Source organism: Arvicola amphibius, chromosome 5, assembly GCF_903992535.2.
Source record: "Arvicola amphibius chromosome 5, mArvAmp1.2, whole genome shotgun sequence".
NCBI classification, from domain to species: Eukaryota; Metazoa; Chordata; class Mammalia; order Rodentia; family Cricetidae; genus Arvicola; species Arvicola amphibius.
Genome location: NC_052051.1, coordinates 64,530,864 through 64,602,952, shown reverse-complemented (window position 1 = coordinate 64,602,952; position 72,089 = coordinate 64,530,864). Strand labels below are relative to the sequence as shown.

The window sequence follows — 72,089 nt, the reverse complement described above, 5'->3', positions numbered from 1 at the left end:
AATAAAATATAATTAAAGTATACCTTTCTACAAATTGAGGAACTGTCAAATAATAAGGCAAAAATATTTTCCAGGCTCTTAATAGTATACAGTTCTGGGAATGAGCTGAGTCCTTAGGGAAGGAGGTGACAGTAGCTGCATAAAGACTATAGCTGAGTCTACAAGAAGACTCACTTCTGGAAAATGATCAGATATCCCCAGCCACAACAAAAATAAAAAATCGCAGTGAGACACAGAATACCCCAACTGCTTTTAACCTGTCAAGTACACTGCTGATAAACTTTTATGAGACTTTGCTGATATATAAGAAATTTGCTTTTTCCTGTATTTGCAAAATCGTATCAGTACCCAATTAGCCCTGTGATTTAAGGAAAGAGAAGAAGCATGTAGACTTATTTTCTTGTATCTGGAAGAATCCTTCCAAAGGATGTCTTATCTCCTTGCTTCAGAACACCATTTACTGTGAGCAAGCCATTAAATTGGAGTGATTATTGTTCTTATAAAAGTTCTTTCTGATGAGTCCAAAGTGAAGATGTGGAGTAAAATTCTCAGGACAATCCTCTGGTCATGAAATTGAATGCCTAATCTCCCAAAATAATTCACAATGTGAAAGATAATTATCTAGTGATAGCTAGAGTTCCAATAATTCTTCTTATCATTTGGTAAGTGCCATTATACCTTTTTGTATGAGGAAAACAATCATAATGTGATTTTAACTTACAACAATCAAAATGTATCTACTCATTGCATAAAAGCCATTTACAAAGAACAATAAATCCATTGGTGTCTCAAAACTCTTATAATTCAAATTCTTTAAAAGTTCATGTATATATGCATATTTACATATATTATATATATATATATATTCCTAAATATAATCTTCTCTGTTTATATAATGTTATTTACGCATATGATTTTAGGGCTGACAATCGACATTAGAGAATCAACATGAAATAACAGTGAACGAAAAAAGAGGCCATAAACTTAAAGGCGAGTGGAAGGGATATGTGGGACAGTTTGGGGGGAGGGAGAGGAATGGAGAAATATTGTACTTACATTATATTATCAAAAATTTGAAAGGGTGAATGAATGCAAACTATAAAAACATAATTCCCTAAAAATATCAGAGAACATAAAATTATGAGATTATGAATACCTAATTCCTTTGTCCTTAGTTTGTTTTCCTTTCTGGTATCTGTCAGCTTTGAAACACCTTATTAGAAATGTCGAGTTATGACAATACATAGCAGTAATAGCCATTTATTCTCGGTGAAAAATATGAAATAGAGTATCCTTCACAGAAATATCAAATGACTAAGGAATAGAAGAAATATGTGAAAAATAGTGTTTCTTACTGTCTTCATTTTAAGTATAAATGCCTGATTTCATCTATCAGGGAAAATTAAAAATTGATGGGCCAGAGCATCTGGACATAACAAGATCTATATCTTTGTCCACTATTCTTTTCTTTTGACACCTCACTCTAAGGTAAGTTTCCAGCCCCACTCTCTCTTGTTGTTTTTCAAAACCCACTTACACTTTGAAGAAAAAGAAATCGAACAAACTAAACTCGACATTAGTTGCAGGCAACAAATCAGTTGATATCAGTGATCATGTTTCACGAAATTTGCTAGTAAGGAATGACAAGCATAAGTTCAGCTACCAAACACAGCAATCTAAAGTCTGACTTACCTGTAATGTCAAAAGCAGAGTCTTGGAGTTCCCACTGACTATACTCACTAGAGAGCTCAGTCAGACTGGCTAAAGTAAAATCAGTGTTGGAAGCCTGTTCATGTCTGAAGACTTCGGGAGAAAGATGATGCAGCTCCAAATTCCTAGCTGACATTGCAGAAGTTTCAAGGAGCTGCATAAAACAGGACCATGCTACTGCAGTCTTCAAAGATCAATGGAAAGAGTGAAAATCACCATCCTGACCAACTCGACTTCCTTGCAATTATGTTTACTTAGGAATCCAGAAGAAATAAAATCATAAGGCTGAGGAAGGCTTTTATACTGGCATCTCTTCTAGGCAAGTAACTTCCACAGGATGAATGGCTTTTAGAATTGCTTTCCTTGGATATATACCCTGCGCTTTTAAAAGTTAGCAGCACTCAGCCCTTCTCAAGGGAGTCGACAGAGAAAACAAAATGGCTCGAGCGAAGAGATCTGCAAAGCTGAAGGAAGAGATGCTGTATCTGTCTTGTATTGTTCTCTTCTTTGAGGCAAACTTTCCATAATTCAGCCTAGCCTGGGTCTCATTATGTAGATCAGGCTGGTCTCAAACTTTCCTCAATCCTCAGGCTCTACCTACAGTATTCTGGATTACAGGTGTGCAATAGCACGAATTACAACAGATGCTTTCAATTTGGCTCTGGACTCTCTCATTCATCTATTTGAAGAAAAGAGATCAGATGAGCAGTGCTAAGACCATTTAAGAAATTTAAGTATGTCTGATGGGTATTACACCACAAAAGTTATTCAATTAGAAGTTAATTGTAAATTAAACTTCCTGTCAAAGCATTTAATCCTTCTGGTTATTGAATAATGACTGGGATTCTTTGTAGATGACATTATAAACTGATATAGACTCTGTAGAAACCAGTATAGATTTCTCAAAAAGGAAAATATGACCTGGTTGTACCACTCTTATTTATATAAAGGAACCTGTATTATACAAGAGATACATGCTAACTTGTATTCATTGCTTCTTTGTTTTATGACGTTCCCAGCCTTGGAGGTGGTGTGTGTGCATATACAAATGTGGAGTGTGTGTGTGTGTGTGTGTGTGTGTGTGTGTGCGCGCGCGCGCGCGTGCATGCATGTGTGTGAACAGTCACTTATTCTCAACACTTTGGAACTGCGAGTCTCTACAACTAACACTATGAGCAATCAGCCCATGGTCGGGGGAAGCTTCCATCTTGACTTCTGTGTTCTTTTACTGAAAATCTGTGTTGTTTTCAACAACAAAGTCTTATCACCTAGCTCTTATGGATAAGAAACAAAAGTAAAAACAAAAAAATCTCGGAAGTTACTGGGGACTCCCTGATCAAAAAATCATAGGGTAGTATCCCCAAACTGATGCTGGTGTTTTTTCTTAATAAATTAATAAACACTTTTATGGTGGCCCAGATATAACATATGTTAAGGAGGGAAAGGCAGTTTGCTTTGCCTGCCAATCATCACTTCTTGTTGGTATGAGTATATACTCTTATCGCTACTACCAGTGTTGCCATGCTTGATTGGCATTACACTCTAGTTTTTTCTGATTCCAGTGTGTCCTGAAGACTGACAGCTCTCCAGCAGTCCTCCAGGTCTTTGGCACCATACAGGATTGCTAGGGCATCCAGTCATGTAGACTGAGAGCTACCAGGTTTTCAGCTCTCCAGTGCGCTGAAAATCATTGTTAGAATATCCAACCCGTATCATGCAATCCAATCTAATAAATCCTTCTGAACAAAGTAATGTTTCCTTGTGATGCTTTTATATATAAAAGCAAAAGAAAAACTAGCCTACAGGCCACAACTCCCAAGAAACTAGACAACAAAGAGGACCCTAAGAGAGAAATACATGATCAACATAGGAGGGTAAAAAAAAAAAAGATCTTCTTAGTAAATTGGGAAAATGGGAGTCATGGGAGAGGGTAGAAGGGGAGAAAGGGTGGACAAGAGAAAGACATACTGCTCAAAAAAAGCAATAAAATGTAATTAATACAAATATATTTTTTCTCATTTTACATACCTATACCAGTTCCCACTGCCACCCCTCTATCTGCTCCCCCACCTTTCCAGGACCCCAGCTCCCTATCTACTCCTCAGAGAGGGTAAGCTTTCCCAAGTGGAGTCAACAAAGTCTGATACATCACTTTGAGGCATAATCAAGGCCCACCCCCTAGTATATCTAGCTTGAGCAAAGTATCCCTCTAAAGATAATGGATTCTGAAATGCCAGTTCAAACCATAAGGATAAATCCTAATTTAACTGCCAGTGGCCTCACAGACTTCCCAAGCCACACAACTGTTACCATATTTAGTTGGTCTAGGTTGGTTCTATGCAAATTTCACAGCTGTAAGTCCAGAGTCAATGAGCTCTCACTAGCTTAGGTCAGCTGATTCTGTGGGTATCCCATTATGATCATGACCTCTTTGCTCCTCCCTCTCATGGACTGGTCTTCAGAAGCTTGGTCCAGTACTTAGCTGTGGATGTCAGCATCTGCTTCCATCAATTGCTGGAGAAAGATTCTGAGCCTCCCGAAGACCCTCTCTTGACAGTTTTTGTCATCTACCCTAAAAATTAGAGAAATGAATATAATAAATATTTAATAAAAGCTCAACACAAGAAAATGTTATTAATATGCTATGGTATTCATAATATTATAACCTGTTAATAAAATGGTTCAACAATTAAAGAGTGCAACCCAAATTTAGTCTCCAGAACTCATATGTTGTGTGGCTCACAGTCACCTGTAACTCCAATTCTAGGAGATTTGACACTTCTGGACTACATGGTAACCCATACTCTTGTGTTCATATAGCACACAAAAAATAAAAATAAAATGAAAATAAAAAAGAAAGAATGTTCCAAGGAGAGGTGTACCTCTTTGATATGTACAGTACTGGGCCTTCTGCAGGCCAGAAGGCTTCAGTCCTTTAAACATGATCATTGTCCTTGTTTTTATTTATGGAGCTTGATAAGAGAAGTAATTGGGTTTTCTGTCAGTTTGCTGTGAAAGTTGTTCTTCAGCTAAATCCCGGAACTCAATCAGATCCTGAGTGGACAATAGAGTCATTCCTCCAAACAGGAATATGGTCAACAGCTAATATCAGGGGTTCAATTGCACTCTCTCCCTATTGTACCCTTTAATTGTACTCTTTAACCTAATTTAACTCTCTAACAATTATACTCTTACCTAAAACTAAGCTTGCTTTTCATTGCAGGTTCAATTGCCTCAACCAGAAAATTGGATTCAACCTAGAAAATACTTTTCATTTTTTCCTTTTGTACTTTTCCAATGTTATGTGCTGTTTTAAGCTTATTATTACTTTTTATTATTTCCTAGTGTTGGTCTTACATTCTTTCTGTGCTATATACTTTCTTGGTCACTTGGATCTTCTTAATTGTAGAATTGAATAACGTGTATTTTTTATTCCTTAAAGCATTTTAAATTATATTTTTGAAACCATGCTGTAACTATATCCTTTTTCTCCTTCCTTCATTTCCTTCCACATCTTCATATGTAGTCAGCATTACTACTTTCTTTGTGATTGAAGGCTTTGTTTTCTTTATTTGTTCTCACAATGCACACACACACACACACATCTCTAAATATATAAATACAATCTTATCAATTTATTTACTACTTGCTACCATTTTATGCTTTTAAAGACTCATGTGGTCAGAAAAATGAGCGATACAGTAAAATTCGTTTCAGACAAATAAAGGTTCTAACAGTTTACAGTGTATTTAAAACTGTATGTAGAAAAGAAAAAGGATAAAGTCCTTAAAATATAAAAGAAAGAGAGTAATAATTGGGTGTGTTGGCACACACCTTTAATCCCAACACTTGGGAGACAGACAGACAGATCTCAATGAGTTCAAGTTGTAGTGACACACACCTTTAATCCCAGTACTTGGGAGGCAGCAGCAGGCAGACCCTGAGATACTAGGTCAATCAGTTTATAATTAATGTAGACCTCTGTGTGTTTTCTTTGAGTTTGAATGACTGTAGGACCAGGTGGGACAGAAATATCAATCAATACCCAGGGTCAAGGAAAAAAGAAAGAAAAAAATTAAAGACTTCCTAGAATTAAATGAAAATGAAGGCACAACATGCCCAAATCTATAGGACACTATGAAAACATTGCTAAGAGGAAAGTTCATAGCACTAAGTGACTACATAAAGAAAGAAGAGAAATCTCACACTAGTGACTTAGAAGCACAACTGAATACTCTATAACAAAATGAAGCAGACTCATCCAGGAGGAGAATATGACAGGAAATAATCAAATTGAGGGCTGAAATCAACAAAGTAGAAACAACCAAAAACAAAAAAAAAATAATACAAAGAATCAAATGAAACAAAGAAGTGTTTTTTTCAGAAAACCAACAAGATAAACAAACCCTTATCCAAACTAATCAAAAGGCAGAGAAAAAACCTCTAAATTAAGAAAATCAGTAATGAAGAGAGGGACATAACAATAGACACTGACAAAATCCTGAGAATCATTAGGTCATTTTACAAAAATACCTGTACTCCACAAAACTGGAAAATGTAAATGAAATGAACAATTTTCTGGATAGTTACCACATACCACAATTAAATCAAGACCAGGTGAACAAGTTAAAGAGACCTATAACCTGCAAAAAATAGAAGCAGTCATCAACCCCCCCCAAAATAAACAAACAAAAGGAACCAAAGAGCCAGAAGGTTTTAGTGCAGAATACTACCAGAACTTCCAAAAAGATCTAACTCCTCAAAGTGTTCCACATAATAAAAATGGAACAAATATTTACAAACTCTTTATAGGGTTGCAGTTACCCTGATAGAGAAACCATCCAGATTCTACCAATAAAGAGTCACAGACCAATCTCACTCATGAACATAGATGCAAAAATATTCTATAAAATACTGGAAAACTGAATCCAAGAGCACATCAAAAATCATCTACCATGATCAATTCTGCTTCATTGCAGAGATGCAGGGATGGTTCAATATATGAAAATCTATCAATAGAAGCCACTATATAAATAAATTGAAAGAAAAAACATACAATCATCTCATTAGATGCTGAAAAAGCATTCGAAAAAATCCAACACTCCTTCATGATAAAGTTCTTGTGATCAGAATGCAAGGAGCATATCTAAACACAATAAAACAACATACAGCCAGCCAAAAGCCACCATCAAATTAAATGTAGAGAATCTCAAAGCAATTCCACTAAAATCAGGAACAAGGCAAGGCTGTCTACTCTCTGTATGTATTAAAAATAGTTCTTCAATAAGACAGCAAAAGGAGATCAAGGGAATTCAAACTGGAAAGGAAGAAGTCAAATTTCATTATTTTCAGTATTATGATACTATACATAATTATCAAAAACTCTACCAGGAAAATGCTACAACTGATAAATACCTTCAGTAATATGTCAGGATACAAGATCAACTCAAAAAATCAGTAACCTTCTTATATACAAATAATAAAGAAGCTGAGAAAGAAATCAGAGAAACATCACCATTCACAATAGCTACAAATATATCTTAGGGTAAAACTAACCAAAAATATAAAAGATCTATTCCTTAAGAACTTTAAGTCTTTGAAGAAAGAAATTGAAGAAGATACCAGAAAATGAAAGATCTCCCATGGCCTTGGGTAGGTAGGATCAACATAGCAAAAATGGCAATCCTACCAAAAGCAATCTATAGATTCAATGCAATTCCCAAGAAAATCCCACCACAATTTCTTACAGATCTTGAAAGAACAATAATCCACTCATATGAAAAAAAAAAATAAAAGCCTAGGATAGCCAAAACAATTATATATGATAAACGTAATTCTGGAGGCATCATCATCGCTGACACCAAGCTCTATTATAGAGCTACAGTAAAGAAAACAGCTTGGTATTGGCATTAAAAGACAGGTTGACCAATGGAATCTAATCAAAGATTCAGATATAAATCCACAAATCATTGAACACCTGACATTTTGACAAAGATGCTAAAATTATACAATGGAAAAATGAAAGCATCATCAACAAATGGTGATGCGATAACTGGATGTCAACATGTAGAAGAATGAAAACAGATCCTTATCTATCCCCATGCACAAAACTCAAATCCAAATCTGACCACAGTGAACCTGATAAAAAAGAAAGTGGTAAGTAGTCTTCAGTGCAGGGGTACATGAGACCACTTCCTGAATATAACACCAGTAGCACAGACACTGAGAGAAATAATAAATAAATGGGACTCCCTGAAATTGAGAAGCTTCGGTAAAGCAAAGAACAGTCAACAGTTAAAGAAATTACTGAATGGGAAAAGATATTCACACCAACCCCACATCAAACAGAGGACTGATCTCTAAAATATTTAAAGAACTCAAGAAATTAGACTTCAAATTCTAAATAATTCTCTTAAAAAGTGTTGTACAGATCTAAAGAGAGATTTCTCAACAGAAGAATCTCAAAAAGCCAGAAGACACTTAAAGAAATGTTCAATATCTTTATCTATCATGGAAGTTCAAATTAAAAGTACTCTGGGACACCATCTTACACAAATCAGAATGGCTAAGATAAAAAATACCAATGGTACCTTATGCTGGAGAGGATGCAGAGGAAGGGAAACACTTCTCCATTGCTGGTGGGAATAAAAACTTGTACTACCACTCTAGAAATCAACCTACCTAAGGACCCAGCAATACCACTCTTGGGCATATACCCAAAAGACGCTCAATCATATTACAAGGACATTTGCTGAGCTATGTCCATAACAGCATTATTTGTAATAGCCAGATCCTGGAAACAACCTAGATCTTGTTCAACTAAAGAATAAATAAAGAAAATATGATATATTTACACAATGGTGTACTACTCAGCAGCCAAAAAACAAAAAACAAAAAAAAAAAAAACAAAAAAATGACATCTTGATATTTGCATGCAAATGGATGACAAAAAAACCAAGTGAGGTAGCCCAAACCTAGAAAGATGAACATGGTATGAACTCACTCATGTGTGAATACTAGTTCTAAAGCAAAGGATAATGAGCCTATAGTCCATGACCCTAAAAAAGATAAGTAACAAGGTGAACCCTAAGAAAAACATATATAGATTCACCCGGAAAGGGTAAATAAACAATATTTCTAGACAAAATTGGGAGCATGGTGTGGAGGGAGAAAGGAAGGTGAATGGTAAAGAGGAGGCAAGAAGGGGAGGGGGAAGTAGAATTTGAGGTAACAAAATAGTTGAATTGGAGGAAGGACAGAGATGAGAGCAAATGGCACCAAGATTTATCCCTTATGCTCATACTGGCTTTTTGAGAACTTGTTCTTTTGGATGGATACCTTATTCAGCCTAGTTATAGTCGGAAGGCCCTTGGACCTTCCCCAAGGCAATGTGCTTTATCCTCTTTGAGGAGTAGATGGGGTGGGGGAAAATATGGAGTGAATGGGAGGAGGGAATGGAGTGAGTGGGAACTTGGATCGATATGTAAAATAATAAGACAGTCTGTTTCATTTCTAAAAAAAAATGAAAAATAGGAAAAAAAATCCAGTGTTGAGTGTGTGCTAGTTCTTTATGAGTTATTGGTCAGAAAGTTTTGTTAGACCTCCATAACAATACAGGTCATTGCCATAATAGTTGGTTTGCCACTATTACTAGACAGAAAAAATTTGCTGAAAACACCACATTCTTTGGTCAGTACAAAGAGAAATTAATCTGGTACTGGACTGGAAGCCTTCTCCTTGCTGGTTACCCCCTTGTAATACCTGTAACACCCGATTCTGTGTTACTCCCTCGGTACAGTTCACGCGCCACTGTACCGTACGCGAGTCAGACAAGGGCCTGGAGATTGAAAGAACACACAAAGAGACCTGAGTCATTCAAAAGATCAGCCGAATGCCGTTTATTTAGCCTTGGGGAAAATCTTATATACCCCACTCCTGCCCAAGGAATTCCACCTAGGCAGGTGGGAAATTACCATATCTAACTGCTGCACAAGGACTTCCACCTAGTCAGGTGGGAAATTACCAAATCTAACTGCTGCACAAGGACTTCTACCTAGGCAGGTGGGAAATTACCATACCAACAGTAGAGTCAACAATGCCCTACAACAAATCACCAGGCAGGGCAGAGGGAGCACAGGACAAACAGTATGCTTAGTCATCTGACCAGAAACTGTCCTCAAGATGAGCCCCAGGAACAAGGGCAGACCTGGGCCCTACAATACCAAAGTATCTTCAGAGATTATCATCAATCATCTTACTCAGCTTTTTACCGTGTTCACAATAATATCATTGTTCAGAGATATAGCTCACTGTTACAATAGTGAAAAGTTTGTCATGGTTGTAACTAACCACATTCTCACCGTATTTGATGTGTGATAAGTAAGACAGAATTCATATCTGTTTCTTTAATCCTGGTAAAAAGCCCATGTCTAAGGAAGGATATAGGTCTTACTGGGGAAACAGCTGCTCCTGTAAGTGCACATGATTTACCTGTCGTATTGCCTTTCAGATAATTATGTTTATGCATAACTATTCATACTTCCAACATATGTCAGAGAAGATAATTTATGCAATGCACAGTGGTGAATGTACAGATTCATAGTTAGTAAAATACTGAGAAGAAATGAGTGTGGTTAACCAATGTTATTATAGAGATGTAGATCACATCACTTCCCTAAGACTTAGGAATCTTTAAAAAATGAGGGAAGGAATGAATGTAAGAAGTTGATAAATGGTAGAAGTGTGTGAAATGTTGACTTCTGGGCCTGACAGTGTTGTTTAACTCAAACTCACAACAGCTACGATTATCTTCAGAAAATTTGTACTCAACTGGGCTCATCAAAATTCTGTCATGGAAGGGGTCTTCTTAGAGGGATCACCACTGCATGACAAGAGCATATAAAAAATAGAGAGCCAATCCCTTCAGTGGTCAATCTACTGACAAAATGTTATGCTCCTGTAAAGAACCCAAAAAGAACCCATTGAATTACAAAAGAATTAATGAAAGTAGAAGTGAAGTTAGTTGGGAAAATGAAGGGGATTAGGAGGTGTGGTAGTTTGGCACAAAAGACCAGAGTGGGGAATGAATATAACCCAATACTTTGTTCACATGTATTAAAATGAAAACTCATCATTATGCATAATTGAGATAGACTAGTGAAACATTAAGAATAAATATGGGCAAGATGAAGGGGTGTGAATTATTCTATACTGTTGGCAGTAATGTTAATTAGTAGAGCCATATAGAAATATAAAGGAGGAACCTCATAAAACTAATAAATAAAACTCCCATAATGTGGCTATTGCTTTTCTGAATTTATTACATATATATATATATATATATATATATATATATCCATAAATAGTATCTGAATTCCTATGTTTATGAAAGTCTAATAAAAATATGCATTATGTGAATACATGGTAAGTGCACTTTGATTGATAAATAGAGAAATTGTTCTGTACAGCTAGAGTGATGTCTTACTGATTAAGAGCATTCAGATTTAAAGAAGACATTGTTTCCCATATCACATATTTCACAACCATCAGGAACTCCAGCTCCAGAGGATCTGATGGCCTCTTCTGGCAACCACAGGCACTGCATACATGCAATGAATAGGGTATTCAAGACGCTGTCAAAATCTTACACACAAAATAAAAATAAATTAATCTTTAAAAAGTAGCTGATTTCTATAAAACAGAATTTTATATATCTATAAAGATTATTATACAATGTCATTTACTGCATCATAGTTAATTCTGAGGAGAGTGTATTATCTTAAAGATATACATAGTTATATACCTATAACATCATTGTTATATAGGCTATTACTATATGAGTATATTGAACTCCCTCTGAGTAACATTTACGGATTCTTTGGATCATTTTCTTAAATGCAGGAGCTGATCACTCAGTCTCTTCATTGGCACCTTTATGTCTTTCTTCCTCAATGTGTAAATGGCAGAGTTCAGGATGGGTGTAATCATGAAGTCCAGAATGGCAAGACAGTAGGAAAAGGCCACAGGTACACGAAGATGCATTGTCCAAAGAACAGTACAACAACAGAGATGTGAGCAGAAAGTGTAGAGAAGGCCTTGGATAAGTCACCTGATGAATGTTTCCATACAGTGAACAGGATAACAACACAGGAAACAATAGGTAAGAAGAAGATGCTAATAGAAATGATGCCACTGTTGGCAGCAACCAGGAATTCCATTTTGTTGGTGTCCTTACAGGCCAGTTTGATAAACCCAGGAAGATCACAGTAAAAGCTATCTATCTTATTAGACCACAAAAACTCAAATGAACAACAAAAGCTAATTGGGCCCCTGAGTGCAAGAATTCAACAATGCAAGCATCAGACAGAAGTAAAAGTCATGTCAGCGGGCTCATGATGGTCAGGTAGTAGAGGGGCTTGCACATGGCCAGATATCTATCCGAGGCTATTAGGAGCACCATCTCAGATCCCTCAAGGACATAAAAGACAAATACCTGAAAGAGACAGCCCTGGAATTAGATGGTATTGTGCCAGAGTATAGGCCAGAAATCATTTTTTGAACAGTTAAGGTATATAATAAAAAGACATATAATTTATGAATGAGAGATTTCCCTAAAGAAAATACATAGGAAAATGTAAATTGGGGTCAAAGGTCACTATAAGCACAACAAGGGTGTTTCCCAGTACAATGGCTACATAAAACATTATAGAGAAGGAAAGAAAGAAATGCTTTATTGATCTAGATGTTGAAAGTCCCAGAAACACAAATTCAGACACCTCTTTGTAATATGTTTCATTCATTAACCTTCATTATATTTGCTGAAATAAACAGGAACCATAAAAATTATAAAGGAATCTACTATAATTTTAAAAGAAGCAAGTGCTGAGACCAGTGAGAAATCCTCTTCTTCATCTAGCAATGCCTTTGAAAATGAATTTGCTCTTTTATTTGACAAGTGTTCAATAACCTGGCAGATAACACAGAGAACTGTATATACAAGTGCATTGTGCCAGGTTATACCATATGCAATAAACACAGACTCTATCTTCATCTAGTTTTAGGTCTACATGCAAAGTGAGACATGAAATCTGTATAGTGTATGTGTGCTTCTATGACTAAAGTGTGAACATGAATCAAAGGCTTAGTGATACATTAGCTTACAGGTGTAGCACATACCACTCTGGAAGTTGTCTGTTTTGACATATAAAGAATCAGTGATGTTAGATAAGTGAGTGAGAGCTCTTTATAGGGAGAAAATTACTTAGAAATACCCAGTAGCTTGATGTAACCCAAACCTCAGTAACAAATTGATGTAGGTGGGTCTTCTATCTGATGATTTCATTGGTTAATTAATAAAGAATCTGTTTGGCCTGATAGGTTAGAACATAGGTGGGTGGAGTAGACAGAACAGAATGCTGGGAAGAAGGGAAGTGAGGCAATCGTCATGCCTCTCCTCTCTGGGACAGTCGCCATGAAGCCAGCCACCAGGTCCTACTTGCTGAATCTTTCCCAGTAAGATACCACTTGTGGTGTTATACAGATTATTAGATATGGGTTAGTCAAGATGTGAGTAAGAGGCTGAAACTAATGGGCCAAGCAGTGTTTAAATGAATAAAGATTATGTGTTGTTATTTCTGGGCATAAGCTAGTCAGGCAGCTGGGAGCCGGGCAGGATGAAAACCAGGCATGCCTGCAGCTCCTCACTACAACAAATAAGTGACTGGTTAGATTTGGTTCAGATGAAGGGTTATATATGTGTTAACAGATAGCTCTACACATATTAGTGAGGAGCTAAAGTACTGGGTTAACACTTTAATAAATGGTTAATCACTTTAATATGAAAAAATAGTGGGAATAGTAACAAAATATCATAGCACAGATCAGTTGTAAATTTATCATGCACTATGAAAAATAGATCAAAAGGGAGAAATTTCTCATAAAATGGATCCAAATTAACAAACTTGGCTGGGGGGGGGGAATGACTTTTGCAACTACATAGAATTTGATTGCTATATTAATAAAATGTTTTTAAAATATAAAATGCAGATTTGTACTCAATTGAGTGAAGAAGACCATAGCAAGTATGGACTCACAGGCACAATCTTTGCAGAAGATTGGGTGTACTTATATTACAAAATTTAAGTATTTTATGCAAACTTTTATATTGAAATAAATGTAAGACAATAAATATTAAAATATAGATCAAATAAAATTTATATTAAATAAGATTATGAAAAATAGGAAGTCAATATACTCAGTATAAGAAGCAAATCCATACCACATGTAATAAAAGATATGTAAATTTCAAATCTTATGATATAATTTTGTACTTAGAAAACTGTGAACATAAATTAATTCTCACGGGTGAAACTCTGAGGAAAGATACTTTTTTTCACTGAAACTCAAAATATGAATTCATGCATCAGCTAAAACAAGATAGACTAATATTCCATTAAATAAACTTTCTTTAAAAGATACCAGTACCATGTTCTATTGGGTAAATATTATATCATCAACTACTTTTAAAATTTTAGGTACTTTAATAAAAATAGAGTGATAATCATACATTCAGGCTGGTAATGTTGTAATTCCTACATAGAAAATAATATAAAAGCAAACATGTTTGAAATGTATACAAGTTTGTAGGAATATAAAACCAACTTAGAAAACATTTTTAAAATTAACACTAAATTATTGAAAGGAATTAGACATAATAGTTATTGGTTTTAGGCTAGTATTTACTTATTTCTTGAAGATAGGAAATTATACTGTCTCTATATATATAAGTATAGTCAAATATCTATGTCATTGAGCCCACCTAAAATTTTGATTAATTTTCCTTTTAATATTTTGTTATGTTCTTGGAATTTTCTCAACTATTTTCCCCTTTAAAAAACAATCTTTTATGAAAGGTGATTCTCTGATTTAAGTCTCAGTTTCTTTATCCTTTGTGTATAGAGTGATACTGATTTTTTTAGTTGATCTTGTATCCTGCCACATCACTGAAGGTATATCAGCTGTAGGAGTTTTGGGGGTAACTTCTGTACACTATCTTGTCATCTTTAAATAACAAAAGTTTGACTTCTTCCTTTCCAATTCGAATTCCCTTGATCTCCTTATGTTGTCTTATTGTTATAATAAAACTTCAAGAACTATGTTGAAGACATATGGAAAGAATGGACAGCCTTGTCTTGTTCCTGATTTTTGTGGAATCACGTTGTTTCTCTTTATTTAATTTGATGTTAGCTGTCAGCTTGCTGTATATTGCTTTTATTATATTTAGATATGATTCTTATATCACTAATCTCTCCATTATCATGCAGGCAGACATGGCATTGGCTACATCTTGACCAGAAGGCAACAGAATAGTGGACTGAGTTATTGGGTATAGTTTGAGCATGTATGAGACCTTAGAGTCTACCACCACAGTGACATTTTTTCATCCAAAAAGGTCATTAAATTCCAACAAAGCCACACCTCTTAGTAGTGACATTCCCTATGTGTTTGTGAGAGTGCATTACATTCAAATGACCACACTCCATTCCCTGGCCACCATAAGCTTTTAGCAATATTGTAATGCAAAATGTATGTACTACAATTTCAAAAGTATCCATGATATACACATCTCAGTAATGATTAAAAGTACAAAGTGAGAATTCTCTTCTGAGATTCATGTGCTCTCTTAATTGTAATTTCTTATAAAATTATAATACAAAAACTGATTACATACTTTCAACATAAAAGGCACAGAATATAGTTCCATTCTGAAACTCAGGGAAGAGAGCATAGTGAGGAAATACTGGACGAAAGCAATATGGAAAATCAGTCGTGAAAACTGCAAACTCTGCATCTCCATGTCTGATGTCAAAATTCTCTACAGATATCCAACTTCTTTTAGCTTTGTTAACATCACATACTTTTTTACCTTTGTCTGGTTATAATCCTTGTTAGCAGTTATCCTTGGCAGGTATCTCATAGTTCTGGCATCTCCAAAGTCTTGGGCTCTGCAAAGAAATCCAGGCTTCAGCTTCACAGATTCAAGAAATTGCCTCTCTAGGCCTCTATTCAGGTACACCTCTGACCCATGCTTGGCCTCAACAGCTTTCTTTAGGAAAATTCCATAAAAATTTATTCTATTATTATCTCTAAAACTAGAACCACGTGAACAAATCCACCAAGTTCTGCTGCTTCCCATGACTGCTACATCTCTCTCTCTTTCAACGACATCAGTACCAACATTCGGCCTTTCACTATCTAAGCTTGGCTGTCATGAAACTTGTTCCGTAGACCAGATTGGCATTGGTCTCACAAATTTGCCTGCCTCTCTGCCTTCTCAGTGCTGGGATTAAAGGTGTGCACCTCAACACCTGCTTCTAAGCTTTTCTTTATTTCCAGTTCATAAGTTGGAAATTTAGCTGGATGGGATCTTGCTCTGAGGCCACAACTCCCTTTATTTCATTTCTTAATCCATTTATCTTCTTGAGCATAGGATTAAGATCTATCCCTCTTCATGATAAATTTTCTCACTGTGTAAATTTTATATTTTTTCAGCTTGCTTCTTTTCATTATAAATCCTCATCAGAGTTAACACTAATAATCATACAATAAGAGTCTATTCTAGGCTGTTTTGAGTTTTCCTCTGCCAATAGAATTAATCTAAAACTTTTCACTTTATCCTCAAGCAGACTATTTGAATTAGGACAAAAGTAAGCCATTTTTCACAAAATATCACAAGAACAATAGGCTATATATTAATATTCTTCTCTTCTATAACTTCTTGGGCAAGCAGCCCACAGTTCAAATAACCCTTTGCACCAACTGTCTTCCATGCTCCTACTAGTATGGCCAATTAAGTAGCACTTAAAGCATCCCATTGTCTTTGTAACCCAATCTCCAAAGTCCATATTTCTCTAAACAAAATATGGACAAACCTAATACAACAATACCCTAGTCCCTGATAACAACTTCCTTCTGTCTTAGGGTTTATATTGCTGTGAAGAAACATATGACCACTGTAACTCTTATAAAGAAAACATTTAATTGTGGTGACTTGCTTGCAGTTTCAGAAGTTCAGTCCATTTTTATTATGATGGAAAGTATAGTGGTGTGCAGGCAGACATATTGCTGGCTACATCTTGATCAAAATGCAACAGAAAAATGGACTGAGACACTGAATATGATTTGAGCATATGTGAGACATCAAAGTCCAGTTCCACATTGACACACTTTCTTCAACAAGGTCATACCTACTCCAACAAATCTACACCTCCTTATAATGCCACTCCCATGAGCTTATGGGACAAATTACATCCAAACTACAAAAGAAATCCAGAAAGACAAACATGGCATGTGATTTATTCTAAGTGGATATTAGTTGCAAAATGAAGAAAAAATATGCTACAATCCATAAATCTATTGAGACTAGGGTATAAGGAGGATTCAGAGAGGGATGTCTGGATCTCCCTGGGAAGGCAAAATGGAAGAGATTTTGCAAGTGAACTGTGGGAGATGGTAACATTAGATATCAGGTAGGCAGAGAGATGTGGAGAATACTGCAAGAGATGACTGGAAAGTGAGGGGCATTTCAGGGTCAGGTGCAAACATGGTACAAGGGCCTCTCCCAAGAATCTATAAGGATGATTCTAGCTAATAATCTCAGCCAAAGAGAAGACTAGCCTGAACTGGCCATCTCCAGTGACCAGGCAAGACTTGAAGTGGAGGGAGCTGGAAAGCAACCCAACCACATAAGCTTTACATACAGTCTGTCCTGTCTATGGGATAAGGGTGGCCTACAGTGGCCAACTAATGGCTGAGATAGCCTAAAACTCCTGTAAGGAGAGTAAGCTCACCCCTGACACTACTTGCAAAACCAGGACCTATAAGCTGTATAACTCAGAAACCTAGGATATAACCAAACACAACTGGATGGAAAAAAAGTCATTGTAATGATGCTCAACAATATTCTGCTACATGCATAGATTGGTTCCTAGTCTAATAGTCACCAGAGAGACTTCCTTGAGCAACTAATGGAAAACATGGCAGACAGTCAAAAAACAGGCAGAACATGGGAAATCCTGAAGAAGTGGGGAAAACTATAGGAGCCAGACGGTGAAGGACATCATAAGAAAATCCACAGAATCAACTAACCTGGGCTCATAGGGTCTCACACAGAACTGAAATGACAACCAGGGAGCCTGCATGGAACTATTCTACATTTATATATGTTGATGATCTTGTAGTAGTCCTAACAATGAGGGCAAATACTGTCCATTGGGACCCTGTTCTCTATACTGGGCCACTTTGCCCAGCCTTGATACACGGGATGTACTTATTCTTACTGCAACTTGATAAGCCATGGGAAACCTGCCCTTTCCTTAAAGAAACTGAGGAAGAGCGGATTGGGGGTTAGAAACTGAGGAGGATTGGGAGGAGGGACTGAAAGGAGAGGAGGAATGGAAAACTGGCTGAGATATAAAATAAATAAATAAGAAATATGAACTACAGGCAAATTAAGAAGGCTGAATGTCAGATATTCTTCCCACAGAAGAGCACATCAATTGGTTATTCAATACCAAATGGCCATCCCTGAAAATATACATACAAGTACCATATAGACTAGCAGATCATATTTAGAAATGTGTGTGTGTGTGTGTGTGTGTGTGTGTGTGTGTGTGTTGTATTCCAATGGAGGCCTTTCTTCCTCTGAAGAGAGAATGTGGTTGGGATAGGAAGAGGTGGGGGTTGTGAAGGGGAGAGAAAGGAAACTGGGACTGCAACATAAAATTAAATATATTTTAAATAAAAAATGCATATTGAAAATGGCTTCTCTTCTCTCAAATCCTCCCAGATCTTCACCTCTTCTCTTCCCCACCCACTCATATATATTTTTCTCTCTCTATTTAGGATAGGAAATGTGCTTTTTAATAATAATAATGATAATAATAATAATATAAACAAAGTAAGACCACAAAACAAACATAAGAAGAAGCACAAGAAATACATATAGAGGCAGAGACACACACAGCTTTCTATTCTGTTTCTCATTCTAGGATGATTTAAGCCCCTTCTCCCGACTCCTGTATTCTATACCTAACTTCTGTGGTTATATGGATTATAACCGCCTTATCAAAGACTTCACAGCTATTATCCATATATAAGTAATATGTGCTTCAGTGCTTTTATCATGAATAGAATATAATATAGATAATATAGAATTTTTTGTATATCTACTGAGATGATTTCTGCCATCAAGTACATTTATATAATGTATTACATATATTGGTTTGTATATGTTGAATTAGTCTTCCATTTCCAGAATGAGTCCAACATTATACTGATAAATTCAATTTCGTGTGTGTTTCTTTGGGGTATCTATTTTTTTAGTTCACCGAGAATTTCATACCAGATATTTTGTTCATATTCACTCTGTTCCTCTGACTCCTCCAAACTTCACTCTCCTCTTCTTCCCACCCAGCTCTGCATCTTATTCATTTTTAGTCCATCAGATAATGTTTGTGCAGCCCACATATTACTGAATAAGCGGCTTTCAGTGAAAGCCTAACTGAGCTGACCGGGATAACACTTTTGAAGAAAAAAGACTCTTTTTATAGCAGCCATCAGTTGCTAATGGGTCTTCAGGTAGAGTTGAGACTCTTGCCCACTTCTCTTCATGCTTAGACTTGATCTGGCTTGAGTTTGCACGGTCTTGTGTGCACTGCCCCAACCTTTCTGAATTCCTATGTGTCTCTTCCCGATTGTGTCCCGAAAACAATTATACTGTAGTCATTTTCTGCCTCTGGTGTTAAAGTCTTTCCGCCCACGCTTCTGCAATGATCCCTCAGCCTTGAAAAGGGGTTTGTGACAGAGATGTCCCATTTAAAGCTCATAAATATGGAGTTCCTTCCCTATTTAAGTTCATTACCTGTTTTGGATCTCTGTGTTAATCCCCATATACCACAATAGATGCTTCTCAGATAAAGATTGAGAGATTCACTAATATATAGGTATAGTGAAAAGTTTTAAATCTATGACCTTATACTGGAAAATTTTAATAGATTCTTCACTAGGGCCTAAGACCTTTTGGCCATAGGTAGTCTCTGGTAATTTAGCCAATCTATAGAGGATAGTCACACATCCAAGAATTTTTGAGCAACACAAAAGTGTTTGACAAATCTAAAGAAAGAAATAAAGAACTTAAGTTGAGTTGGTAAAAAAGAGGGATGCACCTGAGAAGAGTTGATGGGATGAAAATAAACAAATATACAATATTATCAAAGGAGAAGTAAAAAAAAATCAAAAAAAAGAATTGGGAAGTTGAATAAATAAACACACATACAAATACACACACACTGTATAAATGTAAGAGCAGGCAAATGTCTCTTTGTCCATGACCTAGTCCCATCCCTTAAAAACACTATGCCTTATTTGCTTTCCATGATCTGTAGTATGAACACATGTGTCATCTGACTTTTTTGGATGGAGCAGAAGGATTGGGGAACTGAGAGGAGTCTGGAGCCAGAGCCCAGTGAATCTGAAGTACTAACTGATAATCTCCAAGTTATGGAACTATGCAAGTTGTTGGTGCTTTCCAAATGAATGAAAATAGAAGCATGCATATAAATATAATCAAATAATATTGTCATGAAAAATCATAATTAATATTAAAATGAGTGCAAATTAGTTACATTGCAAATTTTAAAAGTGAATCAGAAACATAATGATAGTATCACACATATTTTTTCATGTACAAACATTTATAATGACAATAAAAATAACAAAAAACAGAAAAAGGATTACAATTCAGTAATTAAAATATTTAAGACTAAAACTAAGAAATTATAATTCAAAAAATAAAATACTTGATTTTTTCAGACAAAATAAACCAGTACCTAGAAAAGAAACCAATTATCGAATATCGTGTGAAAGAGAAATAATAAGATTGTATTAGCATCTAATAACAAAACTTAATCAAGAATTACTAATTTTCTTAAAACATGCAATTTATTTTATCAAACTTTATGAAAGAAATGATACCAAATGTTCAAACCTTCTTTTCAGTAGAAGTTGCAAGTTGAGACTCTTGTCCATGTAATACATGGAAAAATAATACTTAAAAATATTACAAAAAATTGAAATATAAATTTTATCTATTGTGAACACAAAGGAAAAATTATTTAATAAAATAATAGTTTATTAAATCTAGAAAGTATGCAAATTGTAGTGAATGCCAACTGCCATATTTATTTTATTTTTTTACTTTCTTTTTTATTACTGTATAAATAATACCAATCAAAATTTTCACTTGCTCCCCTCCTCCCTTCTGTTCCCCCCCCACACACACACTCTTCTCCCCACCCCCTCCATTCCTAAGAGGGCAAGGTACCCTGCCCTGTGGGAAGTCCAAGACCCTCCCCCCCTATATCCAGGCTTAGGAAAGTATACATCCAAATAGAATAGGATCCCAGAAAGCCAGTACATGCAGTAGAGCCAAACCCTAATGCTGTTATCATTGGCTTCTCAGTCTGCCCCAATTGTCAGCCACATTCAGAGGGTCTAGTTTGATCCCATGCTCGTTCAGTCCCAGTCTAGCTGAAGTTGGTGAGCTCCCATTAGCTAAGACACACTGTCTCAGTGGGTGGATCAACGCCTTGTGGTCCTGACTTCCCTGCTCATCTTCTCCCTGCTTCTGCTCTTCAACTGGACCTTTGAAGCTCAGTCCAGTGCTCCGATGTGGGTCTCTGTCTCTGTCTCCATCTGTCGTCAAAGTTTCTATGGTGGTATTCAAGATAGTCATCAGTCTGACTGTGGGACAAGGCTAGTTCAGGCACCCTCTCCTCCACTGCCTATGGTCCTAGCTGGGGTCATCCCCATGGACTCCTGGGAACCCTTCCAGAGCCAAGCCCCTTGCCAAACCCAAAATGGCTCCCTCAATTATTCTATCTCCTTCCCTGCTCTCATATCCATCCTTCCTCCATCTCAACCATCCCACTCCCCCAAGCTCTCCTTAACTCTTCTCTTCTCCCCTCTCTCTCCCCATCTCCCCTTCCCCCACCCACCCCCCTGCCCCATGCTCACAACTTTTGCATGGTGATCTTGTCTATTTTAACCATGCAAGGTTGTATTAGTGTTTTCCAATGAATTAATGCAATTATTCTTATGAATATTGTTACATCAATTCATTCATCAAAAGATTATGTATATTTGTTAATGCTGTAGTTAAGCCTCTCATGATTTAAAAAATGTGTCAGCAAGTTTAAAACCTGGCACACACACACACACACACACACACACACATATATGCAGGGCAAGGAACACAGTGTGTTTCAAGAACTATGCTCTGACATGTAGCATCATTTACTCTTGCTATGAGTGCCAAGACTGTTAAATGCAGTCTCTACATAAAAGTGCTACGTGAACTGGATAATCACATGCAAAGACAATTTTGTGAACAATTATGTGAACAAACTTACAAATTAACTTTAAATCCTTATTAGTTAATTATTTTGTACCCATCCCCTTTTGTCAACATTATTTAATACTTAAGTAAACATTGAAATGTCATTAATTTAAATTCCTGGATATTTTGCTGTTATGCTTTACTAGACATATTTTTTTTTGTTTTTCACTCAATTTCATAACAAAATTTTTAACATTTACCTTTTGAGTCCACTGGGTTATAATAGTGGAATTCCCACGATAAGAGTCCCAGAGACTCAGTCCACCAGCCTTCAAGTGGTCAAAGGCTTCACACAGTAGCAAAGAAAGGACTCTTCTTAAGAGACTCAATAGGACTGGAAATAGGGATTTGTGTTGTCATTTTTCTCATTGATCAGGTAAGTTGTGATGCTGCAATTAAAGTCAATAGCCTACTAAAATTGACAATGCTGTTTTGTTTATGTAAGCATGTCTCAGCTCACAACAACAAAATTTTTTATACTCTGTAGAAGTTTTTATTTAAAAGCACTTACTGAACCTTCATGTATACCAGTTTTCCAGAGACAAGTCAAAAATTCCACTTTTTACTCCTTCAAGTTTCTGTCTTGCTTTTTTTTTTCTGTCTCAGTTGTATTTTCATAGAGCCTAACTAAGTTATGGGAAATTTGTTTTAAAGTGACTTTCTTCAAATCATATATATATATATATATATTCCAAATTAGCAATTGATAATTATTCTGGCATCAGTTTAAAGTGGCTTTAAGATAGAAGGCAACTCTTCTATCAATAAAATAGTTTTATCAATTAACTTTATATTTATATAATTGTCTATATCAAACTCAGGTAACAACATGGATCAGAATTTCTTTTTTTTTTTTTTTTTACATTCATCTAGTCCTCTTTTATTTATTTGTTTGTTTGTTTGTTTGTTTGTTTGGTTTTTCTTTTTTTTTTTTTTTTCCTCATGGTTTATTTTTTTTTATATTTAAAAATTTCCATCTCCTTCCCTCCTCCTCCCCCCTCCCTCCCCTCCTTCTCCCCTTTCTCTCCCCTCCTTCTCCCCCTTCCCTCCCCTCCCCTCCACCCATACCTCCCCTCCCTCCCTCTCAAGGCCAAGGCACTGCCTGATTTTCAGAACTTCATGGACTTAGTATAGCTCCAAGAGAATAGTCATTGTAAATTATTGTGTGGAATAAGAATGTAACATGTTTACAAGTATGATGTTAGGGTATAGAAGAAGGCTATCTAATTAAATAGAATTAAATAGAAAGGAATTCTTGGTGAATAGACATAGGAGAGAGTTTTTGCAATAAGAAGTAGCCAGCTAAATAAAAGCATTAAGTGATCCTTTAACTAATATAAACATGTACAGTCATAAAAGAACAAAGTGTGCTTGAAATGGACAGAATAGAGCCTGCAGAGATAGACAGAAGAAGGATTGCAAGAACTTTTTGCTATCCAAAAAGAGTTTGCATGCAGAATTCACAAAATCTTACGCATTTAGTTGAGCAGAGAGCATCAAGAAATAGTTCACTGATGTGCTTCTCATCTGCTTCCCCTTCAGTGTTTATGGTATTCCTTCTTGGTTGTTTCAATTTTCTCCTGCTTCTTTCTGCTCCATATTCATGTACCATCTCCTGTATTCTTTTGTTTTTCATCTACTTCCTTATTAGTATCAGCTGACTAAAGGATAGGAATGTTTTAGAGAAAACTAACAACAGATTGTTCACAAATGAGTTTCATGTTAGTGATAAAACTTTTGCTGTGAAAGCTTTTTACTAAGTAAATTGTGATATTTCACGAGAAAAACACTGTTTACATATTGGTATCCTTTGTTATAATTTCTAAGGTGTGTTTGAGTGATTTTGATATTAAACTATTGAATTTGTAGGGATGTTCATCTGATCATTTTCTTTTGTTAACTCTTAACTTGACAACGTATAAGGTTGTTTTAGCCATCTAAACAACACGTAAATATAAACTTAGGAGGTAAAAGCCACATGGGAGTTTACATTTCCAGATTCCCCAAAGGTAGTACTTAATGGGCATTCTTGAACATTAATTCTATTAAAAAAAACATTTCTATTACTAATTTTACTTTATACGTTCCAATCTTCAAATTGGATATATTTCCAATCTATGTATGTAAAATGACTTAATCTAATTTCAAACTATTCCACTGCATATAAGCACAGTTATGTAGCTAATAGATTTGTACTATTTAACATTAATAATATATGTGAAGTGGGTGAATTAATAAATATTACTTATGCATAAAACTTGCATTGATGTTAGTTTTCTAGAAATCAACTTGGTATCTTATCTTGATAAATGTTCTTAAATTATATGTCAAGAGTGCAAAGATTTTTTTGTTCTGGAGCATTGAAAATACTGAGAATTCGTTCTCTCATCTATGTTTCATCATCCTTTGTGATGCTCTTTCTTGATTTTGTTGATTGTTAAACTAAAAGCTAGCAAAATACTAATGACAAAGAGCCATCAGGGCTCCCTTCACTATGTTAAGTCCAAGGTCCTCCCAGCTCCCCCTAAGTCCAGGAAGGTGAGCAACCAAACTGACAAGGCTCACAGTGAGCCCGTCCATGCTGTAGAGTTCATGTTCATTGCCATTGTCCTTGGTTTCTCAGTCCTCCTCCACTGTCAGCCGCATTCAGAGAGTCCGGTTTGGTCCCCTGTTCGGAACCCTGATGGCTCTTTGTCTTGGAGAGGGGTGGAGTGGGGGTATGGGTGGAAGGGAGGGGAGGGAAGGGAGAGGAGGAGGGAAGGAGATGGAAATCTTTAATAAAAAAATGAGGAGAAAAAAAAGAAACTGATTTCATACATCTAAAAATAAATATGACCAGTGCACACTCACAGGAAGGCATGTTCCTCCAAATTAAAAAACGGTTTTAAATGAAAAAAAAATACTAATGACAGATAAGTTTGATTTCTAATAAGACTATTGCCCAATGTGTTTCTCTTTTGTGAGTTACCTGTACATACCTTCCTTATCCTTAAAATGATATCTACTCCTTGCAGCACAAATATTTTGATACTTCTACCAACCATTATAACATCAATATAAACGGTGATAGTTCTCCAAGCCATATGGAAAAGCAACATGGAACCATTTGACATAAAAAAAATCAGTGTAAACTGGTCAGTTGCCCAGTCATTTAGAAACAAAAATAAACAAAATAGTATTAGTTTCTATTTGTGTAGGTGAATATAGTGGATATGTTTGTTCGTGTGTGGGTGAACGTATGTGTGGATGCAAGAGAACAATGATCATTACTGTTCCTCAAATGTCAACTATCTTGGTTGTGTTTGAGTATGCGTGAGGGAGACAGGGTCTCTCACTGGCCTGAGGCACACAATTTTTGATAGACTGTTTCAGGCAGTGAGAGTTAAGGATCTGCCTGTCTGCATACTGGAATTACAAATTTACAAAGCTATGCTTGGATTTTTAACCTGGAATCCTGGGGTGAAATTCAAGATCTCACTCTTGCTCAGCAAGCACTTTACCAACTGAACCACCTCCTCAGGCCTACTTTTGATCTTGATGCTTTTCTTTGTTTTTTCTTTCAAAATACAAAACGTGCAACTTTGTCCTTCTGAACGTTATGCTTTAGATTCCTCATAATAAATGACCACAACTTTTAGGCATAATTAAAGTTCCTTTGACGGAAAAAAACATATTGTCATTTACATCTATGATTGTACCTTCATCCCTTGCTTATTTTTGAATATAAATTATAAATATTTAACTTATACATAAAAATGTACTTGCCATGAAAGTTTTGACAAACATATGTAGTACATTTTTTAATTCAGGGTTAACCTATATATCCTTTCAAGTATGTGTGATAACATTGTGGAAAATGCTATTTTTATCTTCTGGTTCAATAATGAACTTATCATTGAATTCTGTTATAATGTTCCCCAGTCACTCTCTGTAAAATCATTGCTAAGTGGCCTTTTTTTGATTCTTCAGGGTTTTGGTTTGCTTTCATATCTACTCCTACATTCTAAACATCATTATGCCTCTTCATGTCTGGTTTTCCTGCATAGAACTCGATTTCTGGGTCCAATGAGTCTGTGGTGTTTGCACAAATACATTCCGCTTTGTTTCTATGCACTTAAGGATTTCATCTCAAGTGGATCCAGTCTTGGTGAGAAATGACATATAGTAAAGGAAATGATAAGACAATAAATCATTGTGAGTGCCAAGTCTAGAAGGAAGCTTGTCAATGGAATTTAAAATGAAAAAACCATGGTAGTCAGTTATGTGTGAGCTAAATGTTATTTTTTTATTTTGTTACCTAAAAATTAAGTATTTAACAAGTTAAGACAGAAAAAGTAAATTGATAAATTAGGTTATAAAAATTTATAACAGTCCTTCTTTTTGGAACTGTAGAATTGTCAATTTTGTACGGTTTAAGCTATCAGTTGTCCTCATCAACTAGACTATGACCGAATATGGAGAAATTCAGCCGAACCCCCACATACAGGCTGTTCATGCATGCTTCAGCATTGCCAGGGCATCAATTTTATTTTCATAAACTACTAACTGCATTTGCAGTATCGCAGAGAAAAGCAACTAACAAGTAAACACAAAAGAATCATCCTTTGCTTTTCATAATAATGTAGGTCTTAAATACAAGCTTCTTATGCATTTTGTCTCAAAGTAATTTTTATTAAAAATATATTATTTGCCTCTTTATATAATACTGGTTTTCATTTCCCTGTAGTTGGAGTTTTGATATTGTTTTAAAGGTATCTGTTAAAGAAATTATATCGAGTTACATCAGAAATGTCAATGTATGAAACTCTTTTTCCCCTTGCGGTATCATTCACAGAACTTCATCAGATTATGAAGAATTTGATGACACAATGGAAATCAGCTACCTTTGCTCTTCTGTTTATGCTTCCTCAGATAGTACAAAAGTAGCTTTACCATTTACATAATTATGAGATTGCTATTACGATAAAACAGCACAGTTCTTATCACAAGTGCTTACTTTACTCCTGATGCACTTCCCTTGTCTCAAGGTTATTGCAGAAAACATAAATCTTGGACACTATAAATCCTGTTCAGTGGTAATGGCTATTGCTTGGCAGATTATAGGCAGAGTCCACTGATATAAACCAATCCTTAACCTATATTTTTTTCTTCTTCTTCATCATCAGGGTTTTGTTTGTATTTAAAGGTTTTTACTTTTCAGGTATTCAACCTGTTTGTAATTCTGCCAGATAAAAAGATCACTGACTTACCAACGGACATAACATAGTATTTGGAATACAGTATATACTCATAATGGATATAAGTAGAATAGAGACATTAATTCTTCAAAATATGGGCGATAATGAAGAATTGTTCATATTAATACAATTTTGAAACCATTTAAGTCAGTGTCTTTCAATCGTTTTCAAGTATACTTTTTTGTTTTTTGTTTTTTTGTTTTTTGTTTTTTCAAGACAGGGTTTCCCTGTAGTTTCTATAGCCTGTCCTGGAACTAGCTCTTGTAGACAAGGCTGGCCTCAAACTCAGAGATCCGCCTGCCTCTGCCTCACTAGTGCTGGGATTAAAGGCGTGCGCCAACACCACCCGGCTTAAAGTATACTTTTTTAATGTACAATATTTTATTGTAATGAGTTCACAAATAAAACTTCCTACTGCTAGGTGACAGTTTTACTATTTCCAGTAACTGCTTTGCCTGTTTTGTTTTGGGTACTACAGATAACTCAAGAAAGATCCAATGAATAGAGCAAATTACTCAGAAGTGTCTGAGTTTATATTCCTGGGACTATCAATCTATAGACCAACACAATACTTTCTCTTTGCATTTTCTGCAATATCCTATGTATCTATTTTTCTAGGAAATTTCTCAGTTGTGCTTATAGTTATCCTTGACCCCATTTACATTCACCCATGCATTTCCTTTTAGCTAATCTTTCATTTGTTGACTTTTGTTTTTCAATCTCCACTGTCCCTAAATTGATTTCTGATCTGTATTCCAGTCATAATACCATTTCATTCCAGGGCTGTATTTTCCAGATGTTTGTCCTTCATGTCCTGGGGGGTTGTGAGATGGTGTTGCTGGTGGCCATGGCCTGGGACAGATATGTGGCCATATGCAAGCCCCTTCACTATCTGACCATCATGAGCCAATGGAAGTGCATTTTGCTTTTGATTCCTGTCTGGATTATTGGTATCATTCATTCAGTGTCTCAATTAGCTTTTGTTGTCCATTTGCCTTTTTTTGCAGTTCTAATGAGATATATAGTTTTTACTGTGACCTTCGTAGGTTTATTAAACTGGCCTGCATAGACACCTACAGGATGGAGTTCTTGGTTACTGCTGAGAGTGAATTAATTTCTGTCACTATCTTCTTCTTATTGATTCTTTCCTAAATCTTCATACTGTTGACTGTATGAAAACAGTCCTTGGGCAGTTTGTCTAAAGCCCTCCCTATGCTTTCTGCTCACATATCTGTTGTTGTTTTATTCTTTGGACCATGTATTTTTGTGTATGTATGGCCATTTCCTATAATACCAGTGGATAAGTTTCTTGCCATTTTAGACTTCATGATTACGCCCATCCTGAACCCTGCAATTTACACACTGAGGAACAAAGACATGAAGGTGGCAATGAGGAGACTCAGTAAGCAGTTCCTGAGTAGGAAAAGTGCCTGTTAAATTCCTCAGAAGAATATGCAACCTGAATAATCTATTATAAACACAAACATTAAATGACCTCTTGTACTTTGATGAGACTTATTTTTCCTACTGCAACAGCTTGATAAACTTAAGTAATTTATTTCAAATTGATAATGAAATGATCTCATATTTATTCGTTACTGGTTATATAATATTACATATGTATTGTTGTCTATCGCTTATATATTGCATTTTTGTTGTTTATTGATCATATATTTGCTATTATGAAATACATATTTTAGACTCATTAAAAAGCACTAGAGGAAATGAAAGTAATGAATTATCCATTGTTTTAACACCAAAAAAATTCATCGTTTCCTTATCGATGTTTATTGTACTATTTTTTTTATTTGAACCTAAATTTACTCAAGCTGACCTCAAGCTGACCTCAAACTCAAAATCCTCCTGCTTCAGCCTCCTCAGCACTTTGATTAATGTGTGCTTGATCAATTCTGCTTGCTCTTCATTTTGTGTGTGTGGTAAATGAGTCAATGACAAGATTTTATGGCGTGGGTAAAGGTCAGCAGGAAGAAGAGATGTAATCTGGACTCTTGTGGGAAACACAGAGTAAAAGGGGTTTCAGAGAGAAGGAAGTAAGGTAGAAAGCCCCTGAGCTAGGATATACTTACTAGGGGTGCATTTGAAAAGAATTTATGTAGGAGCTGGGAGCAGCATGTTTTTGTTTGTTTGTTTGCTCGTGGGGGTCCTCTGCTTCAAAATCTAGCAGCTTCAGGGTGAAAATGATGGTGTTCAAAAGGGGGTAGCAGAAAGGAATAGGGAGACAAAGAGCTTAAGTTTATGAGTAAACAAGGAAGAAAAGTGGGAAGGAGAGGGAGCAGGAAAAAAGACAGGAGAAAGGTAAGGGATGGGAGTAAGGGCTGCAGCAAGGGTCAGAGATGGAAGCTGAAAAGGAACAATGTCTCCATTGAGACTGACACGGATATTTACTGGAACACAGATTTGTTTTCCTGGATAGATGGCCAGAAGTGACCTGTACATGCACAATGAACTCCCTTAAACTCCAGGATTGTTAGCAATGCTGGAGGCTCTCTTTTGTGCATGCGCACAGAAATGTTTACCAGTGTTGCTTGGCAACCTAGAATAGCTAAACGGTTTCTGGGGGTGTCAGAAGCTATTTCCCCCACTCTACAACCTTGGTGCCAGATCATCTGGGACTATCTTGATTTTCCATAAGCTGATACTGAGTTTGGGAATTAGTGTAAAGACAAGTCCTTGGGAAAATCTGAAGGGTCAGTCAGGGACAGGTGGGTGAGACCAGTAGCTTTAGTCATGAGGAACTTGGTTCACGGAATTAAGGAAAAGACACCTATGGGATTCTGCGATGTTCCACGAAAAAACCTGTTGGACTTTTTCCGTGACATGAAAAGCATTTCTGTCCCAAATAAACCCAGATACAAACCTCTCAAAAAGATCCACCGGGCTGCAAGTGAGGGTGATGTAAAGAGACTGCAGAAAATGATATGTCTTGGGAAACACAGTGTACACGACAGAGACTTTAAGCAAAGGTAATCATATCTATGAGCAAAAGGCAGGGGTTTGCGTGGAGGATGTGATATGGCTGCTGTTATGTCCAAAGACCAACATAAGGGAGCCAGGAAGAGGGGATGTCCCCTCTTGTTCTGTCTCTGAATCCTCAGCACCGCCTCATGACTTGCACACCAGCTGGAGGTCACTAGTCCAGTTTGTCCAATCCAACCTACAAATTTTACCTGATAAATCATGAACTTATCAAGTAATTTTTTCACCACTGATAGCTATTATGTAGCATTCATATTGTAGTATTTGTTTTTCGTTTTGTTTTTGTTTTGTTTTTCGAGACGGGGTTTCTTTGTGTAGACCAGACTGTCCTGGGACTAGCACTTGTAGATCATGATAGCTTCGAACTCACAGAGATCTGCCTGCCTATGCCTCCCAAGTGCTTGGATTAAAGGTGTGCGTTACCAAGGTCTAGCCATATTGTACTGTTCTTAAAACCTTGTCGCTTTGTTCCTCTAAACAAATTTAGAGACTTTAAGTACAATTTAGAATTCTTGAAATTATTAGTATTTAAACATATCAGAAAAATATTATCATATAGTTTTATGTACTTGAAATTTTGTTTGTTGAGTAGAGTTAATAGTGATAATCTTAGATTGAGTTGTGCAGGGAGCTATTCTAGGTATTTTGCATAATTGCATAATTCCCATTGATGAATCACCATGGTGTTCTGTGAGGTAAGTACTACTTTTGATTTTTGCTTTACTGGTGAGAGATTTGATTCATAGTAATCCTAATTAGTTTGTAACAAAGTTTAAGTTATAATGAAAACCTATAGTGATTTAACCTAAGGCCATGCTTTTACTAGTCAACTTTTTCCTGGTAAGGGATAATGTTTAATAGCAGATTAATTTCTAAGCATAAAAAGAGACCATGTGTTCAGTTCCCAGAACCACACAAAAGTTACCAACAGTAATATTTCCTATTTTTGAGTAATATAAGCAAATATTTCCGTTTTATTCTTTATAAGCACTTAACTATTTGCTCAGAAGGTGGAAGAATCACATACCATTCAATGTTTAAGGATTATGAGTCATTGAATATTTTATGATTACATGAGTAATTGTTATTTTTAAGATAGTGTTCTAGAATTTTATTTAAAATTACTCATTTCCACAGGACTGCTCTGCATTTTGCTTGTGCCTATGGCAAGGTAGAAGCAGTAAGTGTTCTACTGAGAAATAATTGTGACATTGATGCTGTTGACAGAAACTCCATCACACCTCTAATGAAGGTATGTACAGCTCTCCATATCAAGCACGAAATAGACTTGGTTTAAATGTTTATAAAACAAACTTTTGCCATGAACATGTCACTACGTGGTGAAATTTATGTGATGTTTATATTGAATTCTTTGAACAAGCTATCTGTTTCTTGGTATAATCCCTAGGCTGTACAAAATTGGACATATGGATGTGTGCATACATTGTTGAAGCATGGTGCTGACCCAAACCATATGGACAAAAATGGCAATACTTCTCTCCACTATGCTGTGTCTGAAGACAATCGGATGCTGGCTAAATACTTACTTAAGTATAGTGCAAACATGGAGCAAAAGAACAAGGTATAGTTCGTGGAACTGTATTCTCCAAATAATCTGATATACATGTTTGTTAATGGTAATAAAGGTAAGATTAACTCTGTAAGTTAGGAATTCAAGGGTTCCTTGAATGGAAATACTTTGAAATAGCTTCATTGTTTAAAAGTATGGCTTCAAATAGGGATGCTTTGAAAGAAGTGTCAAAATATAGAACATCCAGGGCTAGTATTTGTGCAAATATTATGCTTGTTATATTTGTCCAAAGTAAAGCTTCTCTTTTTATGTTTTCTTTTCACTAAAATTTGTCTCTAACTTGTGTGAGATAACATAATTGAAGAACAAAAATTCCCTTGCTAATGAAAGTATTTTAAAACTCAAGTTAAAAAGAAGACTTTGTGACACATTTTACATTTTCTTGCTGTTTACAAATATTATCAAATGATGTATTTTTCTATGTTAAGCCTGAATTGAAGACTACAGAACCAGAACCTTATCAGGAATAAGAAGACCCACCTGGAAGTTAGGCAATTGAAGGAATGTATGAAGAATTATTACTATTTTTAACTTAAGGTTTTAATGAACATTTTTCATTTATTTTGATCACATTCTTTCCCCTCCTGCAGCTCCTCCTAGATCCCCACCAACTCACCTTCTTATTTGTTCAACTTCGTGATGCCTTCACAAAAAACAAAGCCACCACCAACAAAAATCAAAAACCAAAATCAAAACTAACAGAATTATTTTAGTATGTGCATTGTTATTGTGTCTCTTATTTGAGGAGTAGTCACTCTTAGTTTGCTGAAGTTAGTGAGTAACAAACATGCTTCTTGTTCAATCTGAGGGTACTCTGAGGACCTCAGACAAGAGTGAGTACCTGGTAGTTATGTGGAAAAGCAGAGGAATGATCAAAGAATTTACTGGTGCATTTCCCTTTTTTTGAAAGAAATGATTGACACTTAGGTCAACACCTAACCTCTGTTCTCAAATCTACTGCGGAATGACTGGATTGGGAGAAGTGGGAGACGGAATTTGCGTTTTTGCATATTGAAATGTGATTCCAGGTGCTTGTTCCTTGAAGGCCCCATCTAGAGGAGCAAAGAAGTTTTCAGTGACTGAGGCCTTTCTCTTCTCAGTGGTATGAACAAATGGTGACAGTAATTAGCCATATGGATTAGAAATAAGGAAGCTTCCTAGTTCTAGAATTGCATGCACATATACCCTCAAGAGAAGTCTGGACATTTGTATTACATGTAGAGGTTTCTATGCAAAGTTTAAATCTTTAAATGTAATTATTTTTGGGCAAAATATTTGCAAAATTATTTCCTTGAAATTCTGAAACAGTTCCTAGAATGTGTGGATGCTCAAATTGTGCAGTTGTATCCCAATAATCTTAGCCCCACTTTCCTCTTTTCCTATTTTTATGTTTTGGAAGGAAATAGAGAAACAATCATGTTGATTTTCTTATAGAATAACCCCTTTTGCTTTAAGAAAACAATAATTTGCTACTTCTAAAGGATCTTGAAAATAATAAGAAGTTAGACTTCTAAGAATTCTATATATTATTAATATTCAGGTCAACAGATTCCAAACTAGTAATTGCAAGGTTTTTTTCCCCACATCAAAAGAGTAGCAAATCACAACCTTGACAACTGAGCTGTTACACGATCTCAATGTGACTAGGTCAGTTCATAAAGCCTGGGTATCATATTCTAACATTTGTAATCACTGCAAAACTGTAAGTTAAGGACAGTGTTGAAAATCATCTGAATGATTTTGCTTTGATACTCTTAAGCAACTAATGATTCATTTTATTAACTTTAGGAGAAAACAGAATGCAAACTGTTTGGTTGGAAGCATCACCTCAGCCCCTAACATCCTTACCCAAAAAAGTCTGGAATGCTTGGTTGAAAAATGACATCCCAGCTCATGACATTCATTTCGGAATGCTTGAGTGGAAAGTTCCATTTCAAGTCTCCTCCCCTGGTAGTTGCCTCAGTCCAGACTCCACCTACAAGAAAGCCTGCCAAATGGTGACCCCTCCCCAGAGAGGGTCAAGACCACTCCCACAGGCTATATAAACTGCCCCCCAGAGAAGGAACATGTGGTCTCTCAGGCTGTCCTTCCCCTTCCCCTTCCCCATGTTTTCCCCGAGGGCCTCCCAAGAGCACTGTCATCCATTACATCTGGGCTTTTTTTTTTTTTTTTTTAAATTCGATTTGATTTGGTCAGATTTGGATTACTGTGTTGGTGGAGACATACCCCGGCAGAAAAACTTTACAACTGGAGGTCCTGGGGGGAAGAGAACTGGTTTTTCCCACTGGCCCAGGGCTATGTGTTGAAAGATGTTGAAAGATGCCCTTCTTACCCTTGCTTTCTACCAGGCTAAAATTGGCTTCATCTGGGTGAGCTCCCCTTTTATCGAGTACTAAGCACCACGAGGGCCCAGGGCCCATTCATTTGTCAGGCAGTGGTTGAAGATGCCTACTGCGCCAGACCGCTGACCTGACTAGCAGCGAGCCAGGCGAGGCAGTCCTTGCCATGTTCCATCAGACCAGGCGTCCTACCATGGAATTCTCACACCCCTCTGTTTTTTGAATTAAGAGTCTTATCACAGTGGACTCATTGTGGTATACTTTGAGTCCAGAGACTCAGCATAGACTTGTAAAAATGGAAACTTAACAATGTGAGGCCTGATCTCCAAATGCCCTTAGACTGCCTTTTATAAAAATCTTTTTCAATTGGGGCTGTCTTACACCATGCATCCCTTAAGCCCCCGAATGCCCATGGTTTCTGGATGCTGTGCTCCTACTCATTTTCCTGTTTCCCTTCCCTGTTTCCCTTACCTGCTTGTTTAGTTGTTTGCTATTTGTCTCACACTGGGCCTCTCTACAAAGGATACGCATACCTTTCTCTTTTTCCTTTCACTCAAAAATTGTGTAGGTGTTGTGTCCTAGTGTTTCTGTTCCCTCTTGTAGAGTCTGCTAATCTGGTCCTTAATGGGAACACTGATGTGCCTCCCTGGCTTCTACTGCCTGCCTCCACCAGGAATTTTAAGTTGGTCAGCTGACAGAGGTTCCTAAAAAACTTTAGTTGTCTGTCTGTTAAAATAATGTAGCCACACTATGCTTTTATGTCTATGTGTATATGTGTGTTTGTTTCCATAGTATGCTTGTCTTATTTCTCTGTGCATATGTGTGTGTTTTAAGGTTTGTAACTTGTAACTCCAAATTACAAGAGCTCTGATCTCCAAAGGTGTGTTGGTTTTCTTATGAATGTATATTCACCTATGTACCTGCACAATACATACAATAAGTTAATAAATGTAATTAAAAAGTTTTCAGTTGGCTTTGAGCATGTTTTGGTGCTCAGTGTCTGTACAGGTAGTCATGTGAGGTACAAGTGTACCTCATTTTAAAATATTGATCTGGATATAAAAATATAGCTAATTCATACCTAAATCTTTTGTTACTATGTGCTAGAGGATGTAGCTACTGATGCCCAGATACGGCATCTTCCCTTAAGAAAGTTTTAGAAGAGCAGAAATCAAATACACGTTTTCATATATTAAATGCCATGGCAGAAAGAAATGTTTGTAGAACACAGTTTTAAACTCATCTTTGGAAGGAGATGAGTGGGGTTCATGTGTAACACATAGGTAGAGATGAAAGGCATTTCAAGGAGGAAGAATGTGCAGTGGACAGGGAGGGAGAAAGCTGCTTATTCACTCTAGCAAGCATTTATATTCACAGGGATCCATTACAACTCGGTTAAGTTAACTATTGCAATGATTTTTAATTGTTTTGCAGGATGGCTTTACACCACTTTTACTGGCTCTCAAGGAAAACAAAATAGAGATGGCGAAATTTTTAGTAAAGAAAGGAGCAAATATACATGTATTTGATGAGATGAAAAGGTACTGTTTTCTGAATTTTTTTAAAAATTGAGTGGCATACTGAAATAGCAATCACACAAAGAAGAAATATCAAATTTATGTGAAGAAGACTAACTAATAGGGATTCAGTGATTAGGTATCAACTGGTTATTAGTCTAATTAGTTAGGTAAGTACAGCAACAAGTTGAAGTGTATAACACAAATCATTTATCATAAGTTTCATATCCCTTTATTATATTGATTAATGATTGTTATGTGAGTTTTTGGCTGAACAGTTAATATTATGGTAGATTTGTGGGGTTTTAGTTTAGTTTTACTAATATTTTTAAGAATTTTGAATATTCTTTTTTAACTTTGATTCACAACAGAATTAAATCATTTTGCACTATTTTTCCTTGTTCTTGTATGGTTGCCCTGTAAAATGCCATATTAATCATCAAAAAAGTTTACAATCACAGTCTAATGTATGACTCTAATGTATGACTTTGAAGAATAATGAGGTCAGATTATATTTTGATGACTAAGAGTTATTATTGCAAGATGCTGCTCAACCCCACGCCCTTTTATCCCTGTAAAATTGGTATTGATATGTTTGTATTTACATAGTTCTAGGAAAGGAAAGCAAATTCATTTCATTGGGAAAAACATGAAGCTAAGTCATTGATGTAGATTATGCATTGGTGCTGCTAAGGAGATGCAGATTCATACATGACTTCATTAAAAGTCACATACCTAGTTGCTAGATATGTAATCTGCTAGTGTTAGACATCACCAAATATGAAAAGGTGTATAATTCCATGGAGAACTTATCATGAGATCATTTATGTAGCATTTCGGGCAGTGCAGAGCACATGATATCATCCTTACCAACTGCAGCTACAATGAGTTTTATTATTAACAGAATATTTTATAATGCTATAATTGCTTAAGCAATGAAAATAGTTTTCAATTATCTGTTAGTTATGTTATACTAAACTAGAGAAAATGAAACCAGCTTAATTTACATCTTTATCTACTTAAGAAGAATAATTTTTATACAGTTAAATTCTATCAAAAGTGATGAATCTAAGAAATCTACTGAGAATACGTAAAACAGTACCAGAGGCTTCTCATCCATTTTCTTCTTTTGTCTTTGGACACAGGGTACAAACATGAATCCCTGTAACCATGAAATGTATCTGTATAAAAAGGAAAATTACAAAAGGCAAACAAGATACTAAATTTGTAAAAATATAACAAAGTATTAACAGTTTCAATTGAAGTTCCTAATAATGAAGCTATATCTGTGGTATTTCAGAAACACACTCTTATATGCCATAAGATGGGATGCAAAAGATATGGTCAGTCTCCTTCTGAAAGAAGGAATTGACTTTTTCTTTAAAGATGTATTCGGATGGACTGCATTACGTTATGCTATTGAAGGTACAAGTAAAGGGTAGGTGTTTGCATTAGAATGCTAGTAAATACTAACTTGTAGTTCAAATTAACCACAAAGTGTTCATATTCCATTACATAATATATCATTGTTTACTCTATGTTGTCTTGGAATAGCAGTGCCTAGCCAATATGCAAAATGCATTAGAAGGCTTTCTTTGTCTCATGACTTGGTTTGCTAATGCTGTAGATTGAACCTTGTAGCTCATTTATGGTGGGCAATTCTGCCACTGGACTACATTTCTGTGTAGAACTGGACCTTAAAAATTATGGATTATAACACTTGTCCATCTCATCCAACTATAACTCTATGGATGATAGTTATACATATATTTAAATATGTAAATGCATATAGTGTTAGATACTTGATTTTCTAATTAGCTGTTTTAGTCTTCAGGCATGATTTTTCTGAACAGAGTCTATTTCTCTGGTGAACTTTTAAAAAATATTTCGCCTTTTGAATCTTGAAGAAGATGAAGGTTTCAGGGTTCCCTAAGTACCAGGAAAGAGGTGGAGCAAAAAGAGGGCATTCTAGTCCCCCTTTTATTTCTACTGAATCTGTTGCTGCAGTGTTGCTATTCACATTGTCCCAGAGACCAGTAGGGGTTGACCTTGCTAAACAGGCTGCCTTTGTTGAATCAGTTCCCTGATGACTGAAGGCAGTTCACAGTGCACACTTCCATTGAAAAGTTACAATATTTGAATTGAACGGTTAGTCTCAAAGTTGCAGAGGCTTTCTTTGCTTTCTGGGCTTTTAGTTTGTGCTATACTCTTTGTTGGTGATTAGACCATTCTCATGTATTCAGAACCTTATATGGAGCCCACCTTTTATTTTACCGTATACCTTCATGGTTTATTAACTGTGAAGAATTTGTTTATCTGGTAGAGAATATGACATGGGATCATGGTAAGCTGTCATGATTGTTCAAATCATGTTGCGGGGAACATCACAGGTCTTTATTCATTACTGCCAGAATTTGGCCAACAGACCCCTTTGCATTCTGTGCATCATCCTTTCCTAAGTGCTATGAGAGCCAATAGCATCCTTCTCTGAGTAGGTGTCAGTCTTAGTCTGTTTTAAAAGAACTCATTCACATCATGCTCCATTGGAATCCATGTATCAAACAGGACAATCCATCATTCTAACAAGGATCTGTAGGTTCAGAGCTTGATTGTGCATAGGAGGACTACAAGTAACTAAGTGAGATTTTAAAAACTCAGTTTTCAGGTTTGGGTCATTAAGAGTTTGGTAGTGCACAATCATTTTATTTAATGGAAATAAATACATATTAAAAAGGTTGTTAAATAACTCATTTGTTTCCTAAATTATAAGCCATAATATTAGAGCGACTAGCATTGAAATTTAGGGCTTGTGATAGTTAATTCTAATCATCAAATGACACAGTTTAGAGTCACCTGGAGGGGGTGTCAGTGAGTGATCCTTCAGACTGATCTGTAAAATGTTTAGTAGGTAACTGTCTTGATTTTTGATAGATGCGGGAAGATCCAGCCTACTGTGAGTAGCACCATCCCTTAGGCAGGTGTCCTGACTTAGATAAGGATAGAGTATGTGAGGAGCATGCATTGCATTCATTTCTTTATATTCTTGATGGTGAGCATGATGCAACTGCCTACTTCAGGTTCCTGCTGTCTTGACCTTCCTGTAATAATGACATACCATGGTGGGCAAAAATAAATCTTTCTTTCCCTCAATTCCCTTTTGCAAGATGATTTTATCACAGCAACAAAACTGAAATTAAAAGAGGATTTCATGTTTTCTGGAGAAGTACAATAACTAAATACAAAAATGTAAAAGGAAAGAATTCATTGGGTTTTACTTCAATATAATGCCTTTGATATTGCCTACAAATTCTAGAAAATGCAACATAATATAAAATGTTTTTCATATCAATTTTAAAATAGTAATTTTGCGTTTTTCTCTTTTCATATGACAGTAGTCGGAAAATTCTTATGGACTATGATGAAAAGTTACGTATTAAAAATAAAGATGGCAGTGTAGGTAAGGCTTATGAAAATGGTAAGTGAATAGTAAAATCACGATTAGATCTGTGCCAAAATATACTAGTACTTTTAAAATTTGTTTTCTAAGCATATACAATTGAAATTGCTTTTCATATTTTCAATATTTTAATTTAGGCAATAATACTCATATTCTGTTGCCCTAATTTTTACTTATTTCCCATTAAAGTTGCCTCTTAACTTATAGTAACTTCACTAAATATTTTTTGTCTATGTTGAGACATTATTTCAACTATCCTATATGGTATCCATCTTACTGTGTAGTTGAGATTGGCTTTGAACTCTTGATCTAAGTTGCCCTCCCTACTAACTTTACTGTTTAGCCCATTTTTTCAAGTTGGGTATCATGTCCAACAATCTCAGGAGGTTGTTTATTTTAAAAGTGCATGTCCTACTTGTTAACTAGGTTCTCTGGAGCTGTGGATTGTAGCCTGGCTATCCTTTGCTTCATAGCTAAAGAGGGCACAAAGAGGGACACATGCATTTCCCTAGGAAATGGGAAAATAAAAGAGGTCTCCTGGGTAAAGTAGAGGCTGGTGTTGGGAGGTTGGGTAGTGAGAGATTGATGGAACGGTGGAAAAGGGAAGGATGGGTTCAGATGGCTTGGGGTCTGGATATATATATATATATATATATATATATATATATATATATATATGACATGTCAAAAAGATTTCCCTAGAAGATTCCTACTAGCTGTGAGTTTTTTTTTTTTATTTGGTTTTTCGAGACAGGGTTTCTCTGTGGCTTTGGAGCCTGTCCTGGAACTAGCTCTTGTAGACCAGGCTGGTCTCGAACTCACAGAGATCCGCCTGCCTCTGCCTCCCGAGTGCTGGGATTAAAGGCGTGTGCCACCACCGCCCGGCTTAGCTGTGAGTTCTTTTAAGCTTAAAAGGCTCTTTATTTCGCACAGCTCAAGACTGTGAAATCCTTAAGGGCTGATCTTGCAGTAGTACTTAATACTGAAGGAACTGTATCAGACAAATCTGAGGCCATGTTGTACCAGATATAAGAACACGGAAACAGAAATAGCTGTATTGAAATAATTTTTTTAGCATCATTCCTGGAAGATATTGACTTGTATAGAGCTTGCTTGCACCTAAACAGTCTTTGCTTGGTCTTGATCTAGCTCCATGTTTATCATGTTTCGAAGTACAGTGTTTATAGGTTGACCTTCCTTAAGATAATATTTCTTATCATAAACTGAAATTTGCATCAAATATTTGATATAATCCTTTCTGTAGCAACAAAATAATTAAACTCACTTAGAATGTTGCTAATGTTGCACTGGACATATATTCTACTGTTTGTTCAGCAATGAAAGCTCAAGATTCCATTTAAGTCAGTCTCCTAGAAGTGAGTTACCATACATGCCATTGGATATTGCATCTTGCTTTTAGGTGGCAAATTATTGAAAGATTTAGTCTTCCTCCATTGGGCCTAGTAAATAAGAAACAGGAAGCAGATTTTTTTCATATATTCATTACTCGATTGGCAATAAAATTAGCATCCAACATAGGCTATTTTTTAGACATGATATGAAAGGAATGTTTTCTAATAAACATTTAGAGTTATGTTTTTAGTATTTTTATATCTTTTGGTTGTTCTACTTAAAATGAATTTCTTTTTCTTAAATAGAATACAAGAATTCTGAAGAAAATTCATTAGCCAAGTAAGATTCATATTACTACAAAAACCATGTTTTCTAAATTTGGAATGTGTAGGTGAATAAATTATTGTTCAGTATTCTACTCTGTAGTAACCCCAATATTCTATAGTTAATGCTAGTTATTCCTTGTAACTAACATAATAAATGTTCAACGTTTTTGCAATTATAACACTGGTTTTTCTAATTACACAGTTATTCAGCATAGTTCTTCAGTTACTTGAATATCAGTCTGCCTTGGATTCCCATGTGTCCCCTTACACATTAGCATTAGTTGACAGAAGCCCATGTAACCCTAAAACCTAGGTCAGATTAGTTTTAAAAAGTCAAATTTTGTGTTGAAATAAAAGTATTTTACATTGTTTTTTGTTCTGTTCTCCTTCGGAAAGACAGTCACATTGACTATATAGATATTTGGGCTTCTATCTATCTATCATCAATCTATCTATCTATCTATCTATCTATCTATCTATCTATCTATCATCCATTTATTTATCATCTATCTATTTAATTCTTAAAATTAGATTTAAGACATTTAAGATGTTCAGGGAAATTCATTTGCCATTTTTAAATAAAAAGAAATTATTTTTTTCATAGTTGTTCTCATAATAGAACATCATGACTTCCATGTTTTATTTAAACAACTTAAGATTTTAAGCAGGCTTTCTTTTGAATTAAAGCAACATGTGTTCTGTGAGACACTGAATAATTTCTGAATTCTTTAAGTTGAGGCAGTTTATGAAATCAAGTTCATCTGAGGCCTTGCCAATGTATCTGCTGTCACTATTCATATGGAATAAGATTTAAATGTACTGACTCTTTTTTTTTTTTTTTTTTTTTTTTTTTTTTTTTTTTTTTTTTTTTTTTCTCATGGTTTATTTTTTTTTATATTTAAAAATTTCCATCTCCTTCCCTCCTCCTCCCCCCTCCCTCCCCTCCTTCTCCCCTTTCTCTCCCCTCCTTCTCCCCCTTCCCTCCCCTCCCCTCCACCCATACCTCCCCTCCCTCCCTCTCAAGGCCAAGGAGCCATCAGGGTTCCCCACTCTATGCTAAGACCAAGGTCCTCCCAACTCCCCCCAGGTCCAGGAAGGTGATCGACCAAGCTGAGAAGGCTCCCACAGAGCCCGTCCATGAAGAAGAATCAGAGCCCAGAGCCATTGTCCTTTGCTTCTCAGTCAGCCCCCGCTGTTGGCCACACTCAGAGAGACGGGTTTGGTCGCATGATCCATCAGTCCCATTCCAACTGGAGTTGGTGATCTCCCATTAGTTCTGTCCCACCGTCTCCATGAGTGAACGCACCCCTCTCGTTCCTGACTTTCTCCCTCATGTTCTCGCTCCTTCTGCTCCTCATCGGGACCTTGGGAGCTCAGTCCAGTGCTCCAATGTGGGGCTCAGTCACCTTCCCCATCTGTCGCCAGCTGGAGGTTCCCTCACGGTCCTGACTTTCTTTCTCATGTTCTCTCTCCTTCTGCTCCTCATCAGGACCTTGGGAGCTCAGTCCGGTGCTCCAAGGTGGGGCTCTGTCATTTTCTTCATCTATCGTCAGGTGGAGGTTCTATGGTGATATGCAAGAAATTCATCAGTATGGCTATAGGAACTGGCCTTTTCAGGCTCCCTCTCCTCAGCTGCCCAAGGAACCAACTGGGGGCGTCTCCCTGGAAACCTGGGAACCCCTCTAGGGTCAAGTCTCTTGACAACCCTCAGGTAGCTCCTTAAATTCAGATATATGCTTCCCTGCTCTCATATCCACCCTTCCTATATCCCAAGCACCCCATTCCTCCGAGCTCCCCCCGCTCTCCCCTTCACACTTTTCTCTCCCCATCTTCCCTTGGCCCAGTCTTGCCCAACCCTCAAGTTCCCAATTTTGCCTGGCGATCGTGTCTACTTCCACTATCCAGGAGGATTACTATATCTTTTTTGGGAGTTCACCTTCTTATTATCTTCTCAAGGATCCCAAACTTATAGGCTCGATGTCCTATAATCATGGCTAGAAACCGAATATGAGTGAGTACATCCCATGTTCATCTTTATGGGTCTGGGTTACCTCACTCAGAATAGTGTTTTCTATTTCCATCCATTTGCCTGCAAAATTCAAGATGTCATTGTTTTTTACCGCTGAGTAGTATTCTAGCATGTATATATTCCACAGTTTCTTCATCCATTCTTCCACTGAAGGGCATCTAGGCTGTCTCCAGGATCTGGCTATTACAAATAATGCTGCTATGAACATAGATGAGCATATGCTTTTGTTGTATGATTGGGCATCTCTTGGGTAGATTCCCAATAGTGGAATTGCTGGGTCCTGGGGTAGGTTGATCCCGAGCTCTGGAAAAAAATTGTACTGACTCTTTTGTAAATTGAAAGAGGCAGAGGCAAAGTGAAAGCTGGAAATTGGTAGTTATTTATTTTTTAATAATAAGAAAATTAAATTCTATTCACATCAATTATGATTACGAGGAATTTAGTAAACAGATTTCCAACCTTTTTTTTTTTAAGTTGCATTTATCCAGTTTTGTCATGCATTTGCTCTGTAGGAACACCAGTGATCCTACTTCTGTGTTTACCTTGCCCAAATCAAATGATGATGATGATGATTTTAATGACAAGGTAAAATTTTCCTCTTGAACTTAATATGTTTGTACAGAAATATGTTTCTATGGTATTTCCTCTTGAAATTCTGTAGTGGTCTACCTCTTGTCATTCTGTTGACAACAGTAGACAATAGTCAGTTGGTGAGAAAGAGACTTTTTCCTAAGACTGTGACCTGTGACTAATTGCATAGTTCTTTGATTTGATAAACAACGAAGATCAAGGAACTATTCTGAAGTAATAGGTAAAGGTGTAAAATGTATAATTTAAGAGATTTGTATTAGGAATACAATTTCCATAGAAGAGAAGATATTACGTATGGCAAATAATATTTGATTAAATGTCACTTACTATGACTTATGAACCATACTAATATGATAATGTTTCAGAATCACAATGAAGAACAGATTTCCACAAGAGGACACAGAATCTTTATGGAAGATTGATAACTGCCCTTAGAAATATCTTCAGCTAGGATATCTCATGTCATTTTAGCAAAACTATTCACTTTAGCATTGATAGTCTTTCATAGCAGCTGTAGTCTTTATTTTTATTTTTTATTATTTAGTGCTTCTTATAAGTTTATATCTTGAGCCCAGGTTGTAAAGTACATATCAAAAATGTTCTATTGCACAGTTGCAGGCCCAACTTCAGCATTCAGAGCTGTTTTCTAGTATACTCTAGTTCCCAATCATCTGTTGACTGTTTGAAATTGGAAAAAAACCCTCTAATCAAGATTTTAGTCATATTTCTCCTTGCTGGTATGAATACTGGATACAAAATTACAAATATTGAACTGTATTTGAAAAGGACTATTTCAAAATCATCTGGAAGGGCAATGAAAGCTTGACATTTGCATAATTGATTTTTTCTTCAAACATAAAGTACAATTTTATATGACATATTAGGAAAAAGAATTATTATTACGTGTTTATAGGTTGATAGAAAATCTGTATTAGCTTTTATATGAGAATGTACCTTTTTTCTTACATAATATTAGTAGTTATAAAAACTAAATATAGAGTCACATGAAGTTTCTCTTCTAGAATTGAAAACTTTTATTTGATGATGAAAAATTTCTACATAGCAAACATCACCCAGGGTATACTTTATTTGGCATGCTCCAAATCAAGCTTAAAATTTATTAATTATTTTTTTCAAGAGAGGATTTCTCTGTGTAGTGTTGACTATCCAAGAACTTGCTTTGTATACTTGAACTCAATGAGATCTGCCTGCCTCAACCTCCTGAGTGCTGAGGTTAAAGGTGTGCACAACCACCACCTAGGAAATTTAAATATTTTTAGTTTAATTTTTAAAAACTTTCATGTATAAGTATTCTGCTTCCATTACTTTCACCCTGTCTTCTCTCCACTCCAGCAACTTATGTATATGTCCCTATCTGCTCTCAAATTTATTGACCTTTTATTGCTTCATTATTTTACATATGTAAATTTACAAATACATTCAATATATATAATATACATAATCTAATGAGTACATTTAGTCTTTTTCACACAGAGTAGGCTTTAAGTTAATCTAGACAGCTATTGATTACCACTAAGAAGAAAGTATTGCTATTGCACCACTATTGATTAGAACTGCTATGGTTCTAATGCTCTGCAACTAGGAAGAATTTTGGTTGCTTTTCTCTTCTGGGAGCTTGCATAGTGTGTTTAGATGCAATGAAACAGTTCTCATGGAAAAGCATTCCAGGCAGTCCCTGCCAGAATTTTTTCCAGTTCCGTATCTAATGTGTGTGGTGTGTCCAGTAACAGTCTTATCTCTAAGTTCATGAAAGAGACCAAGAGCAACCTGAAGAGCCTATATTTCTTGGGGGGGGTGTCTCTTGAAATTCACTGTCCAACAAAATAAAGACAAGTCTTCCTTGCCTGGAGCTGAAGATTTCATTAGCCAGCCTATAGCTTTTAGGGAAGTAACATCTACAGTGGTATAACTTCATTTAATTTATTTATATATGAACACACATATATCACATATGCTTTTATAGTAACACAAAATAGCATTTTTTCTAATGATTTTCAAGCATCCATAGTCTTATTTAGCACTCTGTCTTCTCTATGTGTTATTATTCTCCTTATCCTATAATTAAAATCTCTTTGTCCCATATTTTACCTTCTAGAAACCTGAATCATAATTTCTCCCTCACTCTAGAGCTCATCCCTGGGCTTCCTTTATATTTTTCTTTCTTCTATGTTTAAAAACCATATGCTTGTGGCATCTAGAATTATTGTTTTGAAAGTGAGGGCTTTTTAATAAAAAATAAATATTTGGAAAATATTCAAGAGAGGGGAGAACACATATTTCTTGTTATGTTTTTAGTGCCATAAGGGGAAACGGAAAATTCTGGGGTTAGAAATAGTTTTGTAGTAACATTTCATTTGTGTTTTAATAATGAAATGGTAGGAGAAAGCTCTCAGTCTCAGTTTGATTCTGAGATTTCTGGAGGCAGGATTTCCATTTCAGACTGGGGTACAGGTAAGAGCCAGTAGCTGACTGTTTTGTTTTTCTGAATTTCATGTTGAATCCCAATTAATGTTGCTATTAATCATGCAACAAGGTTTTTTTGGAGGTTTAAAAAGAAGTCATTTAAAAAGGTATATTCATTTTAAATATGGAATGTAAGAGTTAGATAATATAAGGTTAACTTCTTTTATAAAATATCTACAAGTAAGCAGTTTATCTATTATTATGTCTCTTGTAAACTTCTATTTTTGTTTTACAAAATGGTGAGAGATAGATTTAATCTAGAGAGCATGTGTATCAACATAATTGTGTTTTTAGACATATTCTGTTTGTTTTATGTATAGTTTCTTTTAAAATGGGAAAATCATGTATAAGTAAGAAAATATTAATTGCTTTTTTTCTATCAATTTTAGCTGAGTTCTTCTAAGTATGCTCCTGCTAGATGTATCAGTAACATACATGGGCCTGGAGGTCAAAGAAACAAAAATGAAGCAAAAGGAACAACGGAAGGTAACATTTTTGTTCTTTAAAAATGCCATTTGACAGAATGTTGGTTTATGGCATGAGTACTGATGAAATCTCGTAGTCAAAGAGCTTTCCTTTCAGTGGATAACCATGAAAAGTGTAAGATAAATGGCAACAATTGTAACTCGTACCAGTCTTTAACAACATGTAAAACTGAGACTGTCACTAAAGTAGTTTTATTGCAAATACCAGTTCATGCCATTTTTTTCATGCAAGGGGAAATAAGTAAGAAATGAGTACACAGAATGAGTAATTAAATGCAGAAAAAGTGAGGAAGTAAATAAAGAAAAAGAGATAATGGTTTTATTGCAGAGAGTATGAAAACAAGGATATAAAGGGTTTAGAATATAGAACAAAAAAGTTGTCTGTATGTAACAAAACTGGCTTAAGAAGTAAGAAAAACATTTCCCACTTTTTATCACCATCTACTGTTGCAAAACATCATTCATGTTTGATGAGCTGCATCATACAATGGTAGACTTACTTTACTGTAGATAACCATAAACACTAGAGGGTCAGTTATACATGCAAACTGATGCTACAGGGTTATGTGTTATCAGGTAAAATATAAGGTTTGAACAAAGATAATTAATGTTTTACTTACAGTAAGTTCAGGAAGTCATCGCCAGACATGATCTGAAGACGTACAGGACAGATTCCATACATATACTGAGGCAAAGAAATATTGAAGCAGACAACATAAAAATCTATTTTTCTCAAAGTTATAGAAATTCAGGGTCAATTATAAAAACAATGTGCTCAGGTTGCCAAAAGCTATGCATTTATACAATATTTTCTCAGGCAGTCATGTCTTTTCTGTGTATCCATATTGTTCTTATTTTTAGGTAAACATAGAGGGGACTTTGGTTGTTAGTGGTGGTGAGATCACATCAAGAGAGAGAATGCATCCTTTTTCTCATGAGCATGAAAATAAAAATCAAGGAAGAAGCAAAGAAAGGAAGAATAGGAGCTAAGTTTTATAAGATAATAATGACAATTCATGGCAGGAATAAATCAGTAGATAGAATGTATAGTAATGTGAATTTGGATTCAATCTCGTGTCCTCTATAATGACAGCAAATTTCCCAATGACACTATTGCTTGTGTAAAAATGCTTTATTGCTCACAAGAAACAACATCTTTGGAGAGAAAGATATGTTTAACTCATTTATGATATATCACAATGTGCCAAAAACTGTGCCTTAAAGTAAATGTTTTTAATTTTCATATGTAGCTTGTAAAGATTTTGTAATTTTTCCATGAATAATCATTTTAAAGCACTAACAATCATATTTCAAAAGTTCATTTGCATTAATTTCAATTTTAAATTCACACACTTCTTAAAATGCTTACTAAATTTAAAAATATGTCTTATTTTAGACATGTTTTATTTTAACTTTGTGATTTTAGTTTTTCAACTTGATCCCAAACATATTTTTTTTCTAATTGGGCCAAAACAGAACAAGCAGAAACAAAATCTAGCATCCTCAAAATTTAAATTACCATTCCTAAAGCTACCCATGAGCATTGAATCACACACAGATTCTGCTTGTGTGGTCATGTTGTGATAAAATATTACTGTTTCTCTGTCTCTTTGATGTTTCAGACTCCTTTAAAAAGCATCCTGCACCAAAGGTAATAAAAGAAATATTTTATATCATTAATTTCATAATGTATGAAATATAGAAGTTATTAATTATCATTTCCAATGCCACACAGTCTGTGATTGAAAAGACAAATGCTCTTGCATATGAAGAATCACTGACAAATCAGGAGGAGTCAATGCATGCAGGTAAATCTTGCAGTATTGGTGTCTATGGAAATTTATTTTAACATACTTGAAACATTTACAATGTTCTCTGTTGGCCAAAGTTTTTTGTTCAGCCTGGTTCCTGCAGTCATTAAGTCTCAAGGAAATCACACAGAGGTCTACAGTAGTTATAAACTGACTGGCCCATTAGCTCAGGTTTCTTAGTAACTATTGTAACTTACATTAGCCCATTATTCTTGTCTATGTTAGCTATGTGGCTCGGTACCTTATTCAGTGAAGCAGTCACTTCATGGTTTTTCTGTGGGAGGGTCAGGACTACCAAGGAATGGACTTCCTTCTTCCCAGAATTCTCCTGTTCTCATTGACCCACCTTTACTTTCTGTCTGGTTGTCCCACCCATACTTCCTGCCTGGCTACTGGCTAACCAGCATTTATTTAAAATATAACTGACAGAATACAGACCATTGTTCCACAGCAGTTCTCATTTCTTTTGCTCCTACACCAAATATCATTAATGAATTTTCTATTAGTGCAAAGATTTTGGCTAGTTGTATGTACAGTTATTCTTTGTCACCTGCCCTCAGGAAGAAGTAAACTAATAGTGGTTTTCCTGATATTTTAGCGTATTTCTAGACAAATCCTAATATTAAAAGAATCATCTCATTTTCTTACTGCAGATATGTCATACTCTCATAGTTTGTGTCCTGTGTCTGACTAAACTTACCATTTAATTGCTAAAGCAGATATGTATTCAGTACAGACAATCATAATATATTTACACAATGTCTTATCTCATGGCAATACATCTAAGTACTAATAATTCTGTTATCAAATAAAGAGAATGGCCAGCCTCTTCATGGGTTATTTCAAACAGTACTGCTAGTGTGAGAGTAGGAAGGAGAGACATGGAACAGGTATTTATTTCTAGGAGCTGTTTTGATTAAGGAAGCAATCACGTTAAAAAGGATCCAGATCTTTTCTTTAGGTAAGGAGAAGATTAATATAGGAAGGCTTCACATTTTACAATCAATCTTGAATGAGGACAGCTCTGATATTGGATGATAGTTTTCCACATATGAGAAAGAGTATCCCATATATAAATAAATTACTAGTTATTTTTGTAAAGAAAATGGTTAACACAGTTTAATTTTAGTTATATATTAGTGTACAATGTGAAGACATCCTGTGTTACCATGACTGAAAATTTTATTGCTTAAGGTTTGTTCACTTAGGTTGGATGGCTGTATTTATGAATGAATCTTTGAGATGTGTGTGTATGTGTGTATCTTGAACTTGGTGCCATCTACTGCCTGTGTAAGTGAACTACTGAATATTTAGATGATTAGAAATAAGTTAGGGAATAAATTACCCAACTCCATATTATATTTATATGGAACAATCATTTGAAAACTGCATTATTTTCAGTGTTTTATACAAAATGTTATAAAGATAATTATATATATATATATAGCATTTATTCATGACTTAACTAAATAATACATATATTTTCTAGCAGGATCAGATATATTTACCCCTGAATCACTGGAAGACAATATCTCAGATGACAGTGAAAATATTCAGCTGTTGGTATAAAGGTATTTCAGTTCTTTTTTTCAATAATGTTTGCTTTTGTTTAATTGCATAGTCTGGGCAATAAGGAATTCATATTAGGTTTTTAGTTACCTGTCAATGTTTGAAACAATTTAACCAATTAAAATAACTTAGAATATTATTAAAATCTAAACTACTTTAACTTTAGACGGTGATAAAATTTGTTCAAGTACAATCTCTTCCATTTAAAATATATCATTTCAGTAGAATGAAAATATAAGATCTAATTTCAGCTTAATGACCAAACAGATGCAATTTTGAACATAACTGTATTTGGTTCACAGTAAAAGAATAGGTTTCTCATCATTTCAAGTATGTGATTACATATTTGTCATCTATAGTGTATTCAGTCTCTTTAATTGAGGGAAAGAATAGAGTTGCGTAATCAATTCCAGTGCATTTTACCATCAGGCTTCTGGTGACAGAGTGCTGCCTCCCAACAGTTTTGCTTATTAATCTTTATTGTCAGCTCTACAAAATTTGGAAACCCATTAAGATATGTATGTTTGATTTGTATGAGAATATGTTCTCTGGAAGGATTGACTGTGTAATGTAGAAAAATATGAGCATCAGCCCAGGTGTTACCTGTTACCATCACAGATTGATGAAATGAGGAGAAAGCAAGTTGAGCACCAGTCTTCTGTTTCTTTCTGTCCGTCCATCCATCTATCTATCCATCCATCCATCCATCCATTGATCTATCTATCTATCTATCTATCTATCTATCTATCTATCTATCTATCTATCTATCATCTATCTATCTATCTATCTATCTATCCTCTCTATTTCTTGACTTTGTTTTATTTTTATTATTTTTTGTTTTATGAGAGAGGTTTTTCTCTCTATCTCTGAATGTTCTGTAACTCATTCTGTAGACCAGGTTAGCCTCAATTTCACAGATCCCCTTATGTCTGAGTAATTGGATTAAAGGTTTGCACCCCCAGGACTAGAAAACACATCTGATCTGGCTTCATGTTCCATTCTCCTTCCTCTTTTATATATTTGCCATAGCACTGGGATAAAGATGCAAGCCATATGAGGGCAATTCAGAAAGTCAGATTTAGTACTTTATCAACCTATGTATAAACTTCTCCTTAGAATACCAACTATATCCCAAGACTTAGACTTTACCATGCTTTTATCATCAGATGTGTTAGAGGAAACTTCACTTGCATTTATCTTTGAACCATAATCTTTATATATGTAAGATAAGACTACTCCATGAAAAGAATTAGTATACTAGAAATAAACAATATGTTTTAGACCCTACATTTATTATACTTAACATCTATTTAAAGGACTTTTTTGAGGAGGATGTCCCTGACTGTTCTGGTATAATGGGGTGTCCATGAACACCCAGATGTCCATGTACATCATCATCTTGAATGCTATAATTAAGTGTGTAACATCACTACAAGCTTGAGGATATTTTGATAGATTTCTCTGTGTATGGAGTTTTCTATTTTATATTCCTTTCAAACAATCTTCCTTGTCTTGTTTCTTGTGGATTGTTCTAATACTTATTTTTCTATAATAATTTTGCTAATATTCACTCTCCTGCTTTCCATTTGTTCCTTACTAAACATTATTTCTGCTGACTAAATATTTAGCATTTGATGTGAAAGTAGGAAAACCACAAAGGATTTCAGGATTTTATAAATTCTTAAAGATTAGTCAAAATGCTATTCACTCCATGAGCTTATATTTAATATCCTTGGGAAAATGGTTATTTTGATATAAAATATTAAACTCAAGACATTCAATAGATCTCTGTGAACATAGTAGGCATTCCCAAGTTTTATTCTAACATTCTTTAATATAAGACATATTTCTTTGCATGATTTAATAAGAGATTGAACTATTTCTTCTATGTATTGCAATGAGAAAAGGATCAGAATGTGTTTAGAAACTGAACCCAATGGTACATGTTATAAGTGAATTAATAAAAGAATGGGAGATTTAAAAGAACAAGACTGGGTAGGGCAAAGATTTTTTGAAGGAGACTAGTAATTAGAAATTTTAAGTTGTGTACACAGTATATAAAAATAAGGACTCAAAATATTGAAACTTACCTGTAAATGAATATCAAATTTAAGTGTTTGAATGATTCTAACAAATATTTTGTTTTTTTATCTTTGTAGGAACTGACAAGCCACCATATTTCTATTGACAAATATTAATCAATTTGAAACAATTGGAGGAGTTTCTAGAGCAGATAAGAATATGGATTATCTACTGCTTAACAATCTCACTCATGTACATGTGTGTGTGTGCGCATTTATCTGTATGTCTCTCCCTCCTCACCTATCTCTAATTGTATTTATGACATTTGTATATCAGTTTACAAAGGGTATATCATAGATCCTTTTATACAGGGTTCTAAGTGGAGCTGAATATATGTTTCTGTTTCTCAGCTAAGGTGAGATTGCTCCTACACCTCCTTGCCATATCACCAACATTTTTATAACAGGGTCAAGGGGGTGCCTTTCAGCCACCAAAGGAGAAAGATGCCAGAATGCTGCAAGCTAACTAGTATGCCACAGTCTTATGGTGATAGATAGATTAATAGCAATTGGTTGATTTAAGTAATAAGAGTTAACCAGGAATATGTCCATAGTGATGAGATGACCAGGCCTGCTTTTCATCCTGCCCGACTCCCACACAGCTAGCTTTACACCCGAAATAACACCACACAAATTGTATTCTTTTAAACACTGCCTGGCCCATTAGCTCTAGCCTATTACTGGCTAACTCTCACATCTTGATTAACCCATTTCTATTAATCTTTGTATCACCATGAGTTGGTGGCTTACCAGGAAAGATCTTTTTTTGGGGGGGGAGGTGCAATGAACTTTATTCATGGTATTCAAGAAAGTAGGGCTCCCTAAGCCCCTCCTGCTATTCTGGGGGTCTGGGATATAAACTGTGAGGAAGATGCTCAATGTCAAGGGTTGAGTTACGACAGGGACTGTTCAGCAGCTGAGGGCCTCTCTCTTGCTGTGTCCTTGTTGAGATGGGTGGTCCAGGGTGGGCTTCTTACACTTTGGAGGCCATTTAGGCCATGAGGTCCACCACTCTGTTGCTGTAGCCAAATTTATTGTCGTACCAGGAAATGAGCTTTACAAAGTTGTCATTGAGAGTAATGCTAGTCCCAGCATCAAAGGTGGAAGAGTGGGAATCACTGTTAAAGTCACAGGAGACAACCTGGTTCTCAGTGTAGCCCAGGCTGCCCTTTAGTGGGCCATCAGATGCCTGCTTCACCACCTTCTTGATGTCATCATACTTGGCAGCTTTCTCCAGGCGGCATGTCAGATCCATGACGTACACATTGGAAGTATGAACATGGAAGACCATGCCTGCGAGCTTCTTGTTCAGCTCTGGGATGACTTTGCCCACAGTCTTGGCAGCACCAGTGGATGCAGGAATGGATGTTCTGGGCAGCACCACGGCTGTTTCACCACAGCTTCCCAGAGGGGCCATCCACAGTCTTCTGGGTGGCAGTGATGGCATGGACTGTGGTCATGAGCCCTTCCATGATGCCAAAGTTGTCATGGATGACCTTGACCAAGGGGGCCAAGCAGTTGGTGGTGCAGGAAGCATTGCTGACAATCTTGAGGGAGTTGTCATACTTGTCATGGTTCATACCCAACACAAACATGGGGGCATCCACAGAAGGGACGGAGATGATGACCCTTTTGGCCCCACCCTTCAAGTGGGCCCCAGCCTTCTCCATGGTGGTGAAGACACTGGTGGACTCCACAACATACTCGGCACCAGCATCACCCCATTTGATGTTGTCGAGATCTCGCTCCTGGAAGATGGTGATGGCCTTCCCGATGATGACAAGCTTCCTATTGTCAGCCTTGACTGTGCCTTTGAATTTGCCGTGGGTGGAGTCATACTGGAACATGTAGACCATGTAGCATGTAGTTGAGGTCGATGAAAGGGTCATTGATGGCAACAACGTCTACTTTGCCAGAAGTGAAGGCAGCCCTGGTAACCAGGCGTCCAATACGGCCAAGTCTGTTCACTCCGACCTTCACCATTGTGTCTGTGGAACGAGGCTGGCACTGCAGAAAAAGTAGCAGCTATCTCTAGAACAGGGAGGAGCAGAGCCTGGGAAAGATCTTTTTTTTTTTTTTTTTTTTTGGTTTTTCGAGACAGGGTTTCTCTGTGGCTTTGGAGCCTGTCCTGGAACTAGCTCTTGTAGACCAGGCTGGTCTCGAACTCACAGAGATCCGCCTGCCTCTGCCTCCCGAGTGCTGGGATTAAAGGCGTGCGCCACCACCGCCCGGCCCCGGGAAAGATCTTAACCTTCGTCTGTCTTGGAGAGGAGAGGCATGGAGACTGACTCACTTCCCTTTTTCCCAGCATCTTGTTCTGTTTACTCTGCCTATCTAATTTTCTGTCCTATCAAAGGTCAAGGCAGTTTCAATAGAAGTGACAAATAGACAGATGACCCTCCTCCATTATATGTCTAAGCAATTGACCAGGTAGTGTTGTAATTAATATAGTTTGTGTGTGATTATTTGGGTCTAGGTAGCAAGGAATGAAAAAAACAGTCTCCTGTTACAAAGTGGCACCTAACGTGGGGTATGGATCTACATAAGAACAAAAAAAAAGGAAAAGTGCTTGTAAACACACAAATACAGGACATTATTTTAATAGATAAGCTCTGTTTGCTGACAGCGAGCAGAGATGCAGCTCTTTTAAAAGAAGACTTCTTTACTGAGCATTGGTAGCCAAAATTGCTTGGCTTCTTTCAGATCAGGGAGAGGAGCAGAGAAAAGTGGAGATTTCAATAAAAATCAATAAAAAAGAGCCAGCTTCCTGGTTTATGCTGGCAGCACAGATGGACAGACAACTCTGGTTCTGTTGGGAGGTCCTACATTTAAATGGAGTTTGTGAGCAGACTGCTACAAATTGCTTAATGGCAATGTAGACATGCTGTGTCCCTGGAGCTGGGACAGTAAGCATGGCTCACAAAGGTGGTGAACATAGCTTTGCCATGTTGGATGGGGTAGAGCAGACAGAATTCTAGAGTTGGTCCTATAAATGCCTCTCTGCCTTAAAAAAAGGCTCTCATTGTCAGAAAATGATTACAGATTCACAATAAGACAGAGTCAGAAGAAAAATACCATTAAACAAGTCACTGTGTGCTTTAAAAAATGTACATAGGGTTAGGAAAGGGGAGGAAAGAGTATGTATGGTTGTAAAAAGAAGTAAATCGTTTTAAAAAATAAAACAAAATTTTTAAAGACACAGTAAAAGTAATATAAAAGAGTACAAACAGTCATAGAAAGGAGTAAAAAATATAAACCACATAAAGATGGAATAAACACAAAGAGTCATGGGCTGGAGAGATGGCTCAGAGGTTAAGAGCACTGGCTGCTCTTCCAGAGGTCCTGAGTTCAATTCCCAGCAACCACATGGTGGCTCACAACCATCTGTACTGAGATCTGATGCCCTCCTCTGGTGTGCGGGCATACATCAAGACTGAATGTTGTATACATAATAAATAAATCAAAAAAATAAAAATAAACACAAAGAGTCTGAATTATATATATTATTGTGTTTTCTTTAATTTTTTGACTGTTAATGGGCTCACTACAGGGAGACATTTGATTGTGGGAGCTGCTAGGCTAAACCAGCATTATATATATATATATATATATATATATATATATATATATATATATATATATATATAAAAGGTATCTTGGCTTCAAAATTTGAGCTAAGGATATGTTACTGTGGAAAAGAGATTCTTCTTTGTCTCCAAAGAAGATGAAAGCCTGTGAATTCCTTCCAGACTAATGTGGTTTTATGGAACAATACCCCAGAAAAGGTTTTTGTGAACCCTAAAAATATTTCATGCAACTAACAACAGGAAGCATTTTGGAGAAAACTACACACACAATTCCCAGAATAATTGTTTATAAATTTTTATTTTTATTTTAAATGATCTTGTTATAAAGGTTTAATAGTCACAGCCAATTTCTAAAAACGATAGGGGTATGTGATATAGAAATAAATGCTTTATATTGCTATGGATTTTGGTTTATTGGTACAATTTAAGATCAGTTTTGGTATATGTATATTTTTCTTCTTCTTGAAGTTAATAATGTATGTGTAGCTTATTTAAAAATGCAATGCATAATTTAAAATTAAATATTAATAGATAATCATTTATAATAGTCAAACTTACAGTCATGTTAGTTAGGATTTCTAGATATGTAGAGATATATTTCAATTAGAAAGATACTCTTCAATCCTTTCAAAGACTTACAGAAAATGGCATTTAAAATATTTTAAGAACAGACTTTTCTCAATAGCGAGACATGTCTGCTTCTGGTAGAACCAGACTTCAAAGAGGTTGATGGGCATTGAAGAAACTTGTTATGGAATTTGCATTCAATGTGACAAGGTGAGTCATTTGGACAAGAAACTGCTCTTCCCTGGACTGCTTGATGGTATGCTATATGAGCTGTACATGCAGGACCCACAGAAAACTGGCTGCTAAACTTTCCAAAAGACAAAATGGTCCACCAGGGTTACTGTTTCACATAAGAAACTGCCAGACATTCTCTGCAGCACACAGAAGAAAGCAACTGAGGAACTTTGCCATTAAAAGGCAGAACAGATCTTCAAATTTACTGGTTCATGGAAAAGTTTGTCAGATTCTCTGGGCCTATAGGCTGAAGATGGATGCCCCAAAGGTACAGAAGAACTATTGGTGACTGTCAGACAGCAAAATGTCTCTGTCAATTCTAGGTCTTTGCAAGTTTTTTACAATGCACTTCCCATTTACTTAGGTTATATTATATGCTTCTGGGGTCTTTGTTGGGGTTGAAGACAGATGATTACAGTTTTCTTAGTTATGATATAAGATAAATTAGATATAAAACTTTAGACTCACAAAATATTGGAATTTTAATTGGTGCTAGATACCTGTTTTGTATATGTAACTTTACAATGTTAAAGTTAAAACCTTTTTATTGTGCTTCTACCTCAAACAAAGGTCCCACCTGTTTGTTGGTCAGAGAGTTCTGCTCTCAAGGTTATTGTCAACAGGTGTGGCTAATTGCCAGACCTTGTACTCCAGTAATAGAGAAGTAGATCTGTTCCTACGTCAAGCAAAAGGCTGCAACTAAGTTCCAGTTCCCTACATGCAAATAACTTGGGATTCCATCCAGGAAGTGGATTTGCCTACAGAAAGCTTTGGTCTAGGGTGTGATTATGACTTCATGACTTGTTTTGTCCTAGCAACAGAATGTTTAACTATGATTATAGCCCATGACTTACAATTGGTATGTTCTTTTTTTGTATCATGTTAATGCAGTCTTTTGTCTTACCTCTTTTGAGGTCAGGGTATTTTTAAGCAGTTGGAAATTAAAAGAGGTAGAAGTTTCAGTACTTACTGGAATTTCCTCTTGATATTATCCTATATGTTTCTGTTTTATTACTTCCATTTGTGTCTTCATATTCTTTACTATATTTCTAATCCCTATGCCTTTACCCTGGTGAGAGGTATTTTTGTTGTGGCCAGTCCCTGACACCATCATGTATATATACATCATAAGAAAGCCTATGTTGTATTTCTTCTACTTTGCTTGATGCAGGTTCTCTCATTCACTACTGCACATGCCCGGCTCATTGGCCATGAACTTCCAAGTAATCTTTTGTTTTTCCTTGCTGGTTCACCACAGGTATCTTGTGATTGCAGATACACTGCCACACCCAGCTTGTCATGGATTATGGATATAAAGTTGCTTGTGCAATTTTCTGTATATCCACCCTCCATTACCTTTATTTGAAATTTCTTTTGGTCCTACAAGCAGATACCTCTATAAGCCTACTATGTTTTATGCTTTTGGCCTTTATTGCACCAGACTTTATATGAATATGCATTTTCCACAATCCATTTCCATAATGTCACTCTCCAGGAAACATAACAGCCATTCCTTCTGGAAGGCCACCACTGACACTATTATAATACTTTTTGAATTACAGGACCAGAACTTAGAAACACAGAGAAGATGTAGGTGAATGTGTTACAGTTGTAGAGTTACAGAGATATTCTGATTTATTATACTTAGCTGAAATTCTTAATTTAAAACATTCTTAATAACTGTATACACTTATGTTGTTATAAAAAAGTGGTTTTGAAATATAACAGTTCTTCACAAGTTATTCATGTTTATCTGCAGAATCAGACTTAGAAATTGAATCACTAAAAGAAACAATTTCAGATGACAGTGAAGATAATCAGTCTTTGGTATGAAGATATTTTATTTATTTACTACTGATTGCTTTTATTAAGTTTTATAACATGGGGTTAAAATTGAATTTTAGGATATCCATCATAACCTTTAATGTTTAAGTATTTAACTAATTATAAAACATAGAATAGTCTTAAAATATACACTAGTATACAGTAAAATATTATCTTTAGATTTTGATGATATTATATTGTTCCAAAGACAGTCTGTGCTATTTCCTATATATCACTCTTATAAATGAAAATGCATACTCAAATCTCATTTTGCTAACTAAATAGCTGCAATTGTAAACAAAGCAACTGTATTTAGTTCATGTTAGGAGATTGATTCTCAGTCATTTCAAATATGTGGTAACATGCACATCAATGTTAAGTTGCAATTATTGCTTGTCATCTATAGTTTATTAATTGTCCCTATCGAAAGGGAGAATGGGGTTATAGGATCAATCTCATTATCTCTTGGGGTGATTCTTCTTCCTACAATAAGACTTTAAAGGTTAGAGTGGTCTCAGCATCTATCAACTCTATTGGATTTGGAATCCCCTTGAAGACTTATGTTTGAATTGTCTGAGAGGGAGTTTTGGGAAGGAATTGACTGAGTAGTGTAGAACCAAGTGAATGTCATGAACACTAGCCCAGAGAATGTCACTGTAGACTTAAAAAATTAAATGGAGAAGGCATGTTGGGTATTAGCTTTCAAATGACGAAGAGGAATTGAAACAATAGCAGCCCAAACTATTTTCACCTGTTTGAGGAAAAACAGAAATTCTGAGAAATGTTGCTTACTCTTTTCAGTGTATATTAGATTGCTTTATGCCAGAACTTAGTGCAGACCATTCACATAAATGTATAACGGCATGTAGAGTTCTGTTTATTAAAGACTTCTAGTTGACATATTGTGAGGCAATATTGTAATTTGTAGTGGAATTTCAAGAAGGTTTATTCCCCAATATTTTAATCTTGTTTAGTTTTCCATCAGAATTTACAATGTTCTTTACAATTAAACATGGAAAATACCAGATGAAAGGACATGTAACAAAGAAAGGATGTAAGACCAAGTAGCAAACACAAATCAGTTAGCACAGACATTAAGGGCAACATTGAATAAATGGGACCTCCTGAAGCTGAGCAGCTTCTGTAAAGCAAAGGATACTGTCACTAAGACACAAAGGCAGCCTACTGACTGGGAAAAGATCTTCACCAACCCCGCAACAGACAAAGGTCTGATCTACAAAATATATAAGGAACTCAAGAGACTAGACTTTAAAATGCTAATTAACCCAATTAAAAAATGGGGCACTGAACTGAACAGAGAATTCTCAACAGAAGAAGTTCGAATGACCAAAAGACACTTAAGGGCATGCTCAACCTCCTTAGCAATCAGGGAAATGCAAATCAAAACAACGTTGAGATACCATCTTACACCTGTCAGATTGGCTAAAATCAAAAACACCAATGATAGCCTTTGCTGGAGAGGCTGTGGAGTAAGGGGTACACTCATCCATTGCTGGTGGGAATGCAAACTTGTGCAACCGCTTTGGAAAGCAGTGTGGCGGTTTCTCAGGAAATTTGGGATCAACCTACCCCAGGACCCAGCAATCCCACTGTTGGGAATTTACCCAAGAGAAACAAAAGCATTTGTTCAACTATGTTTATAGCAGCATTATTTATAATAGCCAGAACCTGGAAACAACCTAGATGCCCTTCAGTGGAAGAATGGATGAAGAAAGTGTGGAATATATACATATTAGAGTACTACTCGGCGGTAAAAAACAATGACATCTTGAATTTTGCATGCAAATGGATGCAAATAGAAAACACCATCCTGAGTGAGGTAACCCAGGCCCAAAAAGATGAACATGGGATGTACTCACTCATAATTGGTTTCTAGCCATAAATAAAGGACAATGAGAATTTTAATGTAGATAATACTGAAGGAGTTTGAGATCATGATGAGGCTGGGAGTGAGCATTGAGTTCTGCATTTTTTGAGATAATTTATATGGATGAAATAGTAGAAGATAAAGGATGGCAATATGTTATCTATATGAATATATCAGAGGGCAACCTTGATAGAGACAACAGTGGATCATAGGTGTTCCTCACCTGAATCTTTGTATTATGAGAGGACCAGGAAAGAGGTAGAGGAATAAGCAACTTAAAGTCATATTACATGCTATCATTTTAATTTATAGCCAACATGGCAATAAGTGCTTGGCATTTTTCAGTTGTTTGATGAGGAAAATTGTACAGGATTCTCTTCTTACAAAGGCTTTTTATACTCTTGGAATATCTTTCTTCATCACAAAAGATTTGCATACAGGCACACGATATGTCCTTCCTATTATTTAAACACAACATGAAGGAAAACATGTAACCTTCAGCCATCCATTTACTCATTTTCTATGAGTAACCCTGTTAAAAAAATATGTAGGACAAATTGGAAGTTGTGAACACTTGTTTGCTGGACACACTAACCTCTTGGTTTTTCTTTTAAGGAGTGTAATTTTCTCAATACCCCACCTATGCTTTTCTGCTTCAGATGACTTCTGACATGAAAATGTTAAATGCTGTATTACTTGTGAAATTCAGTTTGTGATAAGTGACTTTTGTCAAAACGCAAAATGAGGCAAGCGTTCAGCATTCACTGAATTACTGAGATGTTCCGGAAAGCAGTGCCGCTTATATGAACTGTTTCCTGTTGACATCCAAGACCAGGTTCAGAGTCATTGGCCTTAGGACCTGAAAACATGTATTGATTCAGAGAGTCATAACAAATTCTGTCTCAAAATGTTTTTCCTTTCAACAAATTTCTGCTTAATTTTCTATTCTAAGTACTTTTAAAATTAGAATTTTACATATCTTAACAATCAAAAGACATTTGTGAAACTCATAATCGATGCTAATGTTAACAAAGTTATCTCTGACCATCTTCCACCGATTGATGATGGGAATTTTTCTAAGATTTCAGATATACAGGGTCAAAAAAGATCCAAGTAGACAAATTACAAGTAGGAATGAAATGTTATATAAATAAACCTCACAAATTGGGACCATGATTTAAAACAAGTGACTAAGGAGCATTACTAAGCAAAAAATAGTATTCATTAAATACGTAGTAAGAAATATCTTCAATAATATTTGAATATCTTGCTTAATATATCAGATTAGGAGGTGTCAAAAATGGATTGCTTTGTCATGTTACAAAATATTTTAGTACCAACAAGTGATAATGCATAAATTAATAAAGGTGCAGAGAAGAATAAGCAAAACAGTTTTATAGAGATGAAATACATGAGAATGAGGCAGATGTGTATAAAAGGTAGCAAAAACTTCTAAATGGTGATATAATATTGGATAAATGTAAGGTGTGTTTTTAGTATCTTAAGTTTTCTAAGAAATACAACAAAATCCCTATTCTTCATCACTTTTGGAAAGCATTAACTATGCCATCAGGCAAAGTTTTATTTATAGACCACAGATAAATAAAATCATGTGTTATGAGGTAAATGAAAGCATGTGTGTGTGTGTGTGTGTGCATGGTTCCATGGTTTTAACTTTATGATCCTTAAATACTGATGCAAAATAGGGAAGAGTGAATTATTCATAATATTTCCTAAAATATTTCTGAAAACAGAAATAAACAAGGCTATTTATCAGTAGAATTTTATAAAGAGTATATTCTTCTTACAAAAAGAAAAGAGATGTTCCCTAGGAAACTTGAGGGGTGTGTATGATCAGAGGACTTCAAAGAATTTACCTTGAGTGGCTCTTAAGTGTGCACCAAAAACAAAGACTTTTTCTTAGACTTTAGCAAGCAGGAGGAACTCAGATTTGAAAAACTGCAGTCAATCAATTCTCTTGATACTTTCAAGCATCAAAGTGATACAAATAAGTTGTACTGACCTTAGGCAGATGGATGGAAATATTTTAATAAAATATCATTAAAAAAGTTTTAATTTGAGATTGTACAATTTAGATAATGTGATTGTCTAGGAAATAATATTCTTGGAAGACTAGCATGATATATCAAAACAAAGAACCTTTGTAATAAACACATTTTAGTTCATGCTTGGAATATCAAATCATGAATTATAACATGTGATGATTGGTTTCATATGTGCAGTGTTCCTGTTATATTTTTTGCTGAATTTTCAGTTTACATTTTTAATGATAATTTTTCATTGATGATAGATATTTATAATCTTGCCACACAAACTTACTGTAAATATATGATTGACATTCTGTTTTTATATTCTTATACTATTCCTTTTTGTTTCCTAGGTCAAGTTTGGATGTTTTCTAACTTGAAGGTAATTACTTCTAAAATGTTGCCTTTTATTTTTAATTATCAATTGCGTGAAGTATACAAAATTTAAATATCTTGTTTTTAAGTCAATCCAGTCTTCCCATTTGAGGGGAAAATGCTTGTTATCAACACAGCATGAAAAATGGTTTACTCACATCGTTTCATAATATGTAATTTTTTATTAGAGGTTATTTTAAATAATGTGCTAAAGATGTTTCCTTTCTTTCCAATATTAATGCTTATTTTCCCAGCTAAAGATTAATTTGTCTCAGGAGTAATTGACTAGCCAATTAACAGAGCAAGATGCTGTCCACCAAAAGTAAAATAAATAATTGCTGTAAGTCTTCCAATATGTTTTTTAACCTGACCCAAATTCAAATTGATTGAAAAATATATTATTTCTTATCAATAGATTTATGTACATATATTATAATAAAAATATTGTGTTTGTATATATTTTTCACAATTAAACTTAATAAATATATTTGCCACAGAATCAGATTTGGAAATTCAAATTCTGAAGGAAACTCTCTCAGGTGACAGTAAAGACAAACAGCCACTGGTATGAAGATATTTCAGTTGTTTTAGTTCAATACTGCATATTTTTATTTAATTGCATAGCACAGGCAATAAGAAAACATATTTTAGATTATCCTATCCTAACTTAATATATTTTATTTTATTTACTTATTATCTTTACTAATTTAATATTTTCTTAATTTTTGAAAAGTTCATACAATAAGTTTTTCCATATTGACCCTCACTATTGCTCTAATTCTCCCAAACCAACACCTCCGCTCTAACCCCTTCCATTTCCTTCCCTCTTTAATCTTTAATTTTTTTCTTTTAGAAGAGCGCATTTCTCACAGCAAATATTCTGGTCCTCTATCTCTCACAGTCCTTTCTGCTTCTTCTTCCACAATGTTCCCTAAGCATTGATCTAGAGGTTTTGTGCCAAATGTAGTAATTGGGGAGAGAACCAGTTGTACTTTTCTTTAATGGTCACTGGGTGCTGCAAAACAAAGTTGCTTTGATGTTAGTGAGAGCCACAATTTTCTCTGGCTATAAGGATAAGCACTAGAATACAACTGAAGATTGTACTGGTTTAGGAAATTGGCAGTTTTTCTCCTTTGGGTTCATAGCCTCACCAGCCACAACTTGTTAGATGAGTTTATTGTACCAGACATGGATCTCCTCCTGTTGAGTGGGCTGTAAGTCCAAGGAGGTGGCTCTTTGTTACTGGTTACTCCCAGTATATGTGTGCTACTGTTGTATCTTCCAGAACATCTTGCTATTCTCATTAAGGAACTGTACTTATCAGCCATTTTAAATATATGTTTACATATTATGAAATTCAATGTCTCTCAGGACCAGTCTTTTTTCCACAATTGTCTTTTTGGTGTTTCAGTGCCCTGGATAGCTGTAATTGTTGTTATTGTCAGTTCTAATGGAATTGAGATCCCCTTGGCGGTATTTGATTGGGATTGTCTGCAGGGATGCTTTCAGAGAAGACTGACTGTGTAGTATAGAACCAGAATGAACATTATCAGCACCAGCTCAGGGGTTTCTAGTGCAGAATGAAAAAAAGAAAGGGAGAGAGCAAGTTGAGCACCTGCTTTCAATAAAGAAAAGTGATTCAAACAATAACAATTCAACTAATCTTCATTGGGTGAGGCAAAAAAGCAGAAATATAGTCTCTTCATTTTGTGTTAGACTATATTCTATGTTAATACTGGATTTAGTGTTCTAGTGGAGACAGGTAATACAGATGCACAACAGTAAATATATTTCTATTTGTAGAACTAATTCAGAATAAAATTCTAGTTGGTATTTGTGAGTTGTGCAAACACTCTTTAAGTATTTTAACAATGGAATATTTGTCATTAGGATAAACAGGGTGTTTAACTGATATTGGATATGCCAGATAAGGGTCATTGTGAAAATGCTAGGACAGAGAACTCAGAACAAACACAAGTCTACACGAATAATCAATAGGAAACCAAAGATGATCTTAGTGTAAATGATACTGAGGTTGATAAAATCATGATGTCATCCAAAGAGGATTTTGGATTCTAAATCCAGAAAGGTTAGTTATGACAATGGGGCAATTGGGGGGTTATTGCCCCAAAACAATAGCTTGGAAACAATCTCAACAAAAACAAAAGTTTGTCATATATGTTCCTCATTTGATTCTTTGGTTTCTCAGATGACAAGCAACTAAGGAGAAGATAGCATCATAGTGGTGCTTTTTATTCACATATGTAAGGGCAAGAAAATGTGCTTATAAATGCCTGGTGTAGTTAAGATAGTCATTAAAAATGTAGTTTCTCTTCTACTAAGCATTGTTAAACACTTCTTAAGTCACTTTGGCATTATATCATATTTTCATCCTATTTATTCAAGCAAAATAATAATTTTAATCTCTTCATTTATTTAAACAACTCTTTATTAGTAAACAATTTAACGTGTGTGTGTGTGTGTGTGTGTGTGTGTGTGTATTGGAATCCTGAAGCTACACTTACAGTTGTAACTATGCCACCTGATTTATATGCTAGGAATTGACCTGGAGTTGTCTGAAGGGCAAGAAGGGTTTCAGTCACTGAATCAACCTTCCTGCCTTGACTTTATTCTTTAAAAACATTTTTTTTCCTATAATTATGATCTTTTTCTTCTGTTCATTCTCAATATGATGCAGTTTAAATTTTCAGCCCATGTATTTTGTGACTATTTTGTTTCTTAAACAATTTCAGTTCAGTTTCATCTTAACATTAAATGATATGGTTTACTAATTGAACTTAAAATTTTAAAACAATTGGTATTCTTTTAAATCCTACTTTAAAAAGAAAACAAAGACAAGTTACACAGAGTCAGTTCTTACTTAAATATTTAGGAAGCTCTGCTATTTGTAGCTCCTATGCTATGTTTTAACTTCTAGGATGAGCTGACATATTCAATGGCCTTATAATAATGAGTAAAATTGTTCTAGAAAGCATGTATCTCATCTGCATTTAAATGTTTTCTATTTAGTTTTATCTTCTCCATTAATATTTTAATTTCTTTTAAAATTTGAAATTCAAATACTCTTAGAAATTAATTATATACAATATTTATGCAGCTCATTGTTGGTATTAATTATTAAAATTGTGTCTCTAAGTATATTCCATGAATAGATTATTTGCATTTTAATTGGTCATCAAATGAAAGAAAAGAAAATAATGTAGATGGACACATGAAAAAAAGGACTGCCATTTGGTTTTGAAAGTTGTGTGATAATGACTTTGTTTAAAAGTAGAAAATGAGTTATGTTCCTAATAAAATAATAAGATTTACTTAATATATAGTAAGAAAGATGTTAAATACTAATATTTTCAGTGACTTTATCAAGTTTCAGCCACACATTAAGTTTATGAAGGTACTTGAGGATCTGTGTCATTAATCAGACTGAAATGTATCCTAATATCAAGGAATGGTCATAAGTAAGGAAAAGTGATAAGGTTTAAAGGCAAGAAAAGTAGTGAGTGCAGGTAGTTAATAAATGGTAATCAGGTACTGTGCATGGACATCTTAGTATATATAGTATTATAGGGATTGAGAAACTCATAAATTACACTATGGAGTATGTGTTTGCTTATAATGTCTCAGTTTGGATGACTAGGAAGATAAGTTAAATTAGGTAAGGGTACTTTAAGGAAATCCATACTGATTATATCTTCTCAAAGTTTGATGTATCACCGTTTGGAGACGATGTTACATACATGTAATTTGCTTATATAATTTTTGGATTATTCACTTGTAAAATCTCAATAGATGGAGACACTGCTGTGCTTCCTTCCTTCCACTTTTTAATTATCAAAACATAGCCATATTGTTAAAAAAACTTTATACGTCAGCTGTAAGCGGAGACTGTTTTTTAGTTTTCCTGCTAAATAAATCCCTGTGTGCATAATCTTGCAGAGGCTATATTAATTACAACCTTGTTTGACCAAAGCTTAACCATATTTCTAGCTAGCTCTTACATCTTAAATTATCCCATTTTTATTAATCTATGTATCTCTATGAAACTATGGCCTACCAGTAAGTTTCCAGCATCTTTCTCCTTTGGTATATATATAACCTCTCCCTGACTCACCCTACATTCAGTTTAATTTTCCTGACCAATGTCTATTCTGCCCTGCCATAAACCAACGTAGCTTCTTTGTTAGCTAATGGTAATAAAACATATTCACAGCATACAGTGGGAAATCCCACATAATCTTCTCCTTCTGTCTAAATACAAAGGAAGATTTTAAGTTTAGTATAGTAAAATTATATAATATATAACAAAATAGTTATCAAGCATGAATTACAGATAAAATGCTTGTGAGTCTATAGTTTGTCATAACTATGGACAACTATTACTATAATCATCTGTCTTCAACTCCATAAAAGACCTGAGAAGGATACCATATTACTTAAGTAAACAGAAAGTACATTGTAAGCAACTTCTGAAGTTCTAGAAATGTCATAGACATCTCGCTGCCTGGACAGTCACCCAAAGTTCCTCTGTAACATTGGGGCATCCATCTTCAGCCTATAGATTCTGGCAGAATACTTTTCTATGAAACATGAAATATTAAGATCTGTTTAGCCTTGTACTGGCTGAGTTTGTCAGTTGATTTCTTCTATATCCTGCAGAATGTATGACAGTCTCTTTCATGAAGCCTGTCTCTGAAGGCTTGTCTCACCTTCTTTAGACAAGTGCAGAAGGCATTTTTTCTGTGAGTCATACATGTCCAGTTTATTCAGCATACTATCAAGCAATCCAGGCAAGAGCAGTTTGTTGTCTAAATGACTAGGCTTGTCACACTGAAGGCAAATTTCATAATGAGTTTCTTCGATGTCCATCAGTCTCCCTGAATAATTGGTTAACAACCATAACATATGGTGCAAACCCATGCAAACCCAGGTAGACCCATACAGACCTGATACATTGGTGCCTTGTTTAGTTGTCATCAGATTGGGTTCCTCCAGCAGCAGATGGCAGTAGGTGCAAGGACCCACACACTCAGGCATTATGCAGACAGAGAGGCTAAGTAGGTCTCTCTATCTGATACTTCTCCTTTGAAATCCAGGGAACCTGGTGAAGAGCCAGGGGTAGGGTGTTGAGAAGAAGGATTGTAGGAATTAGAGAGATAAAGTACACAAGTAGATCTTGGCCCAATGAAACAACTAAGTAGATAGTATTTTTTTAACTGAAGAATTTCAAGATTTAAGTATTTGGAAAGGAGATGGGAAATGAAGATTAAAATGATAGAAAGGAAAAGATATGGAGCCGGTATATAAAGTACAAGATGTGAAAATGACTTTTTTTAGGAAATGGAGTTTTGACCTGTGGGAGAACTATGCTGTGAACTAATAAAATGGAAACAGAACTCAGGGTGCTATTCTTCTCATCTTTATTTGTAGAAAGTTAAAGAAGTCTGCAGTCTATGTCTTAACAGAATATTCTTAAGTATATAACAATAGGAATAAACATCTCTGTTACCCATATGTGCCTCATTTAATGTCACATATAGTGTTGTGCTTTCTCATGCACTGTGATTGTGGTTAAAATATGAATATGACAAAGAGGTGAGAACTGATCAGGACTGGCACCTGCAGATCCTAAAGTCTGTTTAATGGCTTCATCATAATTTTAAAATAACATTGTTTTAAAATATTTAAATATCAGGCATAACTAAGATATTTAAATACTTTGTATGTGTGTAAATATTCCCATTTAGGAAACATAGTTTCTTTTGATTATCTTAGTAAGTAAGGAGAGATATCACATTTGAGAGTTTAAAAAGGTTTATGATTAATATTGAGGTCTTTAATCCATTTGGACTTGAGTTTTGTGCATGGTGATAGAAATGGATCTATTTTCACTCTTCTACAGGTTGACATCTAGTTATGCCAATATCATTTGTTAAAGATGTTTTCTTTCTTCCATTGTATAATTTTAGCTCCTTTGTTGAAAATCAGGTGTTCATAGGTTTGTGGATTAATATCTGTTTCTTTGATTCAATTTCATTGGTCAACATCTCTGTTTTGTGTCAATACCAAGCTGTTTTCATTACTGTAGCTCTGTAATAGAGTTTGAAGCCAGGGATGGTAATGCCTCTGGAAGTACTTTTATTGTATAGGATTGTTTTGGCTATCCAGGTTTTTCATTTTTCCATATAAAGTTGATTATTGTTCTCTCAAGGTCTGTGAAGAATTTTGTTGGGACCTTGATGGGGATTGCATTGAATCTATAGATTGCTTTTTGTAGAATTGCTATTTTTACTATGTTGATCCTCCCAATCCACGAGCAGGGGAGGTCCTTCCATTTTCTGGTATCCTCTTCAATTTCTTTCTTCAAAGACTTAAAGTTCTTGTCAAATAGACCTTTCACTTCCTTGGTTAGAGTTACCCCCAAGACACTTTATGCTATTTGTGGCTATTGTAAAAGGTGCTATTTCTCTGATTTTCCTCTCTGCTTGCTTATCCTTTGTGTATAGGAGGACAACTGATTTTTTGGAGTTGATCTTGCATCCTGCCACATTACTAAAGGTGTTTATAAGCTGTAGGAGTTCTTTGGTAGAGTTCATGGGGTCGCCTATGTACACTATTATATCATCTGCAAATAATAAAAGTTTGACTCCTTCCTTTCCAATTCGAATCCCCTTGATCTCTTTATGCTGTCTTATTGCTGTTGCTAGAACTTCAAGTACTATATTGAAGAAGTATGGAGAGTGTGGACAACCTTGTCTTCTTCCTGATTTTAGTGGGATGGCTTTGAGTTTCTCTCCATTTAATTTAATGTTAGCTGTTGGCTTGCCTTATATTGCTTTTATTATATTTAGGAATGAACCTTGTATCCCTAATCTCTCCAAAACCATTATCATAAAGGGGTGTTGAATTTTGTCAAATGCCTTTTTAGCATCCAATGAAGTGATCATATTTTTTAATTCAATTTATTTATATGATATATTACATTGATCGTTTTTCATATATTGAACCAGCCCTGCCTCTCTGGGATGAAGCCTAATTAATCATAATGTATAATTTTTTGGATGTGTTCTTGGATTTGGTTTGCTAGTATTTTATTGAGAATTTTTGCATCGATGTTCATGAGTGAGATTGGCCTGTAATTCTCTTTCTTGGTTAAGTCTTTGTGTGGTTTTGGTATCAGGGTGACTGTAGCTTCATAAAAGGAGTTTGGCAATGACTCTTCTGTTTCTATTTTGTAGAATACATTAAGGAGTATAGGTAGTAGCTCCTCTTGGAAGTTCTGGTAGAATTCTGCATTGAAACCATCTGGTCCAGGGCTTTTTTTAGTAGGGACGTTTCTAATGACAGCTTCTAATTCCTTGCAACTTACAGGTCTATTTTAACTGTTCATCTGGTCTTGATTTAATTTTGGTATATGGAACTTATCTAAAAAAGTGTCCATTTCTTTCACATTTTCCAATTTTGTGGCATACAGGCTTTTGTAGTAAGATCTAATGATTCTCTGAGTTTCCTTTGTGTCTGTGGTTATGTCCCCCTTTTCATTTCTGATCTTACTAATTTGCATGTTCTCTCTCTGCCATTTGATTAGTTTGGGTAGGGGTTTGTAAATCGTGTTGATTTTCTCCAAGAACCAGCTTTTTGTTTCATTGATTCTTTGGATTGTTTTCTGTGTTTCTATTTTATTGATTTCAGCCCTCAGTTTGATTATTTCCAGTCTTCTACTCCTCCTGGGTGAATCTGCTTCTTTTTTTCTAGAGCTTTCAGGTGTGCTGTTAAGTCTCCAATGTGCGCTTTCTCTGTTTTCCTTATGTGGCCACTTAGTGCTATGAACTTTCCTCTTAGTACTGCTTTCATAGTGTTCCATAGGTTTGGGTATGATGTGTCTTTATTTTCATTGAATTCAAGGAAGACTTTAATTTCTTTCTTTATTTCTTCCTTGACCCAGGAGTGGTTCAGTTGTTGACTGTTCAGTTTCCATGAATAAAATGATCTGAGCTTGAGGCCTCATCAAAGCCATGTAATTCATATGAGGTTGAATAGCTTTTGTAGAAATCCTTGCCATCAAATCAGTCACCGTATTCATGGTCAAGTTCTGCTCATTTTTTTAAGCATTGACTCATTTTTCCTATATGGAATATCGATGCAGTGTCAGAAAACAAGGCAGTGAATTACAAACATGACTGTGTGCTTTTGTTTGACAAAAATAACCAAATTACCAGAAAACATACCTTAAATAATTAAAACAAATAATACTAAAGCTAGAGCATTATTGAATACTGGTAAACATTATTAAAGTTTTCTTTTGTAATGGAAATCAGAAAGAGTGTAAACTTATATTCAGAAAAAAAAATAATCTTTCTTAGTGTAGTTGTAAAGCTCCCAAACATATGAGGAAAGATTTGGAAACAGAATGGTGTCATAATGGGTAAAGAAATGAGAAATAATACCTGATTGTAATCAGTCTTTATAATTCAGGATGGATGAAGGAGCATGCACTCAGAGAACCAAGTCTATTAGCAACACACTTAAAAACAGACTTTATCGGGAAATGTCATGTGATTTCTTAATTTTAAGAAGATGTGCTTTTATAATATGAAATAAATTTATTTTACTGAATCATGTTTGGAAATCTTCAAGGAGCCAATCCACTGCTGATATTTGCTTTACAGGGATACCATGCATGATCTTCAACACTGCTGTGATCCTCATTTGGCAGAATGACTAACTCCAAGACCCATGAATGTTCTAAATGAAGGACAGAAAGGGTAAAGAGTATGTTACCAGCAAGTCAGTTCAAAGAACTTTTATTAAAATTGGTGGAGTAATATTTCTACTAGACCAAAAAGTTTCACATGAAATGTTTAGTAAGGAATATATCTTATCAGTTATAAAATGATTAATAATTCAACAATCAACTGTTGTGTAACTATTAATAATGCAACTTATTAATACTGTGTAATGCTGTATTAATCTTGTGAAGTCTGCATTCAATTTTAAGTTGAAACTCTCAAGATGAAAGTTCAAATATGATTACTTGGTGAATGGCTTATTACCCAAGAATTCCAAAGCATAATCTAGAGGTATGGAACCTTGGCTGAGAGGTAGGAAAAGAGTGTTATTCTTTTGTCTTCATTACTTATAGAAAGACATGAATGACTGGCGAATTGGGGCTTATACTGGTATGGCTTCTTTTATTTATAATAGATTATCATGCATATCTATGTCAGCCAAACACTCACAATTCAATATCACATGTAATATTGCTTGTTCCAGGATACTGACATATAAACCAATATGAAAACATCAGGTAGAAGCAAGGAATGTTATGCAATGTCATCAGCATTTTAGTTTCTTGAAGTTCTATTTGTTAATTGTTAGGGGTAGAGCCTGTGCTACTGTAGTGCTATTCAGATAGTGTGTCAGTGTGTTTGAGTATTTTCCATACTTTCTCTTGTCATATTCAGAGTATCAGGTTTTATGCTGGGGTCTGTGATCCATTTTCAGTTGAGATTGGGG

General features: G+C 35.5%; 2 protein-coding genes and 3 pseudogenes across 2 annotated transcripts in view; 2 read left to right on the top strand and 3 right to left on the bottom strand.

Moving 5' to 3' along the window:
- The window catches only part of Ano3 (anoctamin 3), a 306,732-nt gene extending 304,910 nt beyond the window's left edge, over nt 1-1,822 (bottom strand). Inside the window, exon 1 of the mRNA XM_038330758.1 lies at nt 1,693-1,822. The gene's annotated coding sequence lies outside the window, so the exon portion shown is untranslated. The remainder of the gene's footprint in view (nt 1-1,692) is intronic.
- Nucleotides 1,823-11,592: 9,770 nt separating this feature from the next.
- Nucleotides 11,593-12,509, bottom strand: LOC119815881 (annotated as a pseudogene).
- A 15,390-nt stretch (nt 12,510-27,899) lies between these two features.
- On the top strand, nt 27,900-28,839 carry LOC119815838 (annotated as a pseudogene).
- Nucleotides 28,840-30,150: 1,311 nt separating this feature from the next.
- LOC119815254 (ankyrin repeat domain-containing protein 7-like) lies at nt 30,151-47,561 on the top strand. Its single transcript, XM_042055146.1, has 9 exons — nt 30,151-30,386; nt 31,537-31,651; nt 31,808-31,981; nt 35,764-35,870; nt 37,147-37,284; nt 39,239-39,321; nt 40,962-40,995; nt 43,524-43,596; nt 47,433-47,561. The coding sequence occupies exons 1-9, from the start codon at nt 30,151-30,153 to the stop codon at nt 47,559-47,561; spliced, it is 1,089 nt and encodes a 362-aa protein (XP_041911080.1).
- Nucleotides 47,562-53,005: 5,444 nt separating this feature from the next.
- On the bottom strand, nt 53,006-54,015 carry LOC119815253 (annotated as a pseudogene).
- Nucleotides 54,016-72,089: the final 18,074 nt, after the last annotated feature.

Bases quoted from the DNA above. Each gene is read 5' to 3' on its own strand.
- LOC119815254 (XM_042055146.1), top strand. From the start codon at position 30,151: ATGAGGAACTTGGTTCACGGAATTAAGGAAAAGACACCTATGGGATTC. The intron at 31,652-31,807 runs GTATGTACAGCT...TATAATCCCTAG, and splicing joins CCATCACACCTCTAATGAAG to GCTGTACAAAATTGGACATA. The intron at 37,285-39,238 runs GTAGGTGTTTGC...TTCATATGACAG, and splicing joins ATTGAAGGTACAAGTAAAGG to TAGTCGGAAAATTCTTATGG.